Source organism: Helianthus annuus, chromosome 3, assembly GCF_002127325.2.
Source record: "Helianthus annuus cultivar XRQ/B chromosome 3, HanXRQr2.0-SUNRISE, whole genome shotgun sequence".
Lineage (NCBI taxonomy): Eukaryota > Viridiplantae > Streptophyta > Magnoliopsida > Asterales > Asteraceae > Helianthus > Helianthus annuus.
In genome coordinates, this window is record NC_035435.2 from 123,794,323 (window position 1) to 123,866,411 (window position 72,089).

Consider the following 72,089-nt stretch of genomic DNA (forward strand, 5'->3'; position numbering starts at 1 on the left):
TAGGACATGGTTGACCAGCATGCGTTCACAACTTTTACTAAAAGCATGCGTTCTCGGTGGTTGGGAAACGGAACAAACAACGCTATCTCCTTGTGTGGGATACAAACAACGTTATCTCCTTGTGTGGGATACAAACTATGGTAGCTCCTTGTGAGGGATACAAACAATACTATCTCCTTGTGTGGGATACCAACAAACTTTTCTCCCCTTGTGTGGGACGCTTAGTTAATTACTATTTATATAAGATGCAACAAGTGTACTAAACGAAACTCTATCACGAAAGTCCCTACTTACGATACCGATTAGTCGCCGGGGCCTGGCGAGCGGGTTATTAGTTGATAGCGCTATCTAGGTCTCACCAACCTCACACCGTGCCTGGAGAGGATCGGTCGTGAACTAAAAGACTCAGGCAAAACCGTCAATGATGATAGACATTGACAAAACGGGGCAAACAAACATGAGGTCGCAGAGTATTCGGTATAACGCAGTTTAGTGGCTTACATATGGGGTAGCTCCCCATGGCATGATATAAATGAGTAACTTGACTGCCTCAAAAAGTTTTTGGAAATAAAACTGGACAAACTCGTGAACTCGCCAACTTTATGTTGACACCATACTGCATGCTTTGGAGGTACACAGTGACTTTGGAGCTTGCAGCTTGGGGAAGTGTAGTGGTCGTCTTAACTCGTGTTGGGTTCTTTAATAATCATGAACTATGAACTGATGTTTTGAACCATTTTACTTTTGTTTCTGCTATTTACTTAAAACACTGTTCTGAACTTAGAAAATTGGACTTAAACTTTAAATTGTCACTAATCGTATTGGTTTGGTGAAATTATTTTACTATTATAATCATTTTTCAATATGATTGGTGGTTGGATCCTGGTCAGTCACACGCCTCGCGGTGGTACTCCGCAAGTGGATTTTGAGAGTGTGATACCTTAGCTCACAGATTAAGCAATTAAATCGCTCAAACTGTTGAGTCAGAGATTCCCCCTTAACATAAGTGAATGTCTCGTACTGTTGATTCAATAACTCCTTATTGTTCTACTACACTTCATATGTGCCACCAAACTATTCGTTCGAAGCATCCCACAATTCTTTGCCATTCTCATAATGGAACAACCTAGCATATATTTCATGGGGTAAGGCCATGGCTAGTATCCCAAATGCCTTACCATCAAGCTACAAGTTCTGAAATTCCTACTCCGAATAATCAGTGGGTTTCTTAGAAACATTAATGTTTGGTTGTTCGGCATTTGGTGCAGATGGAACATACGAACCAAAAACCACAGACATCCATAAACCTTTGTTTTACTGGGATAGGTGGGTGACACATCCTTTGTTGCAATATTGTGAGGATCATGAGTGAGTGATTGAAATCTCTCTGAATTCTATTGAGAATTTTTAAAAAAAACTGAGTATTATAACAATTGAATGTTCCGAATGGTCTAATTCTTCTAAATCCTTTGATCACTTAATCAATTATCAATATAAGCTAGTTTGTCTTCTGAATTAAGATTTAAGTCAATTCAGTGTAACGAGCTCTAATGCCAATTGTTGAATTTGAGAGTGTGTGATAGCGTCTTTTAGATTAAAAGAACACTTGAAGAATTTGAACAATTCAATCAAACACTGATAATAAATACATCAATCTAACACAACTAGATTTTGGGAATGATTTTTGAATTATTTCATATAATATTTTATCAATGATTACAGTAAAATTCAAAGTGCAGAATCTCTCCCCCTCACCATGTGTATTGTCTCACTTAGTTCTTCTACCTTTAGGCTCTAAGTGTTGATTTTTACATTTACAGACTAAACTACATATAGTGGAGAGAACTACTTGTGACGTTATCATGAAAGTGACCCTAAACAACCTCATAAATGATGTAACTGTCGTCGTTTGCAAAACTGTTGGACAATCAAGTAAACTAACTATTACATTGAAACTACTGTATTACAAAGGAAAACAGTTGGGATTCCAAAACTGCTGGAAGGATTCCAACACTTTTGGTTCCAAATGTTTTGGAATCTTGTACATATGGTCTTGTGATGACTTGTTAACTTGGTCTGTAGTCTTCAGCTTTGACTTGTTGACTTGGCTGTTGACTTATTGACTCATCATTTTTACATTCTAGCACTTTAGTACTTTGTCTTCTTTGAATCAGTATTTCTTGAATCAACAGTTTGGGTTGGTTGTTTAGAGAAGTCTTCATGGGGGAATTTCTAGAACTTCAATCATACTTAACCTTATTCCATCAGGCATGGAAGATTGTTCACTTAGGTTTTGACTTTCATCATCAGTAGATCTTATATAACCCAACATGTATATAGAGGCCGGTTAACGTGCATAGGTTGGATTTACCCGAATTACGCACGTTATTGCATAATTACAAACGTTATATTGGTGGTCGCGTACCATCACACGTTAAGAGCCTTTTGCATTCTAAAATTCCACTATATATATCTGAGGAAACTGCCAAAATGGTCCCTGAGTTTTGGTCACTTTTGTCACTTTAGTCCAAAACTCAAACCTTTTGAATCTGGGCCCCTGTGGTTTTAATTTTGTTGCCATTTTGATCCAAAACAAAATCTAGTCTTTTTCGTCTATTTTAATCAAGGGTAAAATGGTCAGATTTTTTTAATTTATTATAATAAAACGTTAAAAGACCATTTTACCCTTCATTAAAAGGGATGAAAAAGACAACAAAGTTGGATGTTAACTGACAAATCTGACCAGGTTTTGATTTTGGATGAAAATGACAATAAAATTGAAACCACAAGGACCCAGATTCAAAAGGTTTGAGTTTTGGACTAAAATGACAAAAGTGACCAAACCTCGGGGACCATTTTGACAGTTTATTCTTTAGGATATAAATACAGACGTGGAAGAAATATTAAAGAGTAAACTGCCATTTTGGTCCTTGTGGTTTGGGCAGTTTTGTCATTTTAGTCAAAATCTCAATTTTTTTAAATCTAGGTCCCTTTGGTTTCACTTTTATTGCCATTTTAGTCCAAAATTCAAAAACTCCCCTTTTTTACTGTTGCAACCCCCCTATTTTGTTTTTTTGTGCAGTATTTTTGTTCAACTGATTTTCATTTAATATATTCTTAATTAAAAAAACTAAATTAAATACATTATTAATTCCTTTAAATACCCTTATTAATATTCATTTCCCCATTTACATCTTCAACCCCCAAATTAAATACATTATTAATTCCTCTCAATCTAGGATTCAGATGCAAAATCTTCGGTGGATCCTCTTCAACTACAGATTTTAGCCCCTGCACCTCAACCCTGACATAACCTGATTCCTCTGCCTTTGCCTCACAATATTACCGGTCAACCGCCCGTACCTTACATCAATTGGCGGTAAACCATCATTCATCTCTTCTTGACTCACTGTTTCATCATGATACGCAGATCTCAAAGACGCTTTACTCACTTCAAACTGAAACTTACTCACTGCTTCATTATCCGAACTACCACTCGATGTCTCGAAATACGCAGGAAACTCGAAGCAAACAAAAATCAAATACAATGCAGCTAAACCGAAGATTTTGCATCTGAATCCTAGATTGAGAGGAATTAATAATGTATTTAATTTGGGGGTTGAATTTTTAGGGTTCGGATACAGAGGCGGTGGTGGTAGAGGATGAAGTGGCGGTGGTGTGGCATTGACGGCAAGGGAAAGGTGAGTGGTGGTAACGGCGGCGGTGGGGACAGTCAATGGAGGTAGAAGATGATGATGATGATGATTCAGTGTTGATGGTGGCGGTGGGTGGCGGTGAATGATGTAGTGGCGGTGGGGTGGGTGTTGATGGTGGCGGTGGTGAGAAGGAGGAGGAGGTGGCAGTGGTGGTGGTGGAGGTGTCGGTGGAGGAGGTGGCGGTGGTGGTGGTGCTTGTGGTGGCAGAGGGGAGAGAAAGAGAGAGAGAGGGTGGGAGAGTAACGAGAGAAGGGTTAATTTATATATATATATATATATATATATATATATATATTTAATGCTTAAAATGACCAAAATGCCCTTCAGAAAAGGGCAAAAAACCAGGTTTATTTTTTAGAAATCTGAACTCACTTTACTTTTGGACCAACAACAACAACAACAACCATACCCAGTAAATCCCACAAATAGCAGAGCTATTTATAGGGTCTGGGGAGGGTGGGATGTAGACAGACCTTGCCTCTATCTATAGGGATAGAGAGGCTGCTTCCAGAGAGACCCTCGGCTCGTAAACGAACAGCAAACCAACACACCAAGTCAAAGAATATAGAAAGAATACAGAAATAAGAAGTCGCCCATACCAAGAAAGTGATAAGAGTGGCACAATATAATGCGAATCATGTATAATGGCATACAACATCATTTGGGCGTAAACACAATGTAAATCATGTATAATAGCATACAACATCATTTGGGCATAAACACAAGAAGGCAATCACCGGAAAAGTCCCTTAAAGAATGGGAAAAGCCTACGTCCCTGAAGTACACCAAGACCTTACTGCAATATCCTCTAGAAGTCCTTGACCCTAATCCTACGCCTCCACGAAGTCCTATCGTGGACCATGTCCTCAGAAAGATGCAACTCTAGTAAATCACGCCTAATCTGATCATCCCATGTCAGTTTGGGTCTGCCTCTGCCTCTCCTCCCCTCCACAGTAAAAGTTTCCACTACTCTAACCGGTGCCGTCGCTTCCCTCCGCTTCACATGCCCAAACCATCTCAATCTCCCCTCCTTAATCTTCTCCGATATACTAGCCACTCCTAGTCTATCCCTAAAAACCTCATTTCTTATCCGATCTAACCTCGTGTGTCCACACATCCACCTCAGCATCCTCATCTCTACTACCTCCATCTTGCGCGCATGTGTCTTCTTGATAGTCCAACAGTCTGTTCCATATAGCATAGCTGGCCTAACTGCTACCCTGTAAAATTTCCCCTTTAGTTTAGTTGGGAACCTCCTATCGCACAATACTCCACTGGCTGCCCTCCATCTACACCAGTCAGCCTGTATGCGATGGGTTACATCACTATCTATGTCATCATCTCTTTGTACAAACGACCCCAGATACTTAAATCTAGTTACCTGCGGGACCAATTGATCCTCACTTTACTTTTGGACCAAAATAGCAAAAAACTGGACCAAGATGAAAGTTTTAAACTAAAGTGGCAAAACTGGCCAAATCTCAGGGACCAAAATAGCAGTTTACTCTATCCTAAATATATTTATCTTTACTAAACATAAAAATAAAAAAAAAAAACACAATAATATAAAAACTTGAGCTGAAACATCAAAAGGGTTGTTACATGCATTCCGCTAGTCACTTATCTATAATCTTGAATTAAAATATCTTGAATTAAAATGCAGTTTTGTTACGTTCAGACCAACTGAACTCTTTGTACAACCTGCCCTACATAAATGCTGGTCCCCCAAAATAAATCGTCGTCGTCCTGATATTCAAGCAATTTACCACGACCATGTGCTTTACACTCCTGGCATAAATGATACAGTTAAACATTAACATAATATGAGAAATTACATTTTGTAACATTGTCAACTGCCTAGAGAAGCATGCTATGGCTTTGGGAAATTCGACCACATGTGTAGGGTATTTTAAACATGTGACACTTAGGTGTAGACTATAAGATGGGCCCTCAAAATATAAATTATACATAACTAGAATTATCATCCGTCGTAATGCGGCGGAGGATTCGTTAGTTATATATATCATATTAGATGCAAGGCAAATGTTTCTTACATGACAGCAAGCCTGTGTATCAACCATAGAAAAGAATAACTAAGTCGATCTCTAACCTGCGTATTGTAACAGACTTGTCAAACGGGGAAAAATAGACGCGCTGAGACGGGCCTGTCAAACGGGAAAAATTTGATGAAAAAACGTTGAACCCCACACGCACTTTGCGGCGTGTTAACTCGGAAAATTTAGAACGAAACATTAAACAGAAAACTTACGAAAGATGAAAAGTATAAGGGGTCAAAGTTCAAAGTAAAAAAGTGTTGGGGTTAAATTGCAAAAGATGAAAAGATTTAGGTTAAAAGTAAAAAAGAAGGGGAAATGGACTGTCTCACCCTAAACTATGCAAAATTGGCCAATAGCACGCCCAACTTTCAAGTTGGCTCCCACCACCCTCTACTCGACAACTTGGTTGTCTTGTCACCCCGTCGTTAACCAAACACTAACTCAGTTAGTTTTTTTATCCTACATGGCTAAATTTTGATGATGTGGCTTGTTTTTGATGACGTGTCATGCTGAGGTGGCCAATTATATTATAATTAATATATAAATCTCATTTTAAAAGATCCAAGGCAGGATTAAACAAACCCCTCTTCTCCTTCACAAACACGCACAAACCTTCAAACCCTAATCCACCATGAACATACCAAAACACACCTGCTTAAAACTCCAAATCCCCCAACCAATTCCTCTTGAATCTCTGCAATTTTGACCAAGAACAGCAGTCAAACCCACCGATGCCTATATAGAAAGAGAAATCGATGCTACAGACGAGATCTAGAGAGAGAAACAGACCGAGCATGATCGATTACGACGCCTCAACGTCCCCATCTTCATCGTTTGATGATCAATCGGCTCACAGAACTCGATCACTTGATATTTCGGCGTTATCGGACCGAACGAACTTCTAAATTGAAGGAACTGAAGGTGAATTTGACGCGATTTGCAGGCGGAGTGGCGGTTGGAGGTAAGGGATTGGTGATTTTGAGAGAAGTGTTGTCGTCGCTGGAGGTGTTGGTAGGATTAAGTACGGATCCGGTCAGAAATCTTTACCTGCTTACACTTTATACAATTTATTTATAGTACATGAGTTGTTGGGCAGCAGCAACACTCTGGAAACCACCGTTCATATGCCAACATATCAGCAGCTGATAGCATTGGTGCAGGCACCGGTGGAGGTAGGGGGTTTGAGCTTGTTCCTGGAGGTGTGGTTTTGAGAGAAGTGTATGGCAGATCTAAAACATCATCTAACACACAAATCTGCCATCATCAAGTTTGCTACTGAATAAACTCACCAAATTTGTAAACTCCCTCATTTTTTTGCTCCAATTTCTCTTCAATCTCTGCAGCAGATTGGAGATTATGTGTTTGTGTTGAAATGCAACTGATTTGGGGTTTTTAACAAGTATAAATGGGGGGTTGTACACCTAGGCATGCCAGGTCACAACTCTTTTGCCACGTAGGATAAAAAAACTAACTAAGTTAGTGTTTGGTTAACGACGGGGTGACAGGACAACCAAGTTGTCGAGTAGAGGGTGGTGGGAGCCAACTTGAAAGTTGGGCGTGCTATTGGTCAATTTTGCATAGTTTAGGGTGATACAGTCCATTTCCCCAAAAAAGAATCAAAAGGGTGAATTTGCAGTATATGTAAATTTTTGAATTAGAAATAAAAAATCAAATTAATGAAATGAGTTAAATTACCAAAGATTGAAACTTTAGACTTAAATTGTCAAAGATTTAAACTTTAGAGTTAAAAAGAAAAAAAATCAATTTTTTTTTTTTTTTTGGAAAATTCTCAAAGCAAAGGGTACAATAACCATAAGCACAAATATGTTGCTTATTTATAGTTTTATAATATAATATAATTATAATATATATAGAAAGAAGTCAAGAGATGATAATTGTGATAACAACAAACGCAAAACTGTTATGATAAAATGATATACTTTAAATAATTAAACAAATGTATATGCCTATTTTTAGTCGTCAATTAGAGTCGGGGTCTGGTCGTTCTTTTCCTTTGTGGAACGAATATTTCCCAGTGCTGCCTCTTATTCATACTATTTTTTAGTTGGATTTAAAAGATCAAACATCATATTACATTTAATTGGGTAAATGGGTTTAATTCTTTTTTTTTTTTTTGAAAGGTGGGTTTAATTCTTTAAATAGGCAAAAATTAAATAAAAAAGTTAATGGGTTTAAAACACAAATTGGGTTGCCAATAATAGGTTTTAAAGTTAATTAAAAAAATTTTCTTTAAAAACAAGTTATAAATGACATTTTTTACAATGTTAACCCCGAGAAAGTGGACCATGGTCACACACTCCGCCCTTACCAGGACAGCTAGGGTTGTAAGCGAACCGAACGTTCAGCGAACAGTTCATGAACCGTTCAGCAGGAAGTTCGTTTATCACTTTATGTTCGTTCGATTAGCTTAACGAACGAACACAAACAAAAAATTATGTTCGGTTAGCTTAGCAAACTAACACGAACACATGCCTCGTTCGTTCGACTGTGTTCGTGAACGTTCGGTAATATGTTCGGTTACGTTCGTTCATATTCGTTCGTGTTCGTTTGATTATATTAAAAAAAGTAACAGATAATAAACCTTTTATCTATAGAAAACTTGAAACCCTATTTTTTTCTAAGTTAGCTAAAATTTGGACATTCTAAACCATTTTTTAGGATAATTATGTCTAAGTTAGTTAAATTTGATTCATTGTTTGGTAGTGTAGTAGAATTCTTGTGTTTTGATTTATCATTTGATGCTTATATTTAACTACATATATAATGTTTAAGGATATCAATGTTTTTATTTTTTATTTTCAAGTTAAATGTTCGTTTTCGTTCGTTTTTATTTGCTTGTGTTCGTGACCGGTGTTCACGAACTGTTCGTGAACAACTGAATTTTCTTAACGAACGAACACAAACATAAACTTATGTTCGGTATGTGTTCATGAACAGTTTGGGAACATGTTAATTTCCTTAACGAACGAACACGGACATGACCTTGTTCGTGTTCGTTCGGTTCGTTTACAGCCCTACGGACAGCCATGATTAGGTGTATTAATTATTAAAGGAGTTAACTGTCATTTTCAACCCTATGGTTTGTTCACTTTTGCCATTTCACGCTAATTTTCAAAATGTTTTTAAGCTTTCGCTCGTTGATTGATCCATTCGTTTCTAAGCTGATGGTTATGGGTTCGATCCCGGCCAGCTGCAAATGTTTTTATTTTCTTCCTTATGAAACCTAAAGTCTAATTTTTTATAAAATAATTAAAAGGGGTTATTGGATTTTAATAATCCTAAGCTTCACTTACCAACAACCAACAACAAATATACCCAGTAAATCCCACAAATAGCAGAGCTACGTATAGGGTCTGGGGAGGGTGGGATGTAGACAGGCCTTGCCTCTATCCCTAGGGATAGAGAGGCTGCTTCCAGAGAGACCCTCGGCTCGAAAACGAACAGCAAACCAACACAACAAGTCAAAGAATATAACAAGAATACAGAAATAAGAAGTCGCCCATTACCAAGAAAGTGATCAGAGTAGCATAATATAATGTAAATCATGTATCATAGTATACAACATCATTTGGGCATAAATACAATGTAAATCATGTATGATAGCATACAACATCATTTGGGCAATAAACACAAGAAGGCAATCACTGGAAAAGTTCCTTAGAGAATAAGAAAAACCTACGTCTCTGAAATCCACCTAAGACCGCTAGAAGTCCTTAACCCTAATCCTACGCCTCCACGAAGTCCTATCGTGGACCATGTCCTCAGAAAGATGCAACTCTAGTAAATCATGCCTAATCTGCTCATCCCATGTCAGTTTGGGTCTGCCTCTTCCTCTCCTCCCCTGCACAGTAAGAGTTTCCACTACTCTAATTGGTGCTATCGTTTCCCTCCGCTTCACATGCCCAAACCATCTCAATCTCCCCTCCTTAATCTTCTCCGATATACTAGCCACTCCTAGTCTTTCCCTAAAAACCTCATTTCTTATCCGATCCAACCTCGTGTGTCCACACATCCACCTCAGCATCCTCATCTCTGCTACCTCCATCTTGCGCGCTTGTGTCTTCTTGATAGCCCAACAGTCTGTTCCATATAGCATAGCTGGCCTAACTGCTACCCTGTAAAATTTCCCCTTTAGTTTAATTGGGAACCTCCTATCGCACAATACCCCACTGGTTGCTCTCCATCTACACCAGCCAGCCTGTATGCGATGGGTTACATCACTATCTATGTCACCATCTCTTTGAACAAACGACCCTAGATACTTAAATCTAGTTACCTGCGGGACCAATTGATCCTCAATGGTGATTTGGGTTTCATCTTCAATGGCTACACCGCTGAAATCACAGTGTAGATACTCAGTCTTAGATCGACTAATCCTTAGACCCTTGCCCTCTAAAGCTACTCGCCACTCCTCTATCCTCTCGTTCAGGCACTGTTTAGTCTCTGCAATCAACACAATATCGTCTGCAAAAAGCATGCACCACGGAACTGTCTCCTGAATCAACTTGGACAACTCATCCAAGACGACCGCAAAAAGAAAAGGGCTCAATACAGACCCCTGGTGGAGTCCTACCTCCACAGGAAAGAAGTTCGTATCTCCTACAGGCGCGCGGGCAGTAGTCTCTGTTCTATCGTACGTATCCTTAATTATGTCTATATACTTCCCCGGTAGCCCTCGACCCTCCAAACTATCCCAAATCAGTTGTCGTGGGACAGTGTCATATGCCTTCTCCAGGTCGATAAACACCATATGTAGATCTTGCTTCTTCGCTCTATATTTTTCCATCAGACTCCTTAGAATATGTATCGCTTTTGTAGTTGACCTCCCTTTCATGAATCCAAATTGGTTTACTGAAACCTGAGTTTCTCTTCTAATTCTAGTTTCAATTACCCTCTCCCAGAGCTTCATAGTGTGACTTAGCAGTTTGATTCCTCTGTAGTTCCCACAACATTGATCGTCTCCTTTATTCTTGTATAAAGGCACCATGAAGCTGCTCCTCCACTGATCTGGCATTTTCCCCGTCTTGAAAATACAATTGAACAAAAGTGTTAACCATCGGACTCCTTCTTCTCCCAAACACTTCCACGCCTCAATCGGTATGTTGTCCAAACCCACTGCCTTGCCTCTTCCCATCTTCTTAAGTGCCATCCTCACCTCGTCATGTGTGATCCTCCTGCAGTAGAAATTATTCTGTTGTCGTCTTTGAATCCTGGGATTGCTGCTATCATGTTGGTATGCCCTACCGTGGTTGAAAAGATTATGGAAGTAGGTTTGCCATCTCAACTTAATATCTTGTGCCTTGACTAAAACACGTCCATCCTCTCCTTTGATAAACTTTACTACGCCTAGATCTTGTCTTCTTCGCTCCCTAGCTTTGGAAATCTTGAACATCTCATGCTCCCCCTCTTTCCTTTCCAAACGTTCGTACATTTGTTTATATGTTGTGTTTTTTGTCTCGGTCACCGCCTTTTTCGCTTCCCTTTTTGCCTTTTTGTATACCTCCTTTACCCTCAGCCGTTCGTCCTCATCTGTGCACCTCAAAAGATCTCTAAAACTCTGTTGCTTATCCTTTATTTTGGTATGCACGTCTTCATTCCACCACCAAGACTCCTTATGCCCACTAGTCTTTCCTGTTGTGACCCCTAGCGTCTCATTCGCCACCGTAGTGATAGTAGTCGCCATAGTCTCCCACATCCGGTTTGCGTCGTCACCTAGTTGCATCGATGTCATCGAGTTAACTTTATCTCTAAACATCATAATTTTTTCTCCCTTCAAGTTTCCCCAACGGATCCTAGGTCGGGTTTTCCTCTCCCCCTCAGTTAGCCTTACTTTAAGGGCTAAATCTGCTACTAGCAAATGGTGTTGAGCCGCTGCAGTCTCCGTTGGTATAACCTTGCAGTCCATCCACATCCGTCGATCTTCCTGCCTCATCAGAAGGTAGTCGATTTGCGTGTTGCGTCCTCCACTACTAAAAGTGATCAAATGAGATTCTCTCTTCCTAAAGAACGAGTTTATAATACCTAGGCCGTTGGCTGCCGCAAAGTCCGGAAGGTCTCTACCTGGGTCATTTCTATCGCCAAAACCAAAACCCCCATGTACCAACTCAAAGCCATCATGATCCTTACCAATGATGTGATCAAATGAGATTTTCTCTTCCTAAAGAACGAGTTTATAATACCTAGGCCGTTGGCTGCCGCAAAGTCCAGAAGGTCTCTACCTGGGTCATTTCTATCGCCAAAACCAAAACCCCCATGTATCAACCCCCGTGTACCAACTCAAAGCCATCACGATCCTGGGTCATTTCTATCTTCACTTGTTGCCTGATAATAATCTCAACTTTAAAAATTCTCTCAAACGATCCCAACTTGTAAAAATTTGGCCCCCATTAATCTTTTTCTAACATATAAGAATTTGGCTTCCTCAATAGATTTAAGTACACTTGTAGACTCCTTGAATGATTTAAGTGCACCTATGTTGGAAAAGGATCAATGGTGGCCAAATTCTTACAAGTTGTGATCATTGGAGGGAATTTTTAGAGTTGGATTATTATCGACCAACAGGTGAAACTTAGGATTATTAAAACCATTAACCCTAATTAAAATTATGTAAAATGATCATTTTACCCCTAAGCTAATTGGGTTAATACAACTGGGATTAGTTTTTTAGACTTAAACACGTTTCCAGTATGTTAAGAAGGAAAATGATGCAATTTTAAAAATTAACCCAAAATGATAAAAGCTAACCAACCACTGGAATGAAAATAAAAGTTTATTCTTATTAAAGAAATTACAGGTGTGAAAGTAATTCAATGAACCTACTCACATTAAGCTACTCAAAGTTTGTCTTTAAAAGAAGACGCTCGAATGCAAGTAAGAGCAAAACTAAATTTCAGCTTGAGTGTTAAATTCATACCTTAATCTTAAGCAAGACTCATGAATACTTATATAAGTATAATAGTATTTGTATATAAATAATATATTGTTATATAAAAATCTTATACACGGGCATCTCAATGTTTTCAGAGGCCAAAATGAGACTACAGATTTATTTAAAAATTTTTATATATAAAAGCCCTTTTTTTACTCGGATTTGAAACCGCTACTAATAAACTATAAAATTTATGGATCGAGGAGTTAAAATAAATTAAGTTATATAATGTGTGTGTTTAAACATGTTTAGATTGAATATATTTTTCTAGCTTTATTTAAAGTTTGAAGGAACAGTTTATAGCTCATACGGTACATTGTTTATATGATCTATATCTAGAGGTGCAAACAAGCCGAGCGGCTCGCGAGCTACTCGAGATCGGCTCGAGAAAAAGCTTGAAACGAGCCGAGCCTTATCGAGCCCGAGCCGAGCTTGAGCCTCAAAACAAAGCTCGTTTGTTTATCGAGCCCGAGCTCGAGCCTCACATGTGAAGCTCGTTAGCCTCGTCGAGCCTTATCGAGCCTTAGTGTAAACGAGCCGAGTCGAGCCGAGCTTATTTAAACTTGTTTACAAGCCGACCTCGAACCTAAAAATAAGCTTATTTAGTAAACGAGCCCGAGCCCGAGCTTTACTTATCGAGCTCGCAAGCCTAAAAAGTCTATTATTTATATTATTTTTAGAGTAAATTACATCCGGTGTCCTTTACGTTTGCATCAAATTACAACCGGTGTCCTTTAACTAAGAAATTACAGGCTCTGTCCTTTATGTTACCAGTTTTTAACACGTTGTGTCCTTTAAAGCTAACTTAGTTAAGTTTTTTTGGTTAAGTCTTACTATGTGCCTCTTGCATAAGGGTAAGATGGTCTTTTCATCCCAATTTTATATTGAAAAACGAAATAAATAAATCTCTTTTATCCCCTCCATTTTTCCAAACAATAAATAAATAAATAAACAATATTTTGGAATTAATCTTTGTTTTTTTATCAAACCAATCAAAAGAACCGACTACAATGATGTTGGAAGCTTACCATAAATTTCATCGATGTCGTTTTGTTCTAGTGCTTTTCGTATGTAGAAGGCACCCATTGCAAGGTTTGATTCACGTTCCTTTTTTCTGTTGGTTTTTTTTTTATCGAAGTTTTGAGAGACAGACAATAGCGCACAGATTCCAACTGATGATGAGTTTGATGGGTGTTTTCTACATGGAAGATCTGATGATGAGTGAAAATAGTTGGAATTTGTGAAAAATCATGAGATATTACTTTGTTAAGGCGAGCCATGACGCATGGTACAACCAAGACAGTTTTACTCCAGCCTAGTACTTCGGTTATAAGCTTAAAGGGGGTGTTACAGATATGACAGGATCATTATATTGGCTTATGTTAAATCAATGAACAAACAATAGCACTCCTTGAAAAGAACTATAAATTCAAATTTACTCGTTGGTGTTTGGTTCAACGAAAGTGATCAAAGCAAAAGAAAAAGTAAAAATCAACATACTTTCACAGAGTGGTCAATAGTAGGAGGGCCCAAAATAAGGTTAATGGCATGTATTTAGATGGGGTTTGGGTAAACAGACCTGAAGATATTATGAAGGCTGTTTTCGAGTTCTTTAAAAATAAATACTCGGATTCGGTAAAGGCGAGACCTAAGATGAGGGGAGATGGATTTAATAGGCTTTCGGAGTCGGAGAGTGGGAAACTAATTGCACCATTTACAGCGGAGGAAATACGAAAGGCGGTATGGGAATGTGGGAGCGATAAATCTCCGGGGCCAGATGGATACACTTTCGCTTTCCTGAAACATTACTGGGGATATCTCGAAGGGCATTTTCGGGAAATTATGAGGGAATTCTATGTACATGGATCGATAAGGAAGAGCTGCAACTCATCTTTCGTCGCCTTAATCCCTAAGGTGGAGGACCCTTTAACTCTATCCGATTTCCGGCCAATCTCGCTTACTGGGGTCATTAGCAAGGTAATCTCGAAGGTTCTGGCAAATAGGCTTAAGGAGGTTCTTGACAACTTAATTTCGCCAGTTTAGTCGGCTTTTATCAAAGGGCGAAACATTCTTGACGGACCGCTAATCACTAACGAAATTCTTTCGTGGGCGAAAAAACGAAAGAAAAGTCTTCTCTTCTTTAAGGTGGACTTTGAGAAAGCTTATGATTGTGTGGATTGGAGCTTCTTGATAAACATATTGCATCACATGGGTTTTCCTTCAAAATGGAAAAATTGGATTATGGGAATTCTCTTCACGGGTAGGGCGTCTATACTCGTTAACGGGGCTCCGACGAAGGAGTTTGAGCTGAAGAGAGGGCTTAGACAAGGAGACCCCCTCTCTCCGTTTTTATTCACAATCGTTATGGAGGCCCTCCACGTGATGATGGCTAAGGCCGTCGAGGCGGGTATTTACAAAGGGGTGGTTCTCCCTAATGGGGGGCCAACCATTTCTCACCTTTTTTACGCCGACGACGCCTTGTTCATCGGTGAATGCTCGGAAAGTAATCTTAGAAATTTGAGTAGAATTCTAAGATGCTTTTTTGTCTCGTCGGGTCTTAAGGTGAATTTTGATAAGAGTAAACTTTACGGGGTCGGAGTCGACATAGAAGGGGTCAAGGAGATGGCAGGGAGTATTAATTGTCAATATGGAGAATTCCCTTTTGTGTACCTCGGTCTACCGGTCGGGGCCCAAATGAACCGGATAACAAGCTGGAAAGCGATGGTTGATAAATTTAACTCTAAGTTGTCGGCTTGGAAAGCTAAATCGCTTTCCTTTGCGGGGAGGGTAACTCTGGTTAAGTCGGTATTAGGCTCCCTCGCTATCTACTACTTGTCTTTATTTAAGGCTCCAAGTGGAGTCATCAATACTCTTGAGGGCATCCGGAGGAAATTTCTTTGGGGCGGGGCATCGATGGTTAAGAAAATCAGATGGGTGGCCTGGGAGCGGATCCTTAGTCCTAAGAAGAAGGGCGGGCTGGGTGTTGGGGGGATTAGGGACCTAAACCTGGGCCTTATCGCAAAATGGTGGCGGAGATACCGACAATTCGGTAATCAGCTTTGGGCAAAGGTCTTGACTTCCATTCACTCGGGTCGAATGAGTTGCAACGTTGTTCCTGTTAAAAATGCAATCAACGGGCTGTGGAAGGCTATTGTAGGGGTAAATAAGGAATTCAACAAGGGCAACATAGACCTAAATGACTCCATCGTGTGCGCAGTGGGTAGAGGTGACAAAGCTAGGTTCTGGTATGATAATTGGACGCAGCAGGGGAATCTCAAAAACAGGTTCCCTTTGCTGTTTGCAAAGGCTAGTAATAAAGAGGCTAGAGTCTGTGACAATTATTCAAACTTGAACGCGGGGGTGAGATGGGAGGTGGGCTGGAAGAGCCCACTGCAGTCGGCGCAAGAAGTTTCAGATTGGAGAAACCTTCTGCTCGTGTTAGGGCAGCAGGCGTTGAAGGACGAGACGGACAAATGGATGTGGAAAACTGGAAGGGGCAACGCGGATTTCTCGGTGCGGCTTGTAAGATCAACTATGGGAGAGAGTTTTAACTCAGCTAATAGTACGGATCTATTTGTATGGAGTAAGATTGCTACCCCAAAAGTGAACTGCTTTGCTTGGAGAGCAATCAGTGGTGGCATACCGACTGCGGCTGCGTTGGCGGTTAGGAATGTCTGCTTTGGGGATGGGATGTGCATACTTTGCGGCATCGAAGCCGAGACAACAGACCATCTTTTGGTCAGCTGCACTTTCGCTAAGTCGGTTTGGTGGCTTATTTGCGTAACGACAAGATTTTTAACAAAAAACATTCGACTGCGATTTCAGTGCTGGATCAAGTGAAGGAATCTTCATATTGGTGGGTGGTGAAAAGGAGCAGAATTAGTAACCTAAGCCTGGAAAATTGGAGTGGAGATGCAGCCCTGGAAGTTATTTAGTTTGCTTCTGTATTGTTTGGGTCATTTTGGTTTGTTTCGTGTCTGTGGTGTATGTGCCCTCTTTAGCAGCTTGCTAAGTGAGGAGTTTTTGTTGTTGATTATAGTGCTTCTTTGGCTGGCCAAAAAAAAAAAAAATCAACATCGTCACAAAACTCAGAAAAATAATACAGTCTAAATATACCATAATGATATATAATTTGTGCAATTAAACGTCCGGGATGCTAGACACCCTCCCCCAAAAGTTGTATGCGATATAAGTAAAAGTGTAAAACATAATAATGTGCACGATAGCATGTATGCGATATAAGTAAAACACAAGCCAAGTGTCAATCTACCAAAAATGCCAACATTTTGAGCAAAATCAGTTTTTGATCATTTTGTGACTTTAAACCCCTACAAAAAAGGTAAAAATATACGGTAAGACACAAGTTTGTCATTCATCATCAAGCTAAGATTGTGAAATATTAATATAAGAATGTACAAACCTTCACCCTCTTGAGTAATGCCTTAGCATTCTCATCGTTCTTAAAATGATCACGAACAGGCTGCATTCATATGATTTACGATTAAATCCAATATTTAAAGTTATGTATATGGAATAATAACACACAAAACACTAGCAAACCTGCAAAATCCTGTTTAAGGCCTTCGATAGAGCAGGTTTCAGATCAGCAGGATGCAGATCCCCTTTTTCATAGTCGGAAACTAGTTCTTCAAAAGTTGTAAAAGTCCTGATTATATAAACGTATATAAAGTAAATAAGTAAGAATGTGAATATCAATTAAGAATTAAAAACAACGATATTAAAGCTTACTTTTCTCCGCCGTTTTCGGCTTTTCTTTCGACCTTAAACTCATTAAACCATGGAAATACGACGTATTTTAAGTACTCGAGGCACGGGTTCCCATCAACGATATTCGGTGGACAGTATGATTTTTTTATCTTCGAATTAACATCAGCCTCCTCATCTTCCATAAAGATGGCGGAATTAGGATCGGATTTTGACATTTTCTCTTGCCCCTGCAACAATCCAGGAAGCATGTCTGCACACAGCAAACAAAAAAAAAAAAAAAAAATAATAATAATAATAATAATAATAATAATAATAATAATAATAATAATAATAATGACAATGTTATATATATGCAGAAAAGATAAGGTTCCAGACTTACGATGTGACAGTATGATAGGCTTGTTTTTCCTCTTGGTATCATCACAGTACTCTCTAGCAAGCACATTCACTTTCCTTTGATCCATGCCTAACTGACATATGTCAGCCTGTTTCAACAAACAAACTATATTATTCACACTTGATATAAATATAAAAGAGTAAAATGCCATTTTCGTCCCTGAGGCTTGGCCAGTTTTGCGACTTTCATCCAAAGATTTGTTTTTTCGCATCTGGATCCAAAAGATTTAAAATAATCTTGCCATTTTCATCCGGCTCATTAACTCCATCCATTATTCTCTGTTACGTCGGGGGTATTTTCGTCTTTTTTGTTAACCTAAAGGGCAATTCAGTCTTTTTCACTTTATGTAGAAGCATTTAAAATACCCCTGACCGAATCCGTTAGATCAAATTGCCCTTTAAGTTAACAAAAGAGACAGAAATACCCCTGACTAAACAGAGAAAAATTGATGGAGTTAACGAGCAGGATGAAAATGGCAAAATTTCAAACCTTTTGGATCTCCAGATGCGGAAAAACAAACCTTTGGACGAAAATGGCATTTTACTCAAAATAAAAAGAAAAAATGTAGCAAGAGACCTTAAGGAAAAATATATCTGCGCATTGCATGCATGGGTAGAAAATCTGGGCAGCTGTCAGCTCGTCCTGATCGGTTCGGCCCATAATTTGACAACACCTACGATCAATGATACATATAAGCATTTTGTTAACATTAATATTACACAAAAATGTAAATAGAATGGTAACTTTTTACCTCATGATCCTAGGAAGCTTGTTTCTTCTAGCGATGTCCATCACAATGGGCCAGTATTCATGTGCTCGAGAATTAATTTCCTCGGAAGACCATATAAACTCTACGTTCTCTAGATTCATCCCGGTTGCTTTCCATATCTCAATGAGGTAACGCCCGACAACTTGGATTTTGTTTAAGTCTCCGCCCATTTTGTTGTTCAGCTGTGCAAACCAGTCGGCTATCCAGATTTTGACTTTGCAACCAGCAGATGTCAGTTTGTTGACATTTATCGTTTTCATAACACCCTGTTCAGCATAGCAAGCAAATTGAACATAAGAAATACGGTCAGTAATAAATAAATAAAGGGGTCAACTAAACAAACCTGTGCGATATGCATTCTGCCAGAAGGTTCGAACCCATCATAGCAAATGGGTTGGGGCTTCTTGGTAAGAAGATTCAAGAGCTCTTCTTCCTGAATACACTCTTCTCCAATACTCCTCACAATCCTGAACCTTTCCTCCACGCTCATCCTTAACACACAACACCAATAAGTAACAAAAAGTGAAATTAACGTCTGATTAGGTTATAAAAAGCGTATAACACTCTTATGCATTTCGATCCCAAAAGCCGACGCAAGAAGGGTTTATCACGTTTGTGAGGCGTTCGTTATCAAAATATAACATTTTATTAGCTTGTTAACCTTATAAACACTAAAAGATAAGAGTCTGATTTGTTCAATCCATGGTCTAATTTGTTCAAACACTCAAACCCATTGCTCAATCGATGGTCAAATCTGTTCAACCGGTGGTCAGATTTGTCCAATCATATTCGAAAAACTCATAACCATTACAATTAACGGTCTAATTAGAAACAACTTACTGTGCATTGGATGAATTTGAAGATGCAGATTCATCTTCTGCTTTCAAAAAGAGCGATTCAACTTCTTTTTCTATAGGATTCTCCATTAACAGACTCCGTTTATCTTGCTCGTTGCTTATGTGCTTTTTTAAATAAAAAAAAAGTTAAATAAATAAAAACAGGTTTATATAATTTGAGCGATAAGAGATGTGTGTACGCGATATAAAAAAACATAGAGCAAATGTTCAAATATCAAACATTTCAACATTGTGAGTGAAATACATTTGGTAATTTTGCGGCTTCAAAACCCTGCAACAAGAAGGTAAATACATGAGTTCATCCTTCAACATAAAACTAAAGTTATGAAATGCTAATATAAGAATGTACACACTTTCACCGCCTGAAACAAAGCCTTTGCTGTCTCGTCATTTTTGAAATGATCGCGAACAGGCTGCGTTTATGTAAAACATGAATATTTATAAAGTTATGTAGATGGAATAATAACATGTTAAAAATTTATAAAATTCTAATAGCAAACCTGCAGAATCCTGTTTAACGCCTTTGCTAGAGCCGGTTTTATGTCAGCAGGCTGTAGATCCCCTTTTACATAATCAGCACTTATCTCATCAAAACTCGTATAGGTCCTGATTTTAAAGCAAATAAGTACGAAAACAGTTCTTAATTAAAAACAATGACAATAAAACATCAAACTCACTTTTCTCCGTTTTTGGTTTTTTGTTCAACCTTAAACTCCTTAAACCAAGGTAACACGATGTATTTTATATACTCGAGGCATGGATTACGATCAACGAAATTTGGCGGACAGTATGTGTTTTGTATCTTCAAATTAACCACAGCCTGTGACATTCATTCATCATGCACCTGAAATTAATATCACACAACCAAAATGCAATACGTTATATGTCGCCGAATTATACCTCCTCGTCTTCCATAAAGATGGCAGAATTAGGATTCGACTTTGCCATTTTCTCTTGCCCTTCCAACAATCCAGGAAGCATGTCTGCACGCAGCAAACAACATTAAGTAACGACGACGTCACGATGACAATATATATACAAGAAAGTTAAAAACCGGGCTCTTACGGTGTGACAATATGATAGGTTTGTTTTTCCGCTTGATATCGTCACAGTACTCCCTAGCAAGTACATTCACTTTTCTTTGATCCATGCCTAACTGACATATGTCCGCCTGTTTCGATAAACAAATTAACATTATTTACAAATCCAAATTGCAATGTTTCTTAAGAAAAACACAAGAGGCAACAAACCTTAAGAAAAAATATATCGGCACATTGCATGCACGGGTAAAAAATCTGGCCGCCAGTCAACTCGTCCTGTTCTTTTCGGCCCATAATTTGACAACACCTACAACGTCAAAAAAAAACAAAAGCTTGTTGAGTTGGTAACATCATATATTGCGCGTATGTAGACAGAATCGTAACTTTTTTACCTTGTTATCCTAGGAAGCTTATTTCTCCGCGCAATGTCCGTCACAATAGGCCAGTATTCATGCGGCCGAGACATAATTTCCTCCGAAGACCACAAAAACTCTACGTTACCTCCTTCGAGATTCATTCCAGCCGCTTTCCATACCTCAATGAGGTAACGTCCAACCGTTTGGTGGAGCTGAGACCATACTCCTTAACACAACAACTTCCAAGGGGTGACGCTCCTTCGAGATTCATTCCAGCCGCTTTCCATACCTCAATGAAGGGGTACGGTCCCAAAAAGTCGCGCAAACCTCAGATCAGGTTGCGCGTGAGACCATACTCCTTAACACAACAACTTGTTAACAACAACCTCGCGCGACCTACATCGCACTACGATTATCCCGCGCGAAGGAATGCACACAACAAACCCAGATATCAGCACTTAGCATAAAACAATGGAAGAAATGAGCCACTCGGTAGGGAAGCGCGCGGCTACCTACAGTGGCACATAAGGTACAAGTGGCAGTAAAAGGAGCCAATCAGCGTCTAGCAGGCTCTGGTCAATCGTGCGCCACGATCGCCTGACGAGAAGTACACAAGGACGCTTACGTGGCACCAATCAGAGGACGGAGACAACTGTCCCACGATCTCCACTCGTCTGCTGATGACAGAAGGACAACAAGGCCGACAACAATGACACGTGGCTCCAATCAAGGTGCGCCAGCACCGACGAGCATCTAGAAGCCACTAAGCGGTCGACGCCAGTGAGACAAAGAGCATATCCGTTTTGTTGTCCGCTTCTGGCCCAAGGCCCATCAGCCCATAACCCCTCACACCTCTCCGGCTATAAATAGAGACCTTATTCCACAGGTTAAACATTCTATTCTCTCGGCTCTTACTCTTTACACTTAATCACTCTCAAAGCAGTCGCTTATTCTCACGCCGGAGCCTGGTTAAGAGGGAAACCCCCACATTCCCCTCTTAACGAGTAACGGTGTTCTGTTTTGCAGGTTAGATCACCAAGTCGGAGCTCAAATATCCTTAAAGAAGATTAACCCTCATGAAAGGAACATAAACCAATCTAATTAACTCCCTAATTAGATCACTGTTTCTTCAGATTTTATCGATATCTCCGCCCATTTTATCGTTCAGTTGTGCAAACCAGTCTGCGATCCAGATTTTCACCTTGCAGCCAGCGGATGTGAGTTTGTTGACGTTAATGGTCTTCATGATGCCCTGTGCTATATGCATTCTGCCAGAAGGTTCGAACCCGTCATAGCAAATGGGATGGGGTTTCTTTGTAAGAAGATTCCAGAGTTCGTCTTCCTGTATACACTCTTCGCCGATGCTCCTCACGATCCTGAACCTTTCCTCAACGCTCATCCTCATATTGCATGCAATCGCATAACTATATTGAACACAAACTGACAATATAATATTGTACCGGCAGGAATGTTGAGACTTCAGAACCCTAGGGTTTTAGTAAGGCCCAATAAGAATTATGATATTACTCGGCACACGCAAAAAAACTTCTCATAAAAATCTGTTTAGGGTTCGTTTCCGCTTATTAAACAAGGGTTTTGGTGTAATGTTACCTGAATGACTGGTGGGGTACTGTGCTTTCGAAATCTTGTGATCGCAATTAGGGCAGTTTGAAAGGGAAACAGAGGAGTTGTTGGGGTGCACAGATTGGAGAATTAAGTTTCGTGGGTTAAGTAACGAAAGCTCAAGCCTATATATGCGGAAAACTTAAATCTTTGTTATCCGGATTATTCTAAAAATCATCTTATATTATTTAATCATCGTACATTGTTACTTAACCTTCAAGAAATCATTATTTAATCATCGTACATTGTTACTTAACCTTCAAGAAAAAATGTTACGTAAGTGTATTATGAATTACATATCTAAAAGAAAATTTTCTTAATATATATACACAATACTTGTTGTTCTAAGCATGGTTTGATTTGCATCCACCAGATAGGTTGATATGCACTTGGTGTGTGGTGGTGGATGGCCCTAATCATGGGGATTTGTCTAGCCGGGTGAGGATGATAGAGGGCGTTAAGCAGTGGCGAATCTTGAGATTTCTGACCGGGGGTTCGAAAACGTATATATCAAAAATTTCTATAAAACCGGGGGTCAAAAACTTATATACCCAAAAAATTCTATACGAAAACTACGTACTCTCCACTATTAAATGAAAAGTTCAGGGGATTCGGTCCCCCCCCCAACAAAGCTACGCCCTTGGCGTTAAGTACTCTAAGTCAACACCATCGTTGCAAGCAGTAGCGGACTTGTAGTGTTATTAGGGGTAGCACGGGCTACCCCTCAACCCCGTCTTCGTAGTGTAAAAAATACCCCTCAACTCCATTTCCGTAGTGTAAAAATACCCATCAACTCCGTTTCTGTTATATAAAGGATACCCCTGATCCTAAAAAAAATTAGGATACCCCTAACTTTGTGGGCTAGTTCCGCCACTGTTTGCAAAAGTATGTAAATAAGAGAATAGGAGGGTGGGCAGGGCCGGTGATGGGTAGGGGCAGGGAGGGCGATGGACCCAGGCCCAAATATCCTAAGGGCCCAAAGTTTTTTAAAAAAATCTATATGTTATGTATTTGTTGTGGGCCTTTGAAAAATTTAACCTAGTTATTGTTATAGGGTTGTAACCTGTTGGGCCCTTGAATTGTAAACAAAAGTGACGAGCAGGATATCAAAACACATCAGATAATACACAACATCACATACAAGCCATCACGATACCAGCGCTCCAATCTTCAAATCGAAGCTCTCACTCGTCTAGTGACCAAATCGATGATCAGGACATTGAATCAGTTCTTTTTGTCTTCTGTCTTCATATACGTTCCAATGTTCAAGGGCTTTGAATCAATTTTTTTTCAAGGAATCAAGGTATGTCCTGCGTATGGTAGACGTATAGTTTGTTTATGTGATTGTGTGGTTCCATTAAGTGTTAGTTTAGTCAATTTTATGTATTAAGTTCAGTTGTTAAAATAACTGGTTTTGTAATTTAATTTTAGTTATGTGTAATGTTGATTTGTAAATTACTAAATCGTAAGTATGAAATTCATGGTTGACCATGTGTGATTCTGATTGAAAGTTTATTCTTTTAAATTGTTCATATATACTCAAGTTTGTAAGTGATTTTTGCCTTTCTTTCGGGTTGTAATTTATGTGGGTTAGGGTCGTTAGGTATTGTTAAATGTTGATTCTTGAACATTTAAACTTAGAAGTTATGTTTGTTTCAATTGTTTTACACTTTCATTTTTTTTCCTTCAGAAATATGCCTCCTAAATACAAAAATCTATCTGGTTGTCAAAAACGTAAAAAGAAGCAAATAGAGGAAGAAAAAAGGAAGGAAGAAAACGCTAGGAGAGCCGCACGATTCGATTAAGTAGGTAAATTTAGATTATTTTGGTATGATACTTTTGTTTTGATAATTGTTATAACAATTCTTGCCATATTATGGTTTTTTTTTATGTATGATTATTGGGTTTATATTATATGGGCCCGATTTATTTTTACTCGCACCAGGCCCAAAATGTTTCGAGATTTCTCAGAGACGGCACTGAGGGTGGGTGTTCTGATTCTTTAGTGGTGTGAAATGTGGATGGGTAAAGAACCTAAGAGTGACGCTCTTAAGTTAAAGACTCACATATTTACAAATAAATTTGGTCAGGGTTTGGTGTAAGAGTCTTAACATAGACTACAAGGGAAAAACACAAGTAAACACAGTCACATACACGTCCAAGCTATATAAATAACATCCTCAAACAAATAAATTTGTCAAGTAATTTTGTACACCTTTGCTTTTCGTTGGATATAAAAACTATGACGTTCTTTTTTATTTTCTTAGAACTTTTTTATATTTTTCTAAAATTCTTAAAACTTTTTAATTGACCATTACATCATCCGGCTCTCGAAACCAGTTCACTTGGTGTGATCGGTCTAAATGAACTAATAAAGTGATTGGTTCGATCACCGATATAGTTTATGAATATTGGTTATAAGTATGATTGCAAATTATGATGTTTTGGGCACTGGCGAAGCTTTATTGAGGCTGGGGTAGTAATTTTCGCTTGTGGTAGTAATTTTACTTAAAATTTCTAGAAAAAGAAATTGTAGGGTGAATTATTGGATTTTTAAGAATCCGACCCCCACCAATTTTGATTTTTAGAGTCTGTCCTCCATAGAGTTTTTGTTTAAACTCCGCCAGTCGTTATAGGAGCTTCACCTTACTTACACTACTCAAATGCGTATTTGTGAAAAACTTTTATCTGTATATCTACAAAACAAACCTAAAATGCAATTTTGGGTCATTATGGGTGATTTTTGTAAATATTGGGTTGTTTTGGGCAACATAAAATTCGTCAATGTTTTTATACGAGCCGAATGTGCCGAAGGGAATAAAAGAAACGGTCACAAAACCATATGGTGTGTTAATGTGGAAAATTTGGTGTGGAAAGTGGAAACTTCCATGTAGATCCTACATCATTCTCACATGGTTTCCACATGTAAGGAAATTGCACGTGTTTCCACATCAAAGTTCCATGTTTTTCTTTAAGCGATCCCCCTTCTCCACGCTCGTGGAACTCCCCACATTGTGACCAAGCCAGGGCGGCGCAGTGTTCCAGTGTGACTTTCAGCCACGTAGGACCACACCCAAAATCCATGCTGGTATACCCCATGGTCTAACGGACAGAACAAAATAACATGAGGGCCAGAATGACCAGTACCAGTTACACGTCCAATAAGCGAAAACCAAGCCAAATATCTTATGTCCTGATGATGCTATAGATATCTCTGAAGCTGCTGAATGTGATGATGATGATTGAGCATATAATCTTTGCATTTCTTTTGCTGAATGTGATGATGATGATGATTGAGCATATAATCTTTGCATTTCTTTGTTATAACTTAGCAATCTGCTAGTTTTTCCTAAATCAACGTGTTTTGATCTAAACCTAATTTGGTCAGGACCGCTCAACCCGGACCAAACTGAACACTTTTAACCAACATGTTCTGACCCGAACCATGTATGACCTCTTACTTAACCCGACCCACCCGTTTTACCAAGTTTAATGATATGCAAAACCCTTACGTACTAAGTGATATTATTCGGTTTTGAAAGACTATGTAACATGCAACCTGATTATTCCTGATAATTTGTCCTGTTCATTCTTATTATTAAAAACTAAAAAAATCATGAGACATTACTTTGTTCAGGCCAGCCATGACTCAGGCTGATGGTACAAGCAGACCAAGTTTTACTCAAGCCTAGTATTTCAGTAATAACCTTAAAGGGGGTGTTACACATATGACAGGATCATTATATTGGCTTACGTTGAATCAATGAACAAACAATAGCACTCCTTGAAAAGAAATGAATCAGATTTGCTCGTCGACGATTGGTTCATCGAAAATTATCAGAGCAAAAGAAAAAGAAAGTAAAAATCAACATCGTCACAAAACTCAGAAAAATAATACAGTTTAAATATACCATAAAGATATATAATTTGTGCAATAAAAGTCAAAGCAATACTGTCCGGGATGCTAGACACCCTCCCCAAAGGTTGTATGCGATACAAGTAAAACATAATAATGTGCACGATAGCAAGTATGCGATATAAGTAAAACACAAGCCAAGTGTCAATCTACCAAAAATGCCAACATTTTGAGCAAAATCAGTTTGATCATTTCGTGACTTTAAACCCCTACAAAAAAGGTAAAAATATAAGGTAAGACACAAGTTTGTCATTCATCATCAAGCTAGGATTATCGAATATTAATATAAGAATGTACAAACCTTCACCCTCTTGAGTAATGCCTTAGCATTCTCATCGTTCTTAAAATGATCACGAACAGGCTGCATTCATATGAATTACGATTAAATCCAATATTTAAAGTTATGTATATGGAATAATAACACACAAAACACTAGCAAACCTGCAAAATCCTGTTTAAGGCCTTCGATAGAGCAGGTTTCAGATCAGCAGGATGCAGATCCCCTTTTTCATAGTCGGAAACTAGTTCTTCAAAAGTTGTAAAAGTCCTAATTATATAAACGTATATAAAGTAAATAAGTACGAATGTGAATTTCAATTAAGAATTAAAAACGACGATATTAAGAGGGTGTTTGGGATTACGTTTTGAAGTGATTATTTGATTATTGCGTTTGTAAAACATAAATAATCTAAAAAAGTGGTTGGATGAAAAAGTGATTATCTGCCTCCAAAACGCAATTTTGGAGAAGCATGTACCTACATGCTTTTTCAAAACGCAGTTTGAAAACGCATAATCTATTTTAAAAACGCAGCACCAAACACCCCCTAAAACTTACTTTTCTCCACCGTTTTCAGCTTTTCTTTCGACCTTAAACTCATTAAACCATGGAAATACGACGTATTTTAAGTACTCGAGGCATGGGTTCCCATCAACGATATTCGGTGGACAGTATGATTTTTTTATCTTCAAATTAACATCAGCCTCCTCATCTTCCATAAAGATGGCGGAATTAGGATCCGATTTTGACATTTTCTCTTGCCCCTGCAACAATCCAGGAAGCATGTCTGCACACAGCAAACAAAAAAAAAAAAAAAAAAAAAAAAATAATAATAATAATAATAATAATAATAATAATAATAATAATAATAATGACAATGTTATATATATATATATATGCAGAAAAGATAAGGTTCCAGACTTACGATGTGACAGTATGATAGGCTTGTTTTTCCTCTTGGTATCATCACAGTACTCTCTAGCAAGCACATTCACTTTCCTTTGATCCATGCCTAACTGACATATGTCAGCCTGTTTCAACAAACAAACTATATTATTCACACTTGATAAAAATATAAAATAGTAAAATGCCATTTTCGTCCCTGAGGCTTGGCCAGTTTTGCGACTTTCGTCCAAAGATTTGTTTTTTGGCATCTGGATCCAAAAGATTTAAAATAATCTTGCCCTTTTCATCCAGCTCATTAACTCCATCCATTATTCTCTGTTAAGTCAGGGGTATTTTCGTCTTTTTTTAACCTAAAGGGCAATTCAGTCTTTTTCACTTTATGTAGAAGCATTTAAAATACCCCTGACCGAATCCATTAGATCGAATTGCCCTTTAAGTTAACAAAAGAGACAGAAATACCCCTGACTAAACAGAGAAAAATTGATGGAGTTAACGAGCAGGATGAAAATGACAAAATTTCAAACCTTTGGACGAAAATGGCATTTTACTCAAAATAAAAAGAAAGAATGTAGCAAGAGACCTTAAGAAAAAATATATCTGCGCATTGCATGCATGGGTAGAAAATCTGGGCAGCTGTCAGCTCATCCTGATCGGTTCGGCCCATAATTTGACAACACCTACGATCAATGATACCAAGACACATAAGCTTTTTGTTAACATCTTTATACTTGTAAATGAAAATAATTGTACACTTGGCTGGATTTCAGCCCTCCCAATAATTTTCTCCTCCCTGGTTGCAATATGCCGCTGCCACGTGGTTTTTTTTTGCACACGTGTCGTCTTTAATTCTTTCTACGCATTCTTCTACGCGTTATCGCGTTCTAACTTCTAATTCTAATAACTAGGTTACCCTTTTACACAACCCTCCCACCCTTCTCCTACCTTCAGCCGCTCTATCATGAAAACTCTAAACCAATATTTTTTCATCTTATCTCGACCCCTTATGTCAGCAACAACGATTCCTCTTTTCTTTTCATCATAAACTCGATCTCTGTTTCTACGAATTCCCACCCTGTGATGATATACCCTAAATCAATGAATGATTTTAATGATTTGTGAAGTTTATAAACGTGATTTGTGAAGATGGCGGTTCGAATCGGATTAGATTGAGGTTTGTTCGATTTTTGTTCTCTCCAGAAGTCTTAGATCCAAAATTGATCCGAAGAACACTAAATTGGTGCTTTAAATCATCTATCTCGAACCTAACTCGAGGTGCGCCTTGAATTAAACCCTAACTCCTTTTATTTCTTAGTAGATATGTGCCCTAATTCTGGTTAAATAATATGTGTTTATAAACGTGATTTGTGAAGATGGCGGTTCGAAGCGGAATAGGATTCAATCGTTTTTTTTAGCAAAGCGCTATAGATTTAGTCTTAATTGCAAACTGTACAGTTCATGGTTGGTTCCGATTTTCAGTTGTTATGTTTGTATATTCAAACCTTTGAATGATGTTTGGGATTTGTGTATTATGGATTTTGGATAGTTGAATTGGATCTTTATTCTGTAGTTGTGAGATATCTACATATTAATTTGTTTTTTTTTTAAATTGTTTATGCTTGATATTGATATAGATGGTGGAAGCAATGATTAAAGTTGCAAAGTGACATTTCAATTATCAGTTAATCACAATGGCTATTCCTACAAATGTTGTCCGATATTGTAAAAGACTCACGTTAATTTATACTTATAAAAGTCAATTTCCCTATGCATTGTTTCACATTAAATTAGTATATAAATTAATATATAATCATGAATACAGGTCAAATATGTTTGAAAAGCTTCAAATCTGTATGCAATTTGGTATCATCTTAAGGGGAGTGCATATGTTATATATAAACACATAAGTAATACTGGTTGTGGGACCGTGTCCAAGTTAGTGGCATGGCTTATGGAGAATTCTACGATTTCAACACACATTCAGGTAAAAATCAAGTAAAATTCTGTTATGTGGATTCAACTTCTTTAACCATTTTTTGTAAACAGGATATTTATGATTGAATCGGGATCCTAACTTGCTAAAGACCTGTGTTTAAAAAAGCGCGCTTGAAGCGAGCTTGAAGCGATGAAGCGATGAAGCGATGGAAAAAACGCTTTTTTGGCTCTGAAGCGTTACATTACGTGAAGCGAAGTGAAGCGAGCTTTAAGCGGCGAAGCGATGAAGTTGTGAAGCGACGCTCCAGCCAATCAGATCACCATTTGGGCCATTTTTTAAGCCCAACAGTCTTTACAAGGTACATATCGACCTTATATCGACGATATAGCGACTTCCTATGTGAAATCCGGCGACAAATTCCGGCGACGGAGTTGCTTTCAGCCGGAAACCAGGAAGAAGGGGGAAGAAGAAGAAGAAGAGAGATGCTGACGGCTGCGTATATGTCTTTTAGGTTTTTAGGGTTTTTATAAGTTAAGGTTTTTAAACATTTAACCCCTCTATCTTTCATTAGTTTACATTCAGTCCCTACTTTTTACTTAAAAAGTGTAAAGATAGTTTGTCTATTTAAACATTTAACCCCCTCTATCTTCAGTAGTTTACATTTGGTCCTTAAACTTTTTAATTTATGCATAAAAGTACAAAATTAACATTATAAAATACATATATATAATATGGATAGCTATTTTTTATACATATATATAAAATTAACATTATATATAATTATATATAATATGGAGCGCTTCGTATACGTGAAGCTCTCGCTTCGCGCTTGAAGCTTCGCTTAAAGCTTTTGGAACCAAAACGCTTCGGAGCGCTTCGCGCTTTTTTAAACCAAGCTAAAGACGTTGGATATTTATGATGGAACCGGTGATTTTCTACGTAAGATGGAAATGGATAACGATACTCGCCACAGTAGCAATTATTGAGACCATTGGTGATGTGGATTCATACCAATTACCGGAAAAGGATAACAAGTCAGTAACTGTGACTTTTTTATTTCAATCATAGTTCTTGTGTCAAATGTTATTACAAAACCTAAACCTTAATCGAAATATATAAATTTTTTTTGCAGCTTCCTACGATACTTGCTGGATCATGCCCTAGAGTCAAGCATATCGCCAAGGGAGATGAATGTTGTCCATGTGGTTTTTATGCTCACTTTATGGAGAGACAAAAAAAAACGCTTTAAAGGAAAACACCGCTCTGCTCAGATTCTATGGTTCTGGAAGAGTTTAAAGAGGCTTCTTTCTGGTGGATGGTAAGGAGGGCAAAAATGGCAGGTTTGCGACTTTGAGGTTGTATGTGCAGGCTTGGCATCTAGCTAAGTTATGTTGTGTTTTTAATAAAATTTCTCTTTGCTTAGAAAAAAACAAAGATTAGATTATAAACCTTTAATGAGAATTTATTTATATATTTGTAACTTCTTTTCTGAGTTTGTAAAAATTCCATTTAAAATATAGAGTATTATTTTTTATAAGTTTGTAAAAATTCTATTTAAAATATAGAATTTTATTTTTTTTATTATGGTTTTCAGTTACTTATCAAAATATATTGTTATTTAAAATTTTCATAAATGTCAATTAATAGTGTTACTTATTCGTGTAGGTTTCGATATTTCAAATTGAGGTAATATCAACTTAAAAGTTAATTATAATTCCGTTCTTAATTTTTTGCGTTACATTTATTATTAACAGCGTTAATTTAATTTATTGCGAATTTTGTTGATATTTGGATATTATTTCATTATTTCCATAAATAACTTAATTAAACAAATAATGAAGGTATTATTTATTTTTAGACCATCCAATAATCCTTTTGTCTCATAAGGGACATATTCCGCTACATGAGTATCATAATCATAATGCTCTTTTAAAATATGTGTGATGGTTAACACCCTTTTAACGCTCTTTCAATTATTTTAAATGTAAAAAGTCTTTTTAAAATAGTTAATATTATGTAATTTGATTTTGATTTTTCATGTTAATTTTTTTAAAGCCAATTATAGCGTTGACATGTTCATATATATTTCGATATATTTAAAATTTAAGAAAGAATATTATAATGTTCTAACCCGTGTAATACACGGGTAACTAACCTAGTTAATATTACACAAAAATGTAAATAGAATGGTAAGTTTTTACCTCATGATCCTAGGAAGCTTGTTTCTTCTAGCAATGTCCATCACAATGGGCCAGTATTCATGTGCTCGAGAATTAATTTCCTCGGAAGACCATATAAACTCTACGTTCTCTAGATTCATCCCGGTTGCTTTCCATATCTCAATGAGGTAACGCCCGACAACTTGGATTTTGTTTAAGTCTCCGCCCATTTTGTTGTTCAGCTGTGCAAACCAGTCGGCTATCCAGATTTTGACTTTGCAACCAGCAGATGTCAGTTTGTTGACATTTATCGTTTTCATAACACCCTGTTCAGCATAGCAAGCAAATTGAACATAAGAAATACTGTCAGTAATAAATAAATAAATAAAGGGGTCAACTAAACAAACCTGTGCGATATGCATTCTGCCAGAAGGTTCGAACCCATCATAGCAAATGGGTTGGGGCTTCTTGGTAAGAAGATTCAAGAGCTCTTCTTCCTGAATACACTCTTCTCCAATACTCCTCACAATCCTGAACCTTTCCTCCACGCTCATCCTTAACACACAACACCAATTCACCAATAAGTAATAAAAAGCGTATAACACTCTTATGCATTTTGATCCCAAAAGCCGACGCAAGAAGGGTTTATCACGTTTGTGAGGCGTTCGTTATCAAAATAACTAATGCTAAAAAATTACCCAGAGATAACATTTTATTAGCTTGTTAACCTTATAAACACTTAAATATAAGAGTCTGATTTGTTCAATCCATGGTCTAATTTGTTCAAACACTCAAACCCATTGCTCAATCGATGGTCAAATCTGTTCAACCGGTGGTCAGATTTGTCCAATCATATTCGAAAAACTCAGAACCATTACAATTAACACGGTCTAATTTGTACAAATACTGGTTAAGTATTTGTGGTACGCGCATTATGTGCTCCTGGTGCACACATTTTAAAACAAAGACAACTGAGAGACGCAAACAACTAAGTGAGCAATTCGACTTCGATTCTCAAAATAAAAAGCCCCTCATGTAACTTTTTATTTGTAAAAGAATAATGTCAACAAAGTGTTTTACTCTATTCACACATATCAGTCACTACATCTACAAAACCTTTCAATACAAGCATGATACATTCAAACTTAATTGCTTCCAATCCCATAACTAAATCCTACACAATCTACAAGTAAAACTAGCTTCATCTATTCTCAATTAAACTCCAAAAACAGAAGCACAGTTAATACTAGATACAAACAAACCACTAATTGTACTAAAATTAGAAACAACTTACTGTGCATTGGATGAATTTGAAGATGCAGATTCATCTTCTGCTTTCAAAGAGAGCGATTCAACTTCCTTTGCTGGAGGATTCTCCATTGACAGACTCCGTTAATCTTGCTCGTTGTTTTGTGCTGGAGAATAAGTAATTTAGGGTTTCAAATACTTTCAAAGATTACTGAAGTAGATTATACAACGATATGTATGAATTGAACATGTGTGTGTAATCAAGATAATTAAATGATAAAGGTAGAAAGATAAGGAGCTTCATACCTGCTGTTGAGAGATGTGGAGACGATGATGGATTAATGGAACTTCTTAATATTAGGGTAATTTGAAACTGTTGAAAAAGTTAGGGTTTATACCTTGTAGCAGTAATGGGCCGAACTTTATTGTGTAGGCCTTACACGTTGGCTGTTTAGTGTCTTGTAATAAGGTGTAAATACACGTTGGCTGTTGGCTGGCTGTGTAGGCCTACCGGCATTTTGGTGGTGGAATAAGACTTTAGAACCAATAGGTTTTGAGTTCGACTTTCATAATGGGGGTTTTTCCATATTTATTGGGTTTCCTTCTGAATTGGTGTATAGGCATTATGCCTAGTGAAGATGGATATGATCGGGTGGTTCCGCTGGTAGCACGATGATACTCCAGTGGTCCGTCAATGATTCAAATTTGTCGTTAAAAAAAATAAGGTGTAAATACTCGATTTTAGGCTGTTTTTTTCTTTTCTTTTTTTTTTGGGAACGCAAATTTACTTTTCAAAAAAGGTATGAATAAAAAATTTTGACTTTTTATTTTTCAAATCAAGTACTAGATGAAAGTGTAGATAGGGTGTAAAAGTATTTTTGAAATAAAATTATTTGTAAACTTTTTCTCTCCATAACGCATAACGCACATACATATTCCTTGGAACGTGTAACTTTTTATACGACATTATTTAGAAAAAAAATGCACTATAAAATTGAGCACCTTTTTATCTTTTATTTAAGTACCATATTATTATATATAATATGACAACTTAATAACCCAAAAGATTTGTGTTGTATAACATTTTTTTGCTATTTTTTACTAGATTTTTGTGCTATATTTTTTTGTGTTGTATTTTAAGAAAACAAAAAAAGGGGTGGGAATTTGTGTTTTAAGACCAAAAGTCATGCATCCTGCTTATTGTTAGTAATTTTAGTGTTATCGACGGGTATTTGATTAACTTGTCAATCGAGATAATAACATCGGTGTTTAATCGAGTTAGGAGACGCGGGAGTGCGAGCTCGTTTAACACAAATGTTATTTGGGCCTGTAATCAATAATTGTTTTGGGCTTAATATATTTTATAGTGGGCTTAATAATTAGTTTTCATATTATCGTATTGTTAAAAGTTTATTACTTTATTTATATCCACTTTAAATTTCTTAAAGCCCGTTAATTATTTTAGTGCATTAAAGTTGCACTATTGTTGAATTAAAATCCATTACGTGGTTTTAATAATATGGGCCATGATGGCTGATTTTGGATAATGGAAAAGTCCATAAATGTTTGTTTTTAATTAAGAAGCCGAATGAAGTCAATACTGGGACTTTTGTTTCCTTGATCGCATACATGAACGCAAAAAGGCAAAAGCAGACGTACGGTTACACTTTTTGTGCTCTTCATATCACGGAATCATCAAATCTAATTCTAACAAGAGTGATCTCTTTCTAATTCGATAAATCATTGTGTGTAACTCGCAAATAGCTTTATCTGATATTTCTCATACGATTCAGAGATTAATCGAGATTTTATCACAAACTTTGCAATTTCAATTCGGTTCCAGGTTTGTTAATCCTTCGAATTACTTGTTATAGACCAATTATACAACACTTAGGGGCTGTTTGGTAGCCTTTGAATGGTCATTAAGAGGCTAACTCTTAATGGAACCATTAAAAATTTTACAAATAAGAAGGTAGAAGAATGTGACATGTGATGATCTACCATTCAGAGGTTACCTCTTAACCATTCAGACTTGAGGTTACTTCTTATTCATTCAAAGGTTTTAAACCATTAAGAGGTAGCATCTGAATGCTCATTAAGAGGCTACCAAACAACCCCTTATAAGGAGTGTCACATGATCTCTACGATCCTCTTTAGGCTACTAAAGCAAAGCTCATTACCCTTAAAATATAATTACACTCTAATCCCCTAATATTAAGCGATACATAAATTGTCTAATAGTTAGAAAGCAATGAGTTGGTAAATTCGACTTTGTAGTTATAATAGAATGAGAATAACGACTGTGTTTTTATTAGATTTAATATATCTTCTTTTTTTATTTTTCTTTACAGTTTGAGGTTACTTCTTATTCATTCAAAGGTTTTAAACCATTAAGAGGTAGCATCTGAATGCTCATTAAGAGGCTACCAAACAGCCCCTTATAAGGAGTGTCACATGATCTCTACGATCCTCTTTAGGCTACTAAAGCAAAGCTCATTACCCTTAAAATATAATTACACTCTAATCCCCTAATATTAAGCGATACATAAATTGTCTAATAGTTAGAAAGCAATGAGTTGGTAAATTCGACTTTGTAGTTATAATAGAATGAGAATAACGACTGTGTTTTTATTAGATTTAATATATCTTCTTTTTTTATTTTTCTTTACAGTGTGTTCTCGAGTTTATACTAAAGGAAAGAAGAGAAGATAATTGGAATTTACAATAAAAAAAGGAAGGGAAATGTGAATATATAATTCATTCACCTATATATTCAAAAGCTAAGGGAATGAACAGTAACAATAAATAAATATTAAAAAGAATCTTGAATGTAAAGTAGTAAAAATAGAAATGAATGAATAGTATCGGGTACCAGTACCAGTATCAAGTTTACCAAACTGAGTGTATTTTCGGTATTCGTTCGGCACCGGTATTTGAGGGTAAAGGGAATGAACAGTAACAATAAATAAATATTAAAAAGAGTCTTGAATGAAAAGTAATAAAAATAGAAATGAATGAATAGTATTGGGTACCGGTACCGATATCAAATTTACCAAACTGAGTGTATTTTCAGTATTCGTTTGACACCGGTATTCATCAGGTTTTACCCTCAAATATCGGTGTCGTACCAGTACCGACCGTATCAAGCCGTACTGTACCAGGTATATTCGGTACCGGTACCCATTTTTGGGGATTTCGGTAACGGTATTTTCTGTACCGGTTGGTACCGAGCTCATCAAATCATGTAGCAACGTAGCAATGTAAGTAATTGAACAGTTTAAATATAAGTAAACTGTATTTCGTTTAAATGAGGTTTTATATACACAACAACTTATTTTGCTTTATTTTTTGTCATTTTACGTAATGAATGAATTGTAGCATGTAAAATTAACTTGTATATTTAGATTATTGATGAGAAAATCGTATCAAATCCTATAATCAAACCGGTATCGTATCGGTACCAAATTTACTATGCCAAATCATTTTCGGTACCAATTTGGTACCCACCTTTTGGCGTTTTCAGAATCGTTACTTTCGGTTCGACACCGGTCTAGCACCATACCTATATTTATTGATTTTTACCTTCAAATACCATACCTTATTGTACCGAGCATTTTCGGTGCCGGTACCTAATTTCGATGATTTTCCGGATCGGTACTTTCGGTGCCGTTACAGGTACCGAGCTCATCCATATTTTAACCTGTTAGCACCGTAATAACTGAACTGAAAACAACCGAATTTCCAACATGTAGGACGTGTTAGTCCTGTTATTATATATTAGGTTATTTAAAATCGTTTTTTAGGAGGGATTGACTATCCTTTTCATGACATTTTTATTTATGTTTTGATATTCGGTATCTGCTTGCCGTTACTGACACGCTTTTTGCAGTCATTGGGTCCTCGCCGCAACGCGCGGGCGGAAATTTAACTAGTTTCATTTAAAGGAAACAAAAGAAGAGAAAGGGCATCTAGAAGACAAAAAAGGGAGGGAAATGTGAAGATATAATTTTATTTAGTATTGAAAAGCTCGAAGGAAAGGAAAAGGAAGTAAAGATATATGTGTTCTCGGGTTGAAAGAAAGAGAAAAGAATGGTTTAATTTTACATATACCCTTGTTGGGTTTTATAATAGGTTAAGTATGATGATAACGGGTGAGGATCAAGTAGGAAGTTTATTTTGGCTAGAAAGTATAGGAAGCAATAGGATTAGGACATATGGCAAAATTTAAAATAAAGAGGAAGGGTATTTTAGTCAATCTTATCCTTTTCTTTTTCCTTCTTCTTCCCAGTAACATCAAAACACACCATTTTCAAAACCCACCATCTTCAACCGTTTCTTCACTTTCTATCTCAATAATTACTACATTATAGTGCGATTTTCGTCACCAATCAATGATTCAAACACCCAATCAACGTGTTCTTCAGCTTTTTTTTGAAGAAAACACAGTTTAATTTCATACAAAATCTCGTTTTTCTGGTGATTTTGAAGATAATCACTCGATCCGTTCGATTCGATCTCTGATAAGTGTTTCAATCATTCAAATTTCGTCAATCGTTGAAGAAACCGACTTCGATCCATGTAAAAAATTCTTTAATTTCATTTTTATTATCTGGGTTTTTGATTTAGTCATTGCGTTTTACGATCTTGGCGGGGGTCCGGGGGCAGCGCCCCTGGAAAACTGCATTCGTAAACAATCTTTTGATCTCCTACTTCCTGGTTCAGATAATTCACAGACAAAACTATTGTCCTGGTTCAATGCATTTTAGAGAGAAAACACTTTCTTTGGTGTTTTTAGGCCATTGCGTTTTAGAACTAAGACATTTTTATGTGTTTTCTGGCCATTGCGTTTTAGAAAAACACATTTTGAAGTGTTTTTAGTCATTGCGTTTTAGGTAAAACACATTTTTAGGTGTTTTCAGTCCATTGCGTTTTAGAGAGAACATTTTCTTTTGTTTTTTAGGCCATTGCGTTTTAGAAATGAGACATTTTTAAGTGTTTTCTGACCATTGCGTTTTATAAAATAAGACATTTCTTTGTGTTTTTTGGTGTATTGCGTTTTAGGTAAAACACATTTTTATGTGTTTTCAGTCCATTGCGTTTTAGAGAGAACACTTTCTTTTGTTTTTTTAGGCCATTGCGTTTTATAGATAAGACATTTTTTGTGTTTTTTGTGCATTGCGTTTTAGGTAAAACACATTTTTATGTGTTTTCAGTCCATTGCTTAAGTGTTTTCTGGCCATTGCGTTTTAGAAATAAGACATTTCTTTGTGTTTTTGGTGTATTGTGTTTTAGGTAAAACACATTTTTATGTGTTTTCAGTCCATTTCGTTTTAGAAAGTACACTTTCTTTTGTGTTTTTAGGCTATTGCGTTTTAGAAATAAGACATTTCTTTGTGTTTTCTGGCTATTGCGTTTTACAAACAAGACATTTCTTTGTGTTTTTTGGTGCATTGCGTTTTAGAAAAATGTCATTTTTTAGGTTTTTTTTTTCATTGCGTTTTACGCAACTGGGTTTTTTCCATTGCGTTTTATGCAACTGGGTTTAAAAAAAACGAAAATATAGCAATAGTATACTCGTTTTAAAGATAAAAAGACGTTCTTTTTTTGGTGCAATTTTTATAAATAAATAATGTCGTATGAAAGAGAGAGAAACTATTGTCTTGGATTGACTAGAATGCCTCTAAACAAACCCACGCGTCTCTTTTCTTCCCTTCAATTTCCCTCATTTAATCTTAGCCCTTGATTAACTAAATGGATGGTCAAGATTACTTCTTAGCCAAATAAACTTCCTATTATATCCTAACCCTGATGATAACATCTAAAATGGTAAAACTTTATATTTATCTTCCTTCCACTTCCTTCCATTTTGAAAGAAAAGTTATGAGGAAAAATTTTCCTTCCAGTTTCTTTCGTTAAAGAAACTTTGGAACACAAATATTTTTCATTTTCTTTCTACTTTCTTCCATTAGTAAACTTGGGAACACGGTGTTAGTGTAAATGGTATCAGAACTCTTGTTATATGTTGTTATGGATAATTCGATTACCATCAATGATTAATTAGAACAAGTGATTCGACAATCAACACTAGTAATTCTCAACAACAATGTGGGGTACTTCATGACAACAAATTCATGTCATAACAAGTAATGGTTTTTATAGCGTTTTCTAGCATCAGCACCAAAAATTGATTTATACAATAAATCAAGTTAAGAAAGATAGTCAACTAGTCAAGGAGAATGAGAATATTTTTTTTTTTTTTTTTTTTTGTGATTAGAGGTAACAACAAATAGGACATTTAAGGATATGAGAGCTACAAACAAGCAATTATTCATTGATGGATTTAAGTGTATTAAGCAATAATCATATTTTATTTTCACGTAACTGAAACCAAAACAATCACAATTCAATTCATGATGATCCATTGGAGAGGGCAACTAATGCAAGAACATGAGACATGGTGGAGTATTACTTCATAGTTAACGAGAGTCTTGAGCGTTTAAAACTCATATGTGCAGCCACTTATTTAGAATAAAATGTTATGTTATGGTACCAATCTTATATAAAGACTTGAGGGCTTATGATCACTGAACTATCCTGGGTAAGTATGCTTGATCAATTTCAGCACGTTTTGCACACTACATACTTAACAAGACAAGCATAAACCTGGGCCCAAACCGTCAAGTCCAACCAGCATGGAGAGGCCCAAAAAACGTTCCAGACCTGATAAGGACCAGTCTTTCACCTTTTTTGGTTTTCAGGCCCAAGCTGAGATGAACCTCAATCCCGGTTTAGGAGGTGATAACCTAGGCACTGATCTAGAAGATAATCGAGGCATTGATCTGAATGAAGAAGCAAATAACAAGAGGGATGAAGGTGAATGCTCTTCTGGGGAAACGTTGGTGGAAGATTCGCAGGAAAAATCTAATGATAAAGAGGTGGAGATGGACGAGCTCGAGGAAACGATCCGTATCGGAAAAATGGTTGGTGTGAATCTTACAGAACATGGTAAGATGATCCAGGAGACTCTGGGAACAAAAGGCAACAATGTGGTGAGTAAATGAATTTCCTATCTATTAATGCGCGAGGGATTGGGGGGCCGGTTAAGGAAGGATGGATCAAGGGTTTAAAGCTTAAAAATAAAGTGGATTTCCTTATGATTCAAGAAACGAAACTTTCGGATCTCTCAAAGTTAAATGTTATGAAATTTTGGGGGAATCAAGATTATGGTACTGAAGTTGTCGAGGCAACGGGTTTGTCTGGGGGCTTATTGTGTATTTGGGATATTGGGATCTTCGAGATTTCAGGTCATGTGAAGAACAGGAATTTTCTTATGGTGAATCGGACTATTAAAGGTTCTCAACTGAAGATTAACATTATAAATGTTTACGCTCCCCAGAGAACGGCGGATAAATTGTGCTTGTGGAATAAGATTAGAGAAGTGATGAATGGGGTCGATGGTATGTGGGTTATCGCTGGAGATTTTAATGCTGTCCGAAGCCAAGACGAACGAAAAAATTCTAGCTTTAAAAATGTTTGTGCCAGGAACTTTAACGAATTTATTTTTGAAGAGAACCTCATGGAATACGACCTAAAGGGCAGGAAATTCACGTGTATAAGGGATAATGGTAGGAAGATGAGTAAGATTGACCGGTTTCTCGTGTGCCAGAATTTTTTTAATCACTGGCTGGACGCATGTCTGAGAGGTATGTCGTTCTCCCACTCCGATCATTGCCCCTTGTTACTTACAGTAAATAGGAAGAATTTCGGAGCAAAACCATTCAGAGTTTACAACTCTTGGATGGGGATGAGCGGGTTCCGTGAGGTGGTGGAAATGGCTGCCAACTTACAGGATGATGGAAATTATCAACCTGACATTAAACTGATGAGGAAATTCCATAAGATTAGAGATGCTATTAAGGAATGGAGATTAGAGGTATCTAAAAAGGAGGAGGAGGCGGTGTTAAAAGCGAAAGAAGAATTAGAGGATTTGGAGAAAATTATGGAGGAGCGGGATCTTAGTGATGTAGAGGAATGGGAGTTAGTGGAAAACAAAAATGTGATGATGAATTTCGAATTCAATAAATGTGACGACATGAAGCAGAAATCTAGGATAAAGTGGGCGATCGAAGGCGACGAGAATACTAAATTTTGCATTCTCATGTCAACATTAGGCGGGCTTCCAACCAGATTCCGGGTCTAAATTTGAATGGGTACTGGGTGACTAAGCCGAATGTTATTAAAAAGGAAGTTATGGGTTTCTTTAGAGACTGGTTTAAGGAGAGTTATCTCAATAGACCAAAGCTGATGTGTAACGACATCAGGAAGCTTAATGAGACCGAAAGAAACTCTCTTATCGTTCCGTTCTCTTCGGAGGAGATCAAAATTGTGGTTGATGGTTGTGGGGATGATAAAAGTCCAGGTCCGGATGGGTTTAACATGAAGTTCATTAAATTGTTTTGGGATCTCTTCGATAAAGATTTCAAAGAGGTACTGGATGTTTTCTTTAATAGTGGAAAAATTAGTGTTAGTTGTGGTAGCTCTTTCATAACGTTGGTCCCTAAATCTAAAGACCCTACCGGGTTGAATGGATATCGTCCGATCAATCTCATCGGTACTATTAGTAAGGTGATATCTAAAGTTCTTGCTAATCGGATCAAGAAGGTGATGGATTCGGTTGTTTCTGAAGCTCAATCGGCGTTTATAAAAGGTAATTATATCTTGGACGGTCCTCTTCTAATAAATGAAATTACCAACTGGGGAAAAAAGCATAAGAAAAAAGCTTTCTACTTCAAGATCGATTTTGAGAAAGCGTATGATAATGTCAATTGGAATTTCCTTTTGTCTACTATGAGTCAAATGGGCTTCTCGGATAGGTGGTGTATATGGATAAAAGGTATTTTAGAGTCAGCCAGGTCTTCGGTTTTGGTCAACGGTGCCCCAACTTTTGAATTTAAGTGCCAAAAAGGGTTACGGCAAGGAGATCCGTTTTCTCCTTTCCTATTCTTGTTGGTGATGGAATCGCTTTCTTACATGATCGATAAAGCTGGAAATGCAAATGTTTTTTCAGGTATTCAAATCCCGAACGGTCCGTGTGTTTCCCATCTTCTTTACGCGGATGATGCTATGATTCTAGGGGAGTGGTCGGAAGCGAATATAAAGACGGTGGTCCGCATTCTTCGGGTGTTCAATATTTGTTCGGGGCTTAAGATTAATATTGAGAAATCTAATATTTATGCGATTGGGGTTCATCTGAATGAAATTGCTAATATGGCGGAGTTTGTGGGGTGTCAAGCGGGGAGCTTTCCGTTTAAATACCTCGGCTTATTGGTTGGAGCTAATATGAACAAAATCGCGAATTGGAAATCTATTTATGATATCTTTGATGCTCGTTTAGCTAAATGGAAGGCAAGTCTTTTATTTATCGGCGGAAGAATCACTCTTATTAAGGCAGTGTTGGAAAGTCTTCCCAACTATTATTTCTCTCTGTATAAAGCTCCTGTTAAAGTTATTAAGGATCTGGAAGCTAAGATGAGGAATTTTCTTTGGGGAGGAGACGGGAGTGTTAAAAAATTACATTGGGTGGCATGGGAAAGAGTTTGCTTACCGGTAAAGTGTGGAGGCTTGGGTTTGAGTAATCTAAGGAATTCTAATATGGCGCTCTTGGCCAAGTGGGGTTGGAGGTTTATTAAGCACAAGAACAAGTTATGGAGCAAAGTCATAGCTGCTCTTCATGTTACTAGAAACAAAGGGGAGTTCATTCCAGCCAAGAAAAGTCTTAGAGGAGTGTGGTATAATATTGTGCAGGTTCTGAATAAGCCGGTAGTTAATGGGGAGCCTTTAAAGTTGAGATTCAAAGCTCGGGTGGGTAACGGTGAAAGTACAGAATTTTGGATCGATAACTGGTTAGGAAATAAGCCTTTATTTGAGGCCTTTCCTAATTTATTTAAACTTGAGGTGTCAAAAAATTGCAAAGTCAGTTCGTGCTTTGATATTGATTCGGGTGGTTCCCAGTTCAAGTGGAGATGGAAGAGGCCTCTAACGTCGGAAGAGGAAATCAATGAGCTGGTCGAACTGTGTTCACTGTTGATGCAGGTTAAACCGAACCAAAATTGTGATAGGTGGTTGTGGGTGGGTTCGGAGGAAGGGAAAGATGAGGAGTTTAGCGTTAAAGCGACAAGGTTTTTACTGGACAAATGCAGAATTCGATCAGACTATTATGTCCCAGACGGATGCAAGTGGATTCCGAAGAAGTGTAACGTCTTTATTTGGAGAACAGACATGAACAAGATTGCCACGGCTGATGCCCTTGTGAACCGAAATATCGCTGTTGAAAGGCTCGGATGTGGGCTGTGTGACGAAGGATTCGAAGACGTGGAACATCTATTCACTTCATGTTTTTTTGCGGTGATGCTTTGGTCTTGGATTGGCAGTTGATGTAATTGTCAACCGCTGGTTATTTTTTCGTTTAGGGATCTTATTGAATGCCACAATCATGTGGGGTTGGAAGGTAAGAAGAAGGATGTTCTAAAAGGCATCGTTAGAGTCGGATGTTGGGTGATTTGGAGAATGAGAAACGAAGCCAGATTTAAGAATAAAGAGGTTAAACTTGATTATATCATTGGTGAAGTCAAAAAAACGGGTTTTTTTATGGTATAAGAATAGGAATAAAGGTAGTTCAACTTCGTGGGAAGATTGGTGTAAATTTGTAATTGTTTTTGGTGGCTGCCTCGGTTTGAGGTAGCTGGGTTTGTTAATGAAGTTCACTTTTCAAAAAAAAAAAAAAAAAAAAAAAACATACTTAACAAGAAACTCGCAAATATCACTATCAATCTTTTCATTCTTTGTTAAAAAAATGCCAATAGTATGTGGTAATCATCCTTTTAAGAGACTTTAAATCGAATCTTAGATGTCATATGAAGTTGTTTAAACCAAAAACACTACTTTGAGATGCTTATTCTTTAGCAAAAAAATGCAAGATGCATCTAATGTAATCTAACTAGCACCATTAAATCAAAGTAGACCAGGAGATAGGTCAACAAAGTCGTTGATGGGGAAATATGAATCAATAACTCTTGCTATAGAGGCACTGTTTTTTTTTTTTTGCAAACAAACTAGCATTGCTTTTATAACCTATGTCTAAAACATATCCCATCCCTCTTGGGTCCACATCGGTTGCATGTTCTCTTTCTCTACTTCACGTGAGCTCAAAGAAGCCACTAAACATGCAATTAAATGCTTCTAGGAACATAAAAGAATGGGTCCATATCATAATTTAACCATTGTTATGAAAGTAGCATAATAGCAAAGTGATTTGAGAAGAATAATAGGGAGAAAATGTAACATTAAATATTTATTTATATGTATTTAATCTAGTAACCATCATTATCATTTATATAATATAGATCAAAATATATTAAAACTTATAATATAATTAGTTGGTAATTGTTGATGGACCATATTACCCTTATTAACTAATTAGGGGTTCCCCTTGGGTGTATATAAGGAGATTACTAGAGAGGGGTTAGGGTCAGACAATCATAACATCACTTAAAATTCGACCTCCTCTCTCTCCATTACTACGAGTTCTTCAACCCTAAAGAACTCGGTACTACCATCAAGAACATACATCCTAAAGGGGAACTAAATCAAGCTGACTATCATATCGAACTCTATGGCTACATCTTTGTCTGGATTATCTACTGGTCTGTCTGCTGTATTAGTTCCATTGTATTTAAACAAAACTGATCAACAGAAAAAAAAATAAGATATTTCAATTCATTGATCAAGTTTGTAATAACACGAGATACAATATGAAATATATAATATAGGAGAGGAGAACTTGTTGAACAAATCTAATTTATTTCAGTTGTTGATAACCATGATAATATATATCTTTAACAACCATAATTTTGTTAACAATTTCAACAACATCATGGGGGACATAGGGGCGGATCAACGTACAAAGGAACGGGTTCACGCAAACCCATTAAGTTTTGGATTTTTAATAAAGAACATATAAAAAATATGACGGAACCCGTAAATAAATATTAAGTGAACAAATATATGAAACCAAGATTAGGGTAGTGATTGGTATGATAGAAGGATTTGATTTGTAGTGGGTTTAAAAGATGTTAAAGATAGAAGGATTTGATCTGTGTTTATGGAAAACAAAGATAAAAGGCTTGAATTATAAGAATTACAAGTGGTCTTTACCTGCTACAACAGTACTTACTAATTGCCGGATAATTTAAAACCACATCAAACTCTGGAGAAATTGTTGTTGCATACATTGATCTAGAAGAATATTATGTTTAAATTTTGATAGGTTTAGGTTTTGAACATATGAGATGGAACAATATTTGATTATGTTTCCCGACTTGACCCGCTCCCAAAAGCTCTAGATCCACCACTGGAGACATCACCCACAACAATTTGAAGTTTGTGGAGGCTACCTACAAAATTAGTAAGGGAAAAAAAAAGAAATAAAAAAATTGGTTGAAGTTTAGACAAAAATATGCAAATTTTAGTTCGCTCAAAGATGTTCACTGCTGGACTTGTTCGCACAAAGTGTAGTTGGGCCTATTGGTTAGGCTATATATGCCTAGGTTGACGAACTTGGAACACTAAAATTTTGAACAAAAGTGGGCTTTGTTTGTAGGACCATATGGTTTAAAATGTTTAATCATATAGGAAATTATATTCTTTATTTATTATGTGCTTGTCAAATTTATAGTAACTAAAACTGATATCCGTTAAAGCGATTTATTACATCTTATAAACTAACGGAATTGCCCTTTTCAAAGTACACACTAAAACTGATATCCGTTAAAGCGATTTATTACATCTTATAAACTAACGAAATTGCCCTTTTCAAAGTACACATGGTTCCTAAACTTTTTAAAAAAATTAAAACTATTCTTTCTCCCCAAAATTCTAAAAATACCATACTAACAGCCCCTAAACACCATTTGACACTCGCATTGTTATGGACCATGTCCTCTCCTTTGTCCTCGGCTTCTCCAGCCACCTCATATAGTACGACTCTCCTTTATGGCAATTACCAAACAATCCTCATGTTGCCAACGACTACACACACCTGTAAAAATCTTACACCCGCTCATCAATCTATAACTTCACTCTAATCTTTGTAGGACCACTCTTCTTATCAAGGTAGACATTCTTTTCAAATTGATATGTTGCATTTAATACACAGTACCACTCAAACACCCCTTCCAAATCAGAAAACTAATGTAAAACATTAAGGAAAGAATCTTTTTACCAAACTATTTATGTTTGAATTTGAAAATAACTTAGAATAAATGCTCTTCTAATTTGGAAGAAGTCTTTCCAGTTTGTTCAAATGCCCTTAGAAATGAAAGATTATGTTGCTTATTCTACGTACATCTTCATTAGTCAAACAGACAATTATAAAGTTGTAACATTTAAAAAAAAAACTATGTTTGTTTATTTTAAAAACATGTAATATGCAAGGCGTTTCAATCCAATAATATTTGGCCTTACATATACACTAAAGTTGATGTTCATTTGGTTATGTTGAAACTAATATATTTATTTGCATGATGTAATGAATTTCTTGTTACTATATTTATTGGCCCCATGACCAAATATGTTTGTTTAAAATCTTAATCCATTATGATAAGCATCCATTTGGAAAGAGACTAAGGGATGTTACACATGATTGGTGTTGATAAGCATCCATTTGGAAATAGATTAAGAGATGCTACACATGATTAGTGTTAATGTTGTTCTAAAGAAAGAAAATGAATGATCTATTCATGTGCCATTATGAAATGTTAAATCATCGATTTTGAATCAAGTCGTAGCCACATAGCATAGACGTACTCTACATTATGTATACTTGAAATATGAACCAAGTTTGTTCAACCGTAAAACATTACATATTTTAAATATATAGATCAACATTCTAGTGAAATATCATAGATTTATTTGGTAAGTTTTGTAGAAATTAATTACTTATTAGCCATACTTATATTTTTCTAAAGTTAGTGATTTTGGACTTAATTATAATCACATTATGATATTAACAAATATTATTCATAACGTCTTTCATGTCCTAAAATAAAAAAAGTTCTGCTGGAAACAAGTATCACCCATGATTTTGTTTCAAATAAGTATGTTCCATTCAACTTCCCCGATGTCGCATGTGGGCGCGCACCTATATGAGGGATGACGGATAACATAGCAAGTCATTAAACCAACTTTGTAACATGAACCGTTATACCGACAAAGCTAACTTTGTAACATGAACTCGTAAACACGATCACAGATTTGGCCTATTATTGATTTGAAGGTATGGAATAATTGGACAAACATTAGGTATGCAAAACAAGATTTCATGAGAAGTACCATGTTTAGGATTAAAACTGATATTGCCAAGGTGGCCAATATTGAAGGCCCTTCAACTTTAAACACACAATCAACACCTTGTATTGTATTTCTTCCAAAGTTTATATTTATATACACTAAATATAAAATATAAAATATGATAATATAAAAAATTTGTATTGAAAAACGAAAGGATTGTTACATTAGCTCATCAAGTATGGAGGGAAATTCTACAAAATAGCAAGTGGGAGATTAAAAAAAATCTTACAAACTCTTATTTTCTTAATTTTCCTCATTTCATCTATGTTCAAAACAATAAAAATCATAACCCTTTGCTCTCTAACACCCTTTTAGATATTAGTGAGCTATTATTAACGTATTTCCATGTGTGCCATATACGGGTACAAGTAAAATGGTATTATGTGATATCTGAGTGATAACTTCAAACTGGTCCTTTCAACTCGAGACAACATCGTTATTTTCAAAAAACCCGAGTCGGTTATCTGATAATCTTGAATTAAATGCAGATTTTTTGTATTCAAACCAAGTAAACTCTTTGTACAAGCTGGCCTCATCATTTTCCATAAGTGAAGGCAATGGTGCTATCTTCTCATTCAATGGTGGTCCTCCAAAATAAATCATTGACAACCTGCTTTTCAAGCTATTTGCCACGACTCTATGCTTCACACTCTTGAATCTTCCATTAGTCATTACCTGGTTTTGTTACATCGTTTTCACACAAAGTTATATACACCAAAAATTAAATGATCTAAATAAACAAAATATATGAGAATAAAGGGAATATGGTAGAATAAAAATTTATGATCAACTTATGAATAAATAAATCATTGACATAGAGGTCTAGTGGTATGATGTTGATTTCTTATAAAAAAAGTTGCAAGTGCAAGATTATATGATATTAATTAAAATGTAAAAAAAAATGCTAGTTAAAAAAATTATGTCTAAAAGATATTTGATTGTACCAAATCTCTAGGCTATAGCCTATAGGTACATGTAGGGACGACATACTGGACCACTATTATGCTATAAAAACGTGCATGGCTAAGTTTGGTTATGGGTTTAAACGGGTTAAATCGTACCTAAGCTCAGCTCAAATTTGAGTCATTTAATTTAAGAGAGTTCAAGTTTAAGATTGACTTATTTCAAGATTTATTTTTAGAGATCGAACTCGACACATGTATAATATTTGAAACTCGAACTATTTTGTTATTTGTATACATATATGATTATTTTATATATTTCATGATTTTACCTTTTATATTTATAACATATTAAAAAAATAATACACATATATTATATATACCAGCTAGTTATTATGGTAATTATATTTGTCCGCGCTCGCATATATATATTTGTCATATTAAATACAAAATATTATATTTTATAAATAATTGACTCCGAACTTACTAAAACTCAACATTTAAAACCTAAGTTCAAACTCAATTAATAATAAGCTTTAAGCTTTAATCTAGACTCAAGCTAACTCTCAATTCAGAATGTTAACGAGTCAATATCAAGTAGCTTAAAAATCATTCTAGAATCTAGAGACCATATTTATAAGATATTTTACAGAATTGAAAAATAGGTATAAGACTATATATACTATGTAATTATTTATTTGTTATATCCACATACATAATTTTATATTTATATAAGTATTTGACTCATGTATTTTACTAAAGCATGATTTATAAAGCTTAGGTTCAAACCCGTTTAGTAATGAGTTTTAATTTGAATTCGACCTTATAATCGATTCAAACTTTTAACGAATCGATATCAAGTAGTTTCTTAGTGGTGTCAAGTTTCAAATTCAGACGTAAGATATTTTTAATGGTTAGAAAATTACTTGTTATATATTGTGAAAAAAACCTAAAGATTTGAATGAGACGTTTTAGAAGCTAAAAAGTAGCGTGTTGTACTAGGACTACGATTGATCATGACCTAAATATCATATGCCAACCTAGATTGATTGGCAATCATCATAAAGATTTCTTCAAGTCACAAAACATACGACACCAAGATTACGATGTACACATTGCTTTAATGACATGTACGTTTTTAAAACACGTGTGTACCTGTAAGGAATCACCCACATTGATGAAGAACGAGTTCGAATCAGGAGAAACTGGCATCCAACTCCCATCTTTCAGTAAAATTTCAAGACCAGAAGTGTTATTGGATCTCAAAACGGATATGATTTGCGGGTCTGTGTGTTCTCCAAACCCGATTAGTTTCTTCCCTTTCATTTCGTGTTCTTGAACCTCTGGGCATGGGGGATAGTAGTTCACCCTGAAAACAGAATCGCTTTGTTCGTCTAACAACATTTTACTTAATGCATCTCTTGACTGCAATTTCAATTCGTCTGCTAAAAGTTCAAGAATCTCACATGTCATCTTCTTCACTGCTATCACATAGTCATTCACAGCACATCTGCACTAACACGTTAGACACGTTTAGGTTTCACAACACCAAATAAAAAAAATGGACACAATTTTTGCAAAAAAAAAAAAATAATAATAATAACAATAATAATAATTTTGCCTTAAATCTTATTATTCTTATATTTTATCTTTGTGTGTGGATAATCATAGACCCACAAACTTCACCACTAACAATCTTATAGCCTAAATTATTTATGGGAAAATTTCATATATCTCTTCTAAGCTTGAAAATTTACACTTTTCACAAATGATTCTTGAAAAGCATCATATATCATGCATCGAAAACTTGTGAATTCTAAAAAAAAACTGACTAAATTACTTTTGGAGTCCCTGTGTTTTATTGAATTTAATCATTTGAGTCCAAAATCAAAAAGTTTAATGCTACGAGTCCCTAACCGCTTATTTTATAACGTTTTGAGTCTCTGTGTTTTATTTGTTTTAACCACTTGAGTCCAAAATCAAAGTACAATGTTAAAAAGTTGGACTCAAAAAGTTATAAACTGAGCTGTTAGAGACTCAGGGCATTAAATTTTTTAATTTTGAATTTAAGTAGTTAAAACCACTAAAACATTGAGACTCAAAAATTAATTTATTCAAAAACATATTTTTAAATCGTATATCATGCACTAAAAACTTGTGAATTCTAAAAATTTTTTTTTGCTAGTCTAGAAAGGGTATATGAAATTCTCTAGTTATATTAGCCAGCCTTTGAAAAACCTCAAAAAATATGGAAATATGTTCTTCTTACTGGAATTCTTGTGGGTTATCTTCACAAACGGAAATTGTTGGATTGTTGCGATCAGGTTCAGCTTTCAGATTAAGAAGAAGATATTCGACCCATCCGAAATCGCCATTTTGACCCAGTTGTTTGTTTCCATACCCGAAGGGGTCGGGTGGCCCTGCTTTTTGTTTGAAAGAAAGTGGAGAGGAGAAGAACTTCATGGCTTCTGATTCCAACTTATTGATGAATTTCAATGGAACTCCATGATTAACAACCTTGAAGAATCCAAAATCTTGGCAGGCTTTAACTAGGAGATGTTTGGATTCAGTTTTCGACAGGTCGATAATCGGGATTGTCGGAGGGTGGTGGTTGTTGTTTGTGATTTGTTTGAGAAAGAAGAGTTCAACTGGAGGCTTTGATATGGCCACCATTGTTTAAATTTAAAACTTGAAAAATGAAAAGTGATTTAGTTAGTGGTTTTTGAATGGAAGAGGGAGGAGATGTGTTGTTTTTATGTTTATGTGTTTGGAGCTAGAAAAGGCATAGGAAAGGTGGTTTCTTGCTTGGCTATTTGTAGGAGTTGAGAGAAAGAAAGTCAACATCGCTTCCTTTTTTTATTGTGTTATTGAAAATTAGGAGTGTTCGTTTAGGGGTTGGGTCGGTTGTTAGTTTTAATGGGATCAAAAGTGAATTTTGGTTATTGGAGAATGGTAATTGGTCGGTTTTGGTTAATCAGTTTTGACATGATCTTGATTTGATTATTGGGAAGTTGACTGCGTCAGGAACTTGGGATTACAGCTGTTGGGTCTCGAGAAAATTGATCCAAAATAATCTTTATTGATGCAAAATAATCTTTATTCGTGTGAGTGAGACACTAAAGGTCCGCTTCAGGTGTAATTGTGTTAGAAAGAGTGGTGGCCGGCTGGGATGTTGATGGTGGTGGTCGGCTGGGATGGAAATGGGGGGGGGGGGGTTTGGTTGTGGTGGCTAGGGTTAGAAAGAGTGATTTAATAAACAAATAAGGAATGGACTGGATTTTTGTAGGTAGTATAATGAATAAATAATATATACTAATATGTAAAATTACTGAATTACCCTTACTTTGAACTGAAAAGATAAAGGTGTCCTTACTTTTAACAACAAAAATGAACAGAGTTAAGGCTGGAGAGTAGATTAGAGAATCAAAAGAAAAATCATGGAGTAAAATGACAATATTTTGGAGAGTAGATTAGAGAATCAAGAGAAAAATCATGGAGTAAAATGACAATATTTAAATAACTAGGACAAAACCATTAACATGACCAAACCACATGAAGCAAAACTAAAGTTTACTCTATAAATTATGCATATTTTTAATTCATTTTAATACCATTGTTATGTATATATACATATGAGTATATACAAATTATATTATATACTATTTATTTGTTTTTATCTTATTATTATCCTACATATACAAAAAGGAGTTGAGGGAATAGTGCCAGGCAGCTTGCCTGGCACTTCCCTATTAGACCACCCATTTTTAATTTAATTTTATTCCCAGCCTAAAACTACAATTTCGTCCTTTGTTTAAAATTACGTTTTTACCCTCAATTCAAAATAAATTTATACTTTTGCCGTGGTTCAAAATTTACGCTTTTGCCCTTAGTTCAAAAACTCATTTCTAATTCTACTCCCAGTTTAAATTTACGGTTTCGCCCTCCATCTAAAATTACGCTTTTGCCCCCCCCCCTCTTCAAAATAAAAATATGTTTTTGCCCCTAGCTCGAAACTACGATTTTGCCCTCAACTCAGAATTACGTTTTTACCCACAGTTCAAAATAAAATTATGTTTTCCCCATAGCTCAAAATTATGATTTTGCTCTCAGTTTAAAATTATGATTTCGCCCCCAGTTCAAAATATTTTTATGCTTTTGCCCTCTGTTCAAAATTATAATTTTGCTACCATTTCAAAATTTACGATTTCTCACCCAGTTAAAAATTATGATCTTGCCATCGTTTTACTTTTTTTTTTGCAAAACTATAGTACTGTTTTATTTTGCTTGGTTGACTCAATTAACTTTTATTGTGTCAAACAGTTGTCTAACACTCGCTCATTGGTTCTAACAAATTAGTATTTTACCCCCAGCTCAAAATTACAGACCTGTTATGTTTTAATTTTTTTTAGCAAAATTATGGTAGTGTTTTCGTTTAATTGGTTGTCTTGATGTATTTTTTTTAGATCGTGTTATAAATAGTATGTACAAGTAACCTAAATACATGTATACATGTTATGAAACTAAGAAATATTTGATTTAACGCCCTGCAACGCGGGCGGATATAGGTGTAATTTTTATTCATTCAGGCATGCCTGATACTTGCTCATTTATCTTGAAAAATTCCAATTTTGCTCCCAATTTAAAATTATAGTATTTCCATCGTTTTAGTTTTTTTAGTAAAAGTATGGTAGTGTTTTTGTTTTAATTTATTAACTCGATGTAATTTTTTCTTTTGAGATCGTGTTATTAGTAGTATGTACAAGTAACCGAAACACAGACATACATGTTATGAGAGAGAAATATTCGGATTATTGCCCCGCAACGTGAGCGGGGCAAAAACTAATTTTGTATATAAAGTTTATTACATTTAATATTAAAAAAATTATCAAAATAATATATATTGCCGGATTCATGAGCTAGTTCGATCTTTATAAGCAAAACAAAATATCTAATACCGAATCATCATTTAATTCTACAAAACAATATATTTGGTGTTTGACAGAGAAGCTGGAACTTTGAATAAAATGTATAAAACAATCAAAATGTACAGAACTAAAAATTTTTAAAGTTTTTGCATTAAAATTTTCATTATCTTTAGAGGTTAAAATAGTTATTTTTTCTCTAAAAGCTTGTAGCTCCTCTAAACGCTACTAGTAAGAGCAAGCACTCAACCAAAAGCTTCAAGCTCCTAAACTAAAAGCTTCAATCTTCATTAACCAAACAAAGCTTTTTATTGAGTAGTGGTTTTTTCTTAAAAATTAAAGCTAAAAGCTCTTAAAATCTTCTAAAAGCTCCATGCGAAACATACCCTGTATACAAATTACACATGGTACCAAAACGTTTTTAGTCGTTTTTTTATACACAACTAAAATTTCAATATTGTATACTATCTTAAAAACCAAAGTCGGTGGGATTTCCACCGGCTTTGGTTGGTTCTTTCATATGTATATGGATAATATAAATTACATGAGGGTTTAGAAGGAAAAAACATCAAAAATGAAATTGCCTTTTGGTGTACTTAAATCTAGACGTGACTCTATGACTAACCCAATAAATTACAAGAGTCCCTCCTCTCCTATGTTTCTACTACCACTCTACTTAGGCATTCGACGTTTTTAACCCCTACCTTTTTACCAATTTAATTTTCCATCAGTAACTTTTGTTCGTTAAATGATTTCGTTTATCTCTATCATTCTTTTACTTAAAAAAACATTTTACGTGCATATTTTTATGTATGTATCGATATAAATTTGAGTGTGTTTACGTTTTGACGTAATTTTTTTTTTTTGAGACAAGTCATGTCAAATGTTTTGGTCAAAAATCACACAAGGATAATACAACTAAATCCGATTTTGTGATGTGTGATGCTTGAATTAATGAACAAATGTATGAACAATATATGAATGAAATGAATGTGGGACACAAGGATTTATACGAGGAAAAAGCCCTTGATCAATGTATGATCTCCGGCATAAAAAACCTCGGGTGATGGAAACTACCGATCACCAACTATATTAAATAAATGATGTTACAAATCGGGATGATAACAAGCTTGTTACAAGGATCACAAGTGTGCAAAAAGTGTGAAATCGCCAATAAGTTGCAGAGAGTTCTCGAGTAGTGTGTGTTTGCTAATTGTTCTATCTAATCAACCTTGTTATCCCCTTATAAAAATAGAAATAAACTAGCTAACTAACAATCCGCAAAAGATGCTAGCTTCCCACGATCTCCATAACGTTCACGAAGGCTATGCACGTGTGGAATTAGAAGGTATATTCCCCTGGAATCTCGGCAAGACCAAGTCCCATTCGAATACTCCTGCAAAACAAGTTCAAATATGGTGGAAACAACCGTTAGTATAAGGATAATAATGAGGATCCTGGATCCTTAAACCTGCAACGTCTTCTGAGGATCCTTAATTCAAACTAAATTGAGGATCCGTGATCCTGGCTGCACTTGAGGATCCGTGATCCATACATTAGAAAATCCATCGCTAACAATTGCCCCCAAAATATGAGGAATTAATTGTAACTAGATGACTCATATTTTCTATTTGATCCGGAACAACTTGATTAGCGAAAAACTAACCGTTGTAATCGGACTAGCCGTTGTGGACGTGACGTCAGCGATTAGACTACCTGCAGAATCATCATTATAAATTCAGAATTAGAGATAAGGATCAAGAAGCATTTAAATTCGAGCATTTCACTCCTTTAAATCTTCATCCGGAGATCGAACAAGTATTCTCTCTTTCCTTCTCTCTAAATTCTTCTACTCCGATCCTCTTTTCTCCGAGCATTCATGGCTAAGATGGTTCTCCGATCCTCACCTGCTAAGGATCCTAAAAAGGATAGTCCTTTGAAAAGCCAAGGCGTTACCAAAAACCCTTCGCTGGAACTCTGCCGTTTTACCGATCCTGAGATTGATCGGATTCGTCATTGCTTTCCGGCTGAAACCGTCTTCAAGTCCTTTGACTCTTCAATGAAGACTGATTGTATTTTTGATACTTGGGTCACTTTTCTGGCCACCCCTTTTCTGATAGGGTTTTCTTATCCTTTCCCTGCTTTTACACAATCCTTCTTCTCGTTCACGGGCATGTGCTACATATAGGCCATGCCCATGATGTGGAGAGTTCTTTATACCCTGGAGAACATCATAGAGCAAGAGGATGTAGACATAGGAATGTCTGAGTTGAGTCAATTATACAACCTTGTTAGCCATGGTTCACACCGTTTCCTGTTCAAACATAAACCTGGTCAGCCTCATCCAATCCTCAAAACCACCAAAAATGATACCCACTAGAAGAGCCATTTCTTCTTTGTGAGGAGGGACTCAATCCCAGATGGGAAAAACCTTCCCAAAAAGTGGATCACCCATGGTAGGATATGGGATCCTTAGACAAGGATCACAGTAAGACTCTTTTTTTGTTAAGGATAACTGATATTTTTTTCTGTTTTTGCAGCTATCTCACTCTCTCATATTCAAGAAACACCTGCAACAAAAGAAAGAGTTTCCGCTTTCTGGAAGCTTGATCCTGCTGTAAGGACATTTCAAGCCAAAGCAAAGGATTCACAAGAAGTATCCTCTGGCTCCTTCACAATGTCAAGTAAATATTCAAATATGTGTATAAACAAATATTTAAATAAAAGTAGAATAAGGATACTTATCTGTGTTTCGCATTTGTAGGCGCTGGGAAATCCTCAAAATCATCTTCCAGGTTCAGTGTCAGTGACCTTGATGCATTTGCTTCTTCCAAATCCATCAAGAAACAACTAGCTGCCAGTCCCAGCGTCCCGAACCCTAAAAGCATGAGCACACGGAGCAAGGGTGCCAAGAAAAGAAAAGCCTCTGAACCCCTTGAAGGCCTCCCTCTCATCCAAAACCAGTTCGAGGAGTATGTCTCTGAGGTAAGGATCCCGGATCCTCAAGTCTGATCTTTCTTTTCTGAGGATAACGGATCCTGACATGTACTTCTTTTTCGTAGAAATTTGCTGAGATCCAAATGCTTCTAGATCACCACTTCGAAGAGGCTGAGAAAAAACACCTGGACTTCTAGAAAATGTTCCTGGCAAAGGACAAGAAAATCTCCTCCCTCGAGAATGAGATCAACCTGGTGAAGAAGGAGCTGGTCCTGACCCAAATTACAGCTCAGCAGGAGAAGGAGGAGGTGATGGAAGGGGCAAAGCTCTCTGCTACAATCGCCATGCTTGATGACTGTCGTAAGGGTCAATCAAAAACCTAAATAAGCTACGTAGATAGCGTAAGTAGGGTATCGTATCCACGGGGAATCTGTGGTCAGTGTCACGTTTTTAACTAAGAACTAAATTATCTAAATTGGGGTTTTGATGAAGTTGACTGTAAAAGCTAAGAAACTAATTAAGAGAGTTGTAATCAATACGAGAAAGAATAACCTCTACCCGGAATCTCAATTACCCGTTTAACATCAAAACCTGTTTACTGATTCAAAACACCACATAGACATGGCCTCGGAATTAATGAATCTGATCAGTTATCAAGGATAGTTTTTAAGATTCACTATGCCACCTAATAACCCGTTCAATTGTATCAACTACCCGCCAGTTTACCAACCCGCTAACAACGCAAGAAAGTTGCCAATACGCTTAATAAACGACAAATAATTCAAACATAATAAACGTTTACCAAGAATCCAACACGAGTGGTCAAGCTGTACCAGTTATACGAATCCGTAAACAAGAACTAATGCAAAACAATGTAAAAGTTCATCCGAGTAGAAGTTATAAGAGAATTAGCCGCGCATCATGGTCATTGTTGCTTCAGAATTTGCCAGAAATTGATTAAGCATGAGCAGGTTGCTTCCAAGATCGAAGAAGATGAAAAGTAATTGCCCAAAAGTGCTCCAAAGCGTCCTCCGGCGGCTGCGTAGTGAATATCCCACGTTTTTTCTCGAACTAGGTTAAAATCACAATTTTTCCGCGCTATACCACTCTCGCGCCACGCGACAGCTCACATAACCTCCCTCGCGTGGCGCGAAGAAGCTTAGGTTGACTGATCGTTGACTTCCACCTGTCGCGCCACGCGACACCTTGCATAGACTCCCTCGCGTGGCGCGAGGGAGTATGGTTTCCAGCATTTCCGCTTCCTCACTCCGTATTGCCTTGTAACACCCGTTTTCCAGCTTGAATGGTCATTGTACTGCATTTACGCGCTGTTAAGCCTGAAAAACCCGACAACCAATAAGTACACAAATCACTATGAATAAACACACTCTAATGCTTAAAACCGACACAAACTATACATAATATGACGTGTTTACACCCGCACATCACATCCCCACACTTATCTTTTTTCGTCCCCGAAAAAATTATTCGCAATGGAATCACAATCAAAGCAAATGGCTTTCGACATATTCAATTATATTATTAGACAAATCTAACCACACGTTAACCAAGATTGTGAATATACGATCCACTTAAACCCAACCGCCGGTTTCCAAGCCCTTATTTTCGATCCGTTAAGTTCAAGTAATATATAGTTGCCTATGGATCCCACACTCAAAAGACTACGATTCCACCTATTCCCACTTCAGGCTTATAAGATTAAAAGATATTAAATCTACTGTCTTATATAACAAACTCTTATGTTAGTCCGATTAAACTTTATGATAGAAGAATGGATGATATTGCGAGCTTACATGCTTTTGTATACGATCAGTTTAGCGGACATACGCCACACGAGTCACCATCCCCATGGTTAATGCCATAAACCTCACGTTTTTTTTTCTTTTTACATGTGCTCAGATGAATGGATGGATGGAATGATAATATTTTTTTCTTTTTCGGGCGCCACACTGTTTCGGATTTGTTTTCACAAAAAGAAACAGGTGTGCCAGTTTAATCGGAGAAACTTATAAGTTTCTTACTTATGACGTACCTCTTATACCTTCCACAGTTTCAGTTTCACTATAGCTCCTAAGGCGGGAACCCACAAGACTCCTATTTTAAGTTATTTTATATCAAGCCTAAGGAACCTTTCAACCGGCTGGGCCTACCCACATATCCTAAATTAGACGTGTGACCGATTTTTTTTCTCATATATATAGTAATCGAAAAGCCACTGATTTAATTACACCTATCATTTTCCATTTTATGCGAAAACCTTCACGGGACATTTTCTATTTTTTTCTCAAAATTTTTTTTTTCGAACTAACTATGACACGACAACCTAAACTAGACACTAGTTTCCCCCTCCCCACACTTATTTCCTTCATTGTCCTCAATGAAGAAGGAAACTATGACTCAAACAAACTGAAAATAAAAATGGAAATAAAACTAAAAAATACAACAACAACAAATGGAACAGACTCCCCTGGTTTCCGTGCCGCTCTGCATCTGTCTAGTTCCATGCCTTCCAAAGCGCACTAGTACTCCAACCACAGTTCCCGGCCAAATACCACTCATGACTAATTCTAGCAACATCACCAACATAATCATAGCATAATATATATATATGTATCAGCCCAACCGGTTAACCCTTACAATTTTCCCCAAATGTGTCAAATATCAAGTTAAGTACAGACCATCATCAGCTAAAAACAAAATAAAAGGGAAAAAATACAAAAGATCACAAAAATCACCGGCGCTGATACTGCTAGAACCATCTACTCGTCATCTCCTCCAGACTCCTCATCACCCCCAGCAGCCTGCTGTGGTGGTAGAAACCAATCCGGGACCTCTATGTGCTGACGCTCCATAATATATCTCAAGACGTCATTTTGAACCAGCAACATATCCCTCAATGACTCCAGTGTCACTGGTGCTGATGCAGGCGCACGTACCTGACGTTGCGCACGAGGGTGCGCAGACGGGGGACGCTCGGACTGTAGACGCACTCTCTGTCTGTGAGGAGGACCCTGCTTTACCGCCTCCCAACGAAGCGGCTCATCCAAACAAATCATCTGCGCTCGACGCAGCTCTTCAATCCCAAACTCCACTGTAACTGGACCAGGAGTCAACAAACGCTCCTCATATATATCAGTAACCCCCAAATGCCTCGCCAACCTAGTCACATAAGTACCCAACGGCAGCCTGGCTTGACCACCCTTTCGACGACCCCGTGCGAATGATGTCAACATCACCGTCGCCAAATTCACTGCTTTCCTAGTCATAATGCAATACAAACAGAACAGATCATTCTGACTCACCTTATCTTCTCCACCCTTCCTACCCATGACTGTGCATGCGATGATCCTATGAATATATCTAACAAACGGGTCCCGAATCGAAGATGCCACCGCACGTGTCGACCATTCTGAGTCCGCTATCGTCAGCCAAAACTCAGCTAACTCTGCTTCCGTCACATGATAATCCTCTCGATTAACTGTAACTCCCCGTAACGACCTCCTAAAATCCACTACGCTTGACTCCTCCCTAGTGTACAACCCAATCGCCTCTGCGAACTGGGGAACACTCATTCTAAACGGTTGACGCCCCAACATAAACTGAACCGTATATGGTTGCATGAACCACTCAGGCGAGTACTTAAAAGTCGAATGAAACTCAACAGTGAGTTCTGCATACTGTGGTTCTGCGCACCGTATCGCCTCTAACCATCTACGTCCCAACAATCCTTCCAATCTCTCTCGCTGACCCATAGCATCAATCATTCCCCAATTTGCGGTCCTGTGCTGAAATAACTCCATTTCCAAAAACTTTTCGCATCTCTCATATTCATCGGTGCCCAACATGAACTGTAACAACGTGTGAGTTCGCAGCTCCCGTTGATCAAGAGGCACTGCCACTGCATTAGGTTCCGGACGCTCCTCTGGCATCCTATATTGGACCGGTTGATTCTTTTTCGTTGCCTTGCGCTCGCGTTTTCCTCCTGCGCTTGATGCACCTTCGTCCGACATCCTGAAAACATGCAAAGATTCAAGTTAGTCAAATGCCGGTGACATTCGTAACCGTATAGCATTTCATTCGCGGTTACGAAGACAATAGCAAACAATAGTATTTTTTTTATGTTAATATACATGTATACACACTATGCCCCGGCGGAACCACCTAGCTTGACTCCGCACCCAACTTACTCGCCTCAACACTAATCACCGCCCTATCCGCTCGTCGACTTTAACTCGCTTCCTTAACAGCACACTAATCTTGCATCTTACGTCCGACCTTTTACTTCAGCGAATGCAACTATATAGCCATGTCTTAATAAATACTAACATACTCGACTTATCCTTTTTCACCTCGTAGATTCAAAACCAAATACTACCCATATCTATCAAAAACATCCCAACTTTTTATCACCAGTTCATTATCTAGCCTACTCACTGTTTTTTATCTCTCAACTTAAAAAAATCGTTCACTATCTAAGTGTTCAATACCCATCAGCATCGTAGCAGCCTCACACTCTAAAAACAACCCAAATGCTTGTTTTAAACCCTCTCTCGACGAACAATCAAACTTTTTACCACGATTTTCACTACTCCATTTTTAATACACTCAAATCAACCAAAAATACGTCATGACTTGGACCTAAATCCAACCTATCTTGACATGTCTACTGCCCTTTTCTGTGTATTCAAACAAATCGTCCACTAATTACCTTCAATACCCCCCTTTCTAACACACACCACCAACTACTGTCGCCCTCATGAATAAAATTCAACATATAATGTAAACAGTTAAAAGTTCAGAGCTTGGTACCTGGTTCGTGATTTAACACTGAAATTGAGAAGACAAATATGAATCTATTGCTCAATCGGACTTGAAACAGAGCTTGGTGGCCAACCGATCGTCAGCAGGAGGTGGGTGTCTGCTCGGATAGTCTCCGGCGGTGATGGATTTAATCGGAGAAGTGGATGTCTCGGTTATGGAGAGGAAGAAGGCAGGAGGTGGATGTCGACGGTGGTAAGAGTGGTGGTCGCCAGCGGCGACGGTGGTGGTAAAAGACGGTGATGAACGGTGGGTGACGGTGATTGGTGGTCTCCGGCGGTCGGTGCGAGATGATCGGAGATGGTGAAGTAATCGGAGGTGGTGAGTGACGGAGATTATCGCCGGGGTTAGGGTTGAAGTGAGAGAGAACGACAAGGGCATGAATGATTTGTGAAAGAGAACTGACCTTTAGGTCAAACAAATTGGGGCCGGAAACGCGAACCCTCGCGTGGCGCGCCAAAAATGTAAAGATCTCGCGTGGCGCGAAGAAATACGTTTTCCAGCGAGTGTGCTCTTCTTTATGGCTTCCATGCCTTAGAATTTTTTTTTTAATTTTCTTGTTTTCCTTCTTTCACCCCCAAACGAGTTTTTATGAAGATTTAGTAATAGCAACGTACCTGAGGCTCCTTTTCTGATAGTTTTCTTTTTCCGAATCATCTCATATCCCTGCAATACTCCGTAAACAACCCGAAAACAACCGAAAATTGTGCAAAAATGCCCCAAAAACTGATTTTTCAACCCGAAAATCACCTTGCCCTACCCCCAAACGAATGTGCGTTGCCCCCAACTGCACTACAGCTTAACCAAACCACCCGAGCATCCCCACACTTGATTAACGACACAGTTATACTCGAAAACTCACTAAAAACAGTCTAACTAACTACGAAAGCAAGAGAAATAATTACAAATGAGACTTAGGCTGCCTCCTAAGAGCGCTAAGTTTTAGATCTTCAGCCAGATCGTACCTGTGCGATTACTCAACATCCTCGCGGACTGTGCTCACGTATAGCACCTCCACGTTCTTCCCAGGACCGTTAATTTCTCGAGCATTAAAGTACGGCTTCAGTCTGTGGCCGTTCACCATCTGGCGGATATGATCATCAAAGTCCTCAATCTCAAAATCACCGTGTTTTCCGACCTTCGTCACACGATAAGGCCCTGTCCACTTACTCTTCAGCTTTCCAGGGAACAGTTTCAACCTGGAATTGTATAACCACACAAGCTGGCCAACTTCAAACACTTTCGGCTTAATCTTCGCGTCGTGCACTTTCTTCATCTTATCTTTATATGCAGCAGCACAGTCGTACGCTTCATTCCTTATCTCTTCCAGTTCACCCAGTGTCAATTGTCTCTCCTTACCTGCAGTATCATAATCAATGTTAATCTGTTTAACTGCCCAAAATGCACGATGTGCAATTTCAACCGGTAAGTGACATCCTTTCCCATAGACCAATCGATACGGTGTTGTTCCAATCGGTGTTTTGTACGCTGTACGATACGCCCACAAAGCGTCGTCCAATTTATTGGACCAATCCTTGCGGTCGGCTCGCACAGTTTTTTGTAAAATTTCTTTAATTTGTCGATTAGAAACTTCGACTTGCCCACTCGTTTGAGGATGATACGGAGTGGCAATTCGATGATCAACACCATATCTCTTAAGGAGTTTGCCAAAGTTGAAATTCTTGAAATGAGACCCCCCATCACTGATGATCACACGAGGGACACCAAATCTCGAAAAAATGTTCGATTGAACGAACTTGCAAACAACCTTATGGTCATTAGTCTTGGTGGCAATGGCCTCAACCCATTTGGACACATAATCCACTGCCACCAAGATGTAAAGATTTCCAAACGAATTCGGGAATGGGCCCATAAAGTCAATGCCCCATACGTCGAAGATATCGACAACGAGGATTGGCTGCATGGGCATCTCATCCCGTTTCGAAATGCTACCCATCTGTTGACATCGTAAACAATTCTTAGCGTATTCAAACGAATCCCTAAACACCGTAGGCCAATATAGCCCACACGATAGCACTTTTCGTGCCGTTTTCTGTCCACTGAAATGTCCACCACATGCGGACTCGTGCACCAATGACAAAACTGATGGAATTTCTTCATCCTCAACACACTTCCTGATAATCTGATCAGCTCCAACTTTAAACAGATCCGGTTCATCCCATATATACTGCTTTGCTTGTGAAAGAAAGTGCGCCTTCCTAGATCTCGACCAATGGTCCGGAATGATACCTGAATGAGCATAATTAGCAAAGTTAGCAAACCATGGTTGTGTATCAATAGTAAGTAAATGCTCATCTGGAAAAGTTTCCAGAATATCGTGTTCAGGTCCTTCAATCTCGTTCACCACTCGTGACAGGTGGTCCGCCACCACATTTTCGCTTCCCTTCTTATCTCGTATCTCCAAATCAAATTCTTGCAATAAAAGGATCCACCTGATAAGCCTTGGCTTTGCATCCTTTTTCTCCATAAGATACCTGATGGCAGAGTGATCAGAAAACACAATTACTTTACTACCACAAATATAAGGTCTAAACTTGTCTAAAGCATAGACAACAGCAAGTAGCTCCTTTTCCGTGGTTGTGTAATTCAACTGAGCATCTGCGAGAGTCTTGCTCGCATAATAGATTGCCACCGGTTTCTTGTCAACTCTCTGTCCCAAAACTGCACCTACTGCATAGTCACTAGCATCGCACATTATTTCAAAAGGAAGTGACCAATCAGGGGATTGTAGGATGGGTGCTTCAACTAACTTTTGTTTTAGTGTCTCAAAAGATCTTTTACAATGCTTGTCAAAAACAAATGGGACATCTTTTAACAAGAGATTACACAACGGTTTTGTGATAACTGAAAAATTTTTAATGAACCGTCTGTAAAAACCGGCGTGTCCAAGAAAGGAACGGACGCCTTTTACACTTGTGGGTGGTGGTAAGGTTGAAATTACTTGAATTTTGGCGTGGTCCACTTCAATCCCCTTACTAGAGACAACGCGTCCCAACACGATGCCTTCCTGAACCATAAAATGGCTCTTTTCCCAACTTAATACCAGGTTTGTTTCAACACATCTTTTTAGCACTCATGACAATTGTTCCAAACAGGCCTCAAAAGATGTGCCAAAGATTGAAAAATCATCCATAAAAATTTCCAAAGACTCCCCGACCATATCTGAAAAGATACTCATCATACACCTTTGGAAGGTGGCCGGGGCATTACACAGTCCAAACGGCATTCGCCTAAACGCAAAAGTACCGTAAGGACAGGTAAACGTAGTCTTTTGTTGATCATCAGGATGAATAGCAATCTGATTATAACCTGAATAACCATCAAGAAAACAGTAAAATTTCTGACCTGCGAGCTTTTCCACAATATGATCAATAAAAGGAAGTGGGAAGTGATCCTTTGAAGTTGCAGCATTCAACTTTCTATAATCTATGCAAATTCTCCACCCGGTTACCGGCCGGGTGGCCACTTCCTTACCGTCTTCACCTGTAACAATCTGGATGCCCGCCTTTTTAGGCACCGTCTGTGTCGGACTCACCCAAGTACTGTCCGATATGGGATAGATGATCCCTGCATCCAGCCACTTTAAAACTTCCTTTTTCACAATTTCCCGCATGTTTGGGTTCAGTCTTCGTTGAGCATCTCGAGCCGGTTTTGCTCCCTCCTCCGTGATGATCTTGTGCATAACAATGGATGGACTAATCCCCTTGAGATCAGCGATTGTCCACCCAATTGCAGCCCGGTTGGCTATCAACACTTCCATCAAAGCTTTTTCCTGTTCAAGTGACAAATTGGAAGCAATAATTACCGGTAGGGTGTTGTTGTCGCCCACAAAAGCATACTTCAAATGCTTTGGCAATGTCTTCAACTCGACTTGTGGAGGTGACTCAAGTGATGGCTTCAATTGAGTGTCAATATGATCCGGTAAATTCTCGACTTGATGTGTCCAAGTCGGCTTCAATTCCTTAGCAGCCATCACCTCCAACTCTTCTTCCGCATATTCCAATTCCACCTCTATTTCTGCCAAATCCCTGTCACAAACAAAACACGTCTCTATAGTGCATTCCCCACTTTCGTGAGGATAACACCCGTCAATAATGTCCGCCATAAAGCATTCATCATTAACTAGAGAATCAGATGCACGGGCAAAAGCATTTAACCGGACCTTACGATTTCCAAACGTGATGTCAACCGTACCATTTCTACAATCGATTAGTGCATTAGCGGTTGCTAAGAATGGTCTACCAAGTATGACATTAGGTTGTTTAGTATTTTCAATTTGCACATAGTCTAAAACCAAAAAGTCAACTGGGTAATAAAACTCGTCAACCTTGACAATGACATCACGTAAGATCCCCCGGGGTAGTTTTAACGTCAAGTCGGCCAACACCACGGTGGTGTCGGCTTGTTTCAATGGTCCAAAGTCGTATTGATCGTATAAACTTCCCGGTAAGATGCTAACACTTGCTCCCAAATCCAGCAAGGCTCGACTCATCTTAAATTCACCCACTTGAATGGGGATTAGAGGAGCACCTGGATCTCGGAGCTTTGGTGGAAGATCACCCGATAAAACGGCACTAACTTTTTCGGTTAAAGCTATCTTTTTCGGAAATTTGTTGTGCCGTTTTTGGGTGCAAAGCTCTTTCAAATATTTTGCATATGCCGGAACCTGCTTGATCGCGTCTAATAACGGGAGATTAATTTTCACTTGTTTAAAAACTTCCCACATCTCATGCTGTTGTGGGCCCTGTTTATTAACAACTTTTGTTTCGGGATTAATTAAAGCCTTAGGAAATGGTACGGTGTTACCCTCCATACCCTTCTCCTTTTTATCACCCGTTTCAGTATCTATCACCCTATTATTTTCAAGATTTTCTTTTTTATTCTTTTTAGGGCTAATAGGTTCCGGTTCCACGTCGGACTCGTTTTCCTCATCAACCTCCTCCACAACACCTTCAACAAACTGTGGAGGAGTCCCAACCTGATTATCATAAACTTTCCCAGAACGAAGAATACTTACCTAATTAATTCTGGCGTTAGACGAACTCCCTTGATGCTGTGGATTCTTCGTGGTATCACTAGGTAATCGACTCGAATCTTTTCTCCCTTGGGCCATCTCGGTCGCCAGTTGGGCGACTTGCTTTTCCAATGCTTGATGAGATTTAGCTTGCACTTCTTGGTCTTTTTTCATTTGCTTCAACATTTCCATAATCTCCCGATTAGAAACCTCCTCGTTTGAAGTATGTGCCTTGCTTTGCTCCTGTTGTTGTTGATAGCTTCTTTGGTTGCCCTTGTTGTAATTTCCTTGAGGGTAATTCTGATTATAATTCGATTGACGGTTCTGGTACGGCTGGCTTCCTTGATTCGGTACCTGAAAATGAGGATTCAATTGATTAGTATTACTATACCGAAAATTTGGATGATTACGCAAACCTGGATGATATGTGTTTGAATTCATATCATAATTCCGCTGCTCTCCATAAACCATGTTCACGTCCTCCTCAGCCGCTACAAACTGACCCGGACACGCATCCACCGTATGTCCCAAATCTCCACACGAATCACAAACCGGATAGGTTTGCGTCGCATGCACTGCATCCCGTTCGCCCAAACCTCGAAATTTTGCTAACTGGCGTTCCAATGCCTCCTTTTCTCTCTCTAACTGAGCAACCCTTGCATTAGAGGCTCCTGTACTTGATGGTGCCACAATTGGATACTTTTTATTCCTATCCGACTGTGCCTGCCTCTTCGAATCTGCTGCAACAATATCCAAATAATCCCAATCTACATCCACATGATTTTTCAAAAATGTACCCCCAGTGATAGCCTTAATATCTCGTCTATCTTCATTGGAAATCCCATCGTGGAATGCAGTAATCAACTCCCATCTTTGAATACCGTGGTGTTGACAATTACGGATCATTTGATTGAACCATTTCCACGCCTCGTAAAGAAGCTCACCCGGTAATTGTTGGAACTCTCTAATTGCTAATCTCCCCGTTTTGGTTCTTTGCGGGGTATAGTACTCATCCAAAAATTGTTGTTGCAGCTCTTGCCATGTATAAATACTAGCATATGGCAACGATGTAAACCAATCCCTTGCAGCATCCTTTAATGAAAACTGAAATAACACCAACTTAACCTGATCTGTCGTGAACCCGTGTCCAGCAATCATACCACACACTGCCTCAAAATCTGCTATGTGTGCATATGGCTCTTCATTACCTTTCCCGTGAAAGGTAGGTAGCATGTTCAGAATATGTGGTTTTGCTTCAAACGAACGTTCTACATTACCCGGTGCGACTGGCATCACTATCGGTGATGCATGCTCAGCAATATGTGGCCTGAAGTGGCTCTCAACCCCTCGAATATTCGGATCTGGAAAACGAGGATCTCTTTGTCTTTGGCGAGGTGCAACCGGTGCCCTGTGAACCTGTGGGGGGGTTTGATAAGCATCTACTCCCCGTGGCTGTCTTGGTTGCTGATACATCGGTTGATTGCGATTAACTGGCTGATTTTGGTACCCAGCTGGATACCCCATATACCCATCGTTTATCCCCCATTCATCGTCTCCGTATCCATCATCCCATGTCTCTGTTCTTGCCCTATGATCCACTTGCTCAAACATAGCACCCGACCGGTTCGGGTGTGGCACCAGGTTTGGTTGATTCATGGTCCGTAAAGGATCGGGCTGTGGTAATCGGCTTTCTAGAGAATAGAGTGGTCCACCAATAAAATGAAATTCTCCAGTTGGAGCAGAGGTTGGCTGGGTGGTTGTGCTTGATGATGGTGCAATGGGTGTGGACTGTTGTTGTGGTTCAGATGTGAATGGAGGCGGTGGCATTGGTGGCAGTTCAGTAGTTGATGTTTGTTGTGGTGTTTGCTGTTGTGGAGTGGATTGGTTTTCTGATGGATTCATGGTGTCTTGAATTGCTTTTCCTTTCAAAGCTGAACGAAGAAGCAGATTCTGGCGTGCTGTCTTTTCAATTTCGGGATCGAACAAGAGCGGAGAGGATCTTCCTGAAAACCGAGTATGCATGCAAAAAGAGATCACCTGCACACAAGTAAACAAGAAAACAGAGCGTAATACCGAACAAGACAAAACTAAATAAAAAGAAATATTTTTGGGTTTTTATGATTTTTTTTCAAAAACAATAAAAGAAACGACTACTACTAAACTAACACTAAGCGCACGAATTCCCCGGCAACGGCGCCATTTTGATGACTGTCGTAAGGGTCAATCAAAAACCTAAATAAGCTACGTAGATAGCGTAAGTAGGGTATCGTATCCACGGGGAATCTGTGGTCAGTGTCACGTTTTTAACTAAGAACTAAATTATCTAAATTGGGGTTTTGATGAAGTTGACTGTAAAAGCTAAGAAACTAATTAAGAGAGTTGTAATCAATACGAGAAAGAATAACCTCTACCCGGAATCCCAATTACCCGTTTAACATCAAAACCTGTTTACTGATTCAAAACACCACATAGACATGGCCTCAGAATTAATGAATCTGATCAGTTATCAAGGATAGTTTTTAAGATTCACTATGCCACCTAATAACCCGTTCAATTGTATCAACTACCCGCCAGTTTACCAACCCGCTAACAACGCAAGAAAGTTGCCAATACGCTTAATAAACAACAAATAATTCAAACACAATAAACGTTGACCAAGAATCCAACACGAGTGGTCAAGCTGTACAAGTTATACGAATCCGTAAACAAGAACTAATGCAAAACAATGTAAAAGTTCATCCAAGTAGAAGTTACAAGAGAATTAGCCGCGCATCATGGTCATTGTTGCTTCAGAATTTGCCAGAAATTGATTAAGCATGAGCAGGTTGCTTCCAAGATCGAAGAAGATGAAAAGTAATTGCCCAAAAGTGCTCCAAAGCGTCCTCCGGCGGCTGCGTAGTGAATATCCCACGTTTTTTCTCGAACTAGGTTAAAATCACAATTTTTCCGCGCTATACCACTCTCGCGCCACGCGACAGCTCACATAACCTCCCTCGCGTGGCGCGAAGAAGCTTAGGTTGACTGATCCTTGACTTCCACCTGTCGCGCCACGCGACACCTTGCATAGACTCCCTCGCGTGGCGCGAGGGAGTATGGTTTCCAGCATTTCCGCTTCCTCACTCCATATTGCCTTGTAACACCCGTTTTCCAGCTTGAATGGTCATGGTACTGCATTTACGCGCTGTTAAGCCTGAAAAACCCGACAACCAATAAGTACACAAATCACTATGAATAAACACACTCTAATGCTTAAAACCGACACAAACTATACATAATATGACGTGTTTACACCCGCACATCAATGCTCAAGATCAAGCTTCAAATGGCAAACGAGGCTGAGGATCCTTATTTTGACCAGTCTGCCTGGAATCAGGAGGCTTGGAAGCTGAAGGAGCTGGATGATGAAGAGGAAGTTGAGGAGGTCTTGGCAATTGAGGCTGGTAGCAGTGGGCAGAAGGATCAAGTGGAAGGAGCAGCTGGTGGTGATGATGATGTAGCGAAGGTGTAGGCTGCAACAATGGGCGATGATGGATTTATCTAGACGCGGCCGGAACCCATTTTTTATGGTTTAATGTTTTTGGTTTGATGATGTTTTAAACAGTGGTTGGTCTGTACTTGAACAATAGTATTAGGGCTAAGGATCACTGACCTTTGAACAATATGGGGGGTAACAAAGGTGGATGGGCCCTTCTGTTTGTGGAGGATGAAGCCTTTGGTGCCCCTCGCCTTTAATTTTCTGCACTTAGACTTTGTTAATATAGACACTCTTTACCTACCCCAGCGGACGGGTACTGGTCCCATTGCCTTTAACTGCACCAGGATAATCGTGCCCTGCTGGCGAAGGTAGTGGATACTTTAAACTAGGGACAAGCCCAAAAATTGGGGATAAACCCAAAAACATGGGACAAGCCCATAAAACTTAGGAGACTTCTGTGGATACTTGATCCTTTGTCAAGGATGCGTCAATCTAATTGGCCTGTAGGAGGGAGATCACAACTGACCCCTTGAGACCTTCTCGGTAGGAAGTCTTATCCTGCTCACATTGGAGTTGGGCGGCGTCCATCTTGGCTCGAGCATCTTCGGCGGCCTTGTTGATAGCAGCTTTGGCTTCTTGGGTCATGGCTTTGAATTTGTCTTCATAATGCTGAGATTGTGCCTTGGCGATCATCCCTTGGTCAGCAATGGTTTCTTCGGCTTTTTTGAGATTGATCTCCAGCATCTTGTTCAGCCCACAAGCATCCTCATAGAGGAACATGAGACGTTCCAGACCCTACAACCGAAAGCACAGGCATCAATATATATATATATATATATATATATATATATATATATATATATATATATATATATATATATATATAAAATAACCAGTATATGCTGCAGGATATAGGTTAAGGATACGAACCTGATTAAGAAAGCCAGTCATGAAGCCACTGGACTCAACAAACCCGTGGTTCTCAAAGGGGAAGGTTTCAGATGAGGCAGGAGAGTCAGTTTCCTTTCTTTTTCGGGAACTTGAGGCACGTGGCTTGGTAGCAGGAGAAGGCTTGGGAACAACTGCCGATTTAGGACCGGATGCTGGTTTGGAGGTAGAAGCAGGTTTGCTGGGTTCTTTCTTCACTTGAACAGGAATGGCATAACTGTCCAATTCGTCGAGATCAAAGATCTCTGGAGCTTTGACTGGTGCTGCTAAACAGGGAAGACATCTAAAACTTTACTCTTGTCTCTTACTTTTATATTAATAAATGTGCAAAATATATGAGATTCTTACCTGACATGTCTGACGAGGAATACTGGCTTGAACTCGGAAGATGCTGTGAAAAGGATCTGTCACAATCAGGCAACTGGTAGATCCGGTTAATTCGTTCTTGAGATTCTTCAGAGAGAGGAGCTAACTCTTTGAAGTTTGCTGCAAAAAGAAAAGTCAGGATATAAGTCAGGATACATTACCAGGATATGTTTGGGGATATCTAAAAACCCTAAACCCTACCGGAGGTCAACCATTTCACCGGAAGGCTTTTTCCCTCGGGAATGGAATCCCGTCTAACAAAGAAGAATTTTCGTTGCCACCCATCCTCGTTTTTTGAAGCTTTGAGGATGAGGGGATTGCTAGAGGTTGAAAAAAGCAAGAAGCGACTATTGCCGTGAGATCGGAGGCGGTAAGCAAGAGGAAGGTCTTCGATACAAAGATCGGGGATGTGAAGGGTTTTGATTTGGTTAAGCACAATCAGCACTCTCCAGACCATAGGCATCGTCTGAGCAAAGCAGAGACCGGTAATCCGAAAGAACTCCATGATGAACTCCGGGAATGGATATCAGAGACCAAGAGAAAAAGGATATGATGAGAAGCAGATCCACTCCTCGGAACATACGTCGGAACGAATGCTCCGGTCGAATGGACGGATAATTGCTGTGTCGGAAAAAGCACCGGAGGTTCTTAACGCGTTGATATCTGCGTTATCGAAGGAGCACACCTCCTTCTCGGGGTTTTTCAGCAAGTTCTGGTTAACGAACGACGAAGTAGACTCGCCGGAGTGGGAACGTGTTCTGGTGGCCATCGGAAAATCTGAACGAAAAAGTTAAGAGATAGAAAGAGAGAAGTACCTGAGAATTCTGAGAGAGATGTTGGTATATCAACAAGAAAGAGAGAAGATATAGGGGCTAAATGGATAGCCATTGAGTGAAAAACGCGTTGGGAGTTGCACAATGTCACTTCAAGGGTCATTCTGGTTTAATTACCTCGATACACGGAATAAATCTTAAAATATATCCGTTGGAGTTGGTATACCAACAGATATATTTTGGGGACAATTGTTATAGGCCATTTTCTGAACGTATATCTTGACTAATATTCTGATTATGATTGTTTATTTGTAATCAGGATACTGGACGGGATATTGCTAATAATATCTCGAGGTATATTGAATTAATCACGTGCAGGTTAGAGGCTGGAACTTGCTAACGGTCAATTGGACTTCTTCTCCTCAAGACTCGGGCGTATCTGTTAAGGGAGAGACGTTGAACCCGAAAGACTGGGTCTACAACGTTCAGCTAAGGAATATTCGTTGGATCCCGGTTTTAGAGGATAGTTAGTTGCTTTATCTTTACTATAAATAG

General features: G+C 37.9%; 2 protein-coding genes and 1 pseudogene across 2 annotated transcripts; 1 reads left to right on the forward strand and 2 right to left on the reverse strand.

Annotated features, from left to right (window-relative positions):
• Positions 1-16,813: 16,813 nt before the first annotated feature.
• Positions 16,814-33,389, reverse strand: LOC110929772 (annotated as a pseudogene).
• A 6,599-nt stretch (positions 33,390-39,988) lies between these two features.
• LOC110932111 lies at positions 39,989-41,131 on the forward strand. Its single transcript, XM_022175469.1, has one exon. The coding sequence runs from the start codon at positions 39,989-39,991 to the stop codon at positions 41,129-41,131; it is 1,143 nt and encodes a 380-aa protein (XP_022031161.1).
• Positions 41,132-47,501: 6,370 nt separating this feature from the next.
• Positions 47,502-51,006, reverse strand: LOC110929771 (gibberellin 2-beta-dioxygenase 1). The gene is made up of 3 exons (XM_022172948.2): positions 50,509-51,006; positions 49,395-49,749; positions 47,502-48,012 (listed from the first exon to the last, which is right to left on the reverse strand). The coding sequence occupies exons 1-3, from the start codon at positions 50,910-50,912 to the stop codon at positions 47,755-47,757; spliced, it is 1,017 nt and encodes a 338-aa protein (XP_022028640.1). The 5' UTR covers positions 50,913-51,006; the 3' UTR covers positions 47,502-47,754.
• Positions 51,007-72,089: the final 21,083 nt, after the last annotated feature.

Bases quoted from the DNA above. Each gene is read 5' to 3' on its own strand.
- LOC110932111 (XM_022175469.1), top strand. From the start codon at position 39,989: ATGAATTTCCTATCTATTAATGCGCGAGGGATTGGGGGGCCGGTTAAG.
- LOC110929771 (XM_022172948.2), bottom strand. From the start codon at position 50,912: ATGGTGGCCATATCAAAGCCTCCAGTTGAACTCTTCTTTCTCAAACAA. The intron at 49,750-50,508 runs GTAAGAAGAACA...GTGTTAGTGCAG, and splicing joins GATAACCCACAAGAATTCCA to ATGTGCTGTGAATGACTATG. The intron at 48,013-49,394 runs GTACACACGTGT...TAACAAAACCAG, and splicing joins ATGTGGGTGATTCCTTACAG to GTAATGACTAATGGAAGATT.